This window comes from Amblyraja radiata, chromosome 8 (assembly GCF_010909765.2).
Source record: "Amblyraja radiata isolate CabotCenter1 chromosome 8, sAmbRad1.1.pri, whole genome shotgun sequence".
Classification (NCBI taxonomy): Eukaryota; Metazoa; Chordata; class Chondrichthyes; order Rajiformes; family Rajidae; genus Amblyraja; species Amblyraja radiata.
This window is the reverse complement of record NC_045963.1, coordinates 64,487,121-64,559,209: the sequence shown is the minus strand read 5'-3', so window position 1 is coordinate 64,559,209 and position 72,089 is coordinate 64,487,121. Positions and strand designations below refer to the sequence as shown.

The 72,089-nt window shown below is 46.9% G+C and overlaps 1 protein-coding gene across 1 annotated transcript; it reads right to left on the bottom strand.

The window, feature by feature from the left end:
- Positions 1-25,243: 25,243 nt before the first annotated feature.
- On the bottom strand, positions 25,244-62,948 carry LOC116976518. The gene is made up of 7 exons (XM_033026410.1): positions 62,733-62,948; positions 60,629-60,973; positions 56,454-56,801; positions 31,796-31,943; positions 29,950-29,993; positions 27,459-27,502; positions 25,244-25,360 (listed from the first exon to the last, which is right to left on the bottom strand). The coding sequence occupies exons 2-7, from the start codon at positions 60,891-60,893 to the stop codon at positions 25,244-25,246; spliced, it is 966 nt and encodes a 321-aa protein (XP_032882301.1). The 5' UTR covers positions 60,894-60,973; positions 62,733-62,948.
- Positions 62,949-72,089: the final 9,141 nt, after the last annotated feature.

Sequence of the window (72,089 nt, the reverse complement as noted above, 5' to 3'; positions counted from 1 at the left end):
CACTGACCACACCCCACAAACTCACACACTAACCACCCCCCCCACACACACACACACTATCCACCCCCTCACACACACTAATCACCCCCTTGATATTATATTAATATTATTCATTTGCTCCTTTTACCCCATTCCCCCGCCCTATCACGCATAGCCCCCAACTCGCAGGCGCGGCTAGAGAGGGAGGGGGGGGGGGGGGTAGAGACAGAGAGGACAGAGGCACAGAGAGGGCAGAGGCAGAGAAAAGGCAGAGGCACAGAGAGGGAGGAGGGGGGGGGGGTAGAGAGAGAGAGAGGGCAGAGAGAGGAGGGCAGAGACTGAGAGAGAGGGGCAGAGACAGAGAGGCAGAGAGAGAGAGCGGCAGAGAGAGAGGGTAGAGACAGAGAGACAAGGCGGGGAGGGGGGAGGCAGAGGGAGAGCACGTGATGGAGAAGAGGGGAGAGAGGGGGGAGAGACGACGAGGGGGGAAAGAGTGGGGAGATAGGGGGAGAGAGAGGGGGAGAGAGGGGAAGAGAGGGGGAGAGGGAGGGGGAGAGAGAAGGGGGAGAAAGGGGGGAGGGAGCTGAGAGAGAGAGGGGGAGAGGGGAGGAGAGAGAGGGGGAGACAGTGGGGAGGGAAGGAGAGGGGAGAGGGGGAGGGCGGGGGGGAGGGAGGGGAGAGAGAGGGAGGAGGGGAGAGTGGGGGGGGGGGTGGAGAGAGGGAGGGGAGGAGAGAGGGAGGGGTGGGGAGAGTGAGGGGGAGGGAGGGGGGGGGGGGATAGAGGGAGGGGGGAGAGTGGGAGGCGGAGAGAGGGGAGAGAGAGGAGAGAGAGAGAGAGAGCAGCTCTTGGGTACAGAGCCCGCCTTGCTTGTTCTTTCGGCGTCTTCTGCTCCCGATAGCTCATGAGAGATGGGGGGGGGGGGGGGTGCGTGGAAGAGGAGGGGGGCAGAGGAGTGGGGGGGTGGAGGGAGGGAGGTCCGGGCCCAGCCGAGAACTGGACCCGGGCCAAGCCGAGGACCCGAGCCGGCCCGTCTCAGACACCGTTTTCAGTGGAGGGCATCCATGGCAGGGAGCGGGGCACTGATGATGTACTGAGCGGTTTTCACCACCCGTTGTAGTGCCTTCCTGTCCGCTACGGTGCAACTGCTGCACCATACCGTGAAGCAGGTGGTCAGGATGCTTTCGATGGTACAGCAGTAAATGTTGGTCAGGATCTGGGGGGACAGGTGAGCTTTCTTGAGCCTCCTCAGGAAGTAAAGGCGCTGCTGCGCCTTTTTGATCAGCTTGGAAGTGTTGAGGGACCAGGACAGATCCTCCGAGATGTGTACCCCGAGGAATTTGTAGTTGGAGACGCGCTCCACCTCAGTCCCGTTTATATGGCCACGGGGGGCTCGGGAGACTCCCGGGGGCTCGGGAGACTGCTGATCTGTGGACTACTCACCATTGTGGGGCTGGCCGGCCTCGGTGCTTGGGGAGCGGTGGTGACTCGCTGCTGCGACTCGACTCCTGGGGCTCGGAGGCTCCAGCAACGCAGCCGCAGGTCCGGCGGACTGGGACATCGGGAGCTCGCGGGTCCGGGGGGAGAGAGAGACCGCTTCCCGGAGCTCCCGCAACGCGACTTCTCCAGCCCGTGTCGCGGGGTTGGAACGACCCGGACCGGGACCATACATCACCTGGCACGGCTTCATGGCCATGGGACTCACCATCGCACGCTGGGGCTCCGACCTTGTACTTTCAGACCGGGAGCGGGGCCGTAAATCGCCCCGCGCGGCCTAAAATGGCCGTGGGACTTATCATCGCCCGCCTGGGGCTTGGACATCGGGAGAGAAATTGAGAGCAGGGGAGAGAAAAGACTTTGCCTTCCATCACAGTGGGTTCACTGTGATGGATGTTTGTGTGAACTTAATTGTGTGTATGTCTGTAGGACATTGTTTTTGTTTGTATGGCTGTGGAAACAAAATTTCGTTTGAGTCTCACTGGGGCTCAAATGACAATAAATTTGTATTGTATTGTATGGATGGGGGTATGTCTGCCCCCTCTGTCAAGGGGGGTGGTTAGTGTGTGTGTGACGCTGCTTGCTGCCCCCCCCTCCCCAGTCGCAGCCACACTTTGAGGGGACGGGACCCAACGGGTCCCACTTGGCCTAGTATCTATACACTTAAAAGTCTGATCTTGTATGTGGATGTGTGTGTGTGTGTGTGTGTGTGTGTGTGTGTGTGTATAATCACATCTTCTCAAAAAAACAACGTGCTAACGGTAAAATTTTTACATATTCCGGTAGAGATTTTTGCCATGGAGTCGGAAATTGCCTTATCTGAAAATTTCATGCTTTATTTCTCGGCATTAGTGAAATTGTTCAAAAATATGACAAGAGTTTGAAATTTAAAATGACTGTCTTTCACTGATGATGTCACAATGGGGCTACGTGCCATTCTTCCTCGCGCTGCGAGTGATGTCACCCCCCCGACCTCTCCCGACATATTCCCGATGTTGGGGGAGTTCAGAACCAGGGGCCACACACGGTTTAAGAATAAGGGACAAGCCATTTAGAACAGAGATGAAGAAACACTTTTTCACAGTGTTGTTAGTCTGTGGAATTCTTTGCCTCAGAGGGCGGATGAAGCTGGTTCTCTGGATGCTTTCAAGAGAGAGTTAGAGAGGGCTCTTAAAGATAGAGGAGTCAGGGGATATGGGGAGAAGGCAGAAACAGGGTACTGATTGTGAATGATCAGCCATGATCATATGGAATGGCGGTGTTGGCTCGAAGGGCTGAATGGCCTACTCCTGCACCCATTGTCTAGGTTTCCATGTTTCTATGTTACTCCCCCGTTATTCAAGACTCTGCCCACCCCCACTTCAAAAGACGCAGAACGAGCAAGTCATGCCCGCCTCCTCACGGAGTCCACATCTCCCCCTTCTCTGCCCTCGTTGAAGGGACGGGACCGAGCTGTTGGCTCCTTGGTTCGGGTCCTCGGGTCGGGTCCCCGGGCCGGGTCCCCTCTCTATGCCCTCCCTCTCTCTGCCTTCCCTCTATCTGCCCCCCTCTCTCTGACCCCTTCTCTCTGCCCCCCTCTCTCTGCCCCCCTCTCTCTGTCCCCCCTCTCTCTGGCCCCTCTCTCTTCCCCCTCTCTCTGCCCCCCCTCTTTATTACCACCCTCTGCACCCGCCTCTCCCTGCCCACTCTCTCTCTCTGCCCTCTCTCCCTCTGCTCTCTTTCTCTCCCTGCCCCCTCTCTCTGCCCTCTCCCTCTCTGCCCCCCCCCCTCTCTGCCCCCCTCCCTCTCCCCAACCCCCCCCCCCCCCCCCCCCCGCGCAACCGTGCCTTGAGGGGACTTGGTCTAGTATCTCTTAACAGTCTGATCTTGTATTTGGATGTATTCGTTTGTGTGTAATCACATTTTCGCAAAATAAAAATCACGGTAACGATAAAACATTTACATATTCCGGTAGTCACTGCCCTCTCTGTCTGTCTCTGCCCTCTCTCTGCCTCTGTCTCTGCCCTCTCTCTGCCTCCGTCTCTGCCCTCTACCCTCTCTGTCTCTGCCCTCTCTGTATCTGCCCTCTCAATCTCTGCACTCTCTGTCTCTGCCCTCTCTCTTTACCCCGCTTCTACTCCCTTTCTGGCCGCTCCTGCGAGTTGGGGGCTAGGCATGAGTGGATAGGGCGGGGATGGGGTAAAAGGAGCTAATGAATAATATTAAAATAATAACGTGAGGTGATTAGTGTGTGTGTGTGTGTGTGTGTGTGTGTGTGTGTGTGTGTGTGTGTGCGTGTGTGTGTGTGTGTGTGTGTGTGTGTGTGTGTGTGTGGGGTGGTTAGTGTGTGTGTGTGTGTGTGTGTGTGTGTGTGTGTGTGGGGGGGGTGGTTTATTTGTGACGCCGCAAGCCGCCCCCCCCCCCCGCAACCTTAAAGGTACATACACTCGGTACATAAAGGTACATAAATCTGGTACATAAAGGTACATAAAGGTCTTCGAGGTACATACACATTGATATATAAACTATACTTTTTGTTGCAGAAAGGTAACAAGTGTAAACATAAGAACTAGGAGTAAGATTAGGCCATTTGATCCCACGTGCCAACATGACCATTCATTCTGCCCACATTGATCTTTTACTTCATTATCAGTAAAGTACTTAATTACTTCATTCCTTTACTCGTCCATATTCTGTGATATCATGAATATCTTAAAATGTATTCTGCCATGTCTTTGATATACTTTGTGTTGCTTACAACCCCACGTGTTTAATTTCAAAGATTCACAACCTTCTGAAAACATTTCTTCTCATATTTATGTGAATGGGCAAATCCTTATTTTTGAACCTGATTTAAGTTTAAAATAAGAACCTTAATGCATATTTATTAAAACGTTGATTCTTGGTTTAGATAACCCACTCAGGGGAAATATCAAATTATATTTACTCTTCCAGGTCCGAGCGGATGGCACGGCGGTGTAGCGGTAGAGTTGCTGCCTTACAGCCCTAGAGACCCGGATTCGATCCTGACTATAGGTGCTGTCTGTACGGAGTTTGTACTTTCTCCCCATGACCTGTGTGGGTTTTCTCCGGGTGCTCCAGTTTCCTTCCACCCTCCGAAGACATACTGGTTTGTAGGCTAATTGGCTTGGTAAAATTGTAAATTGTCCCTAGTGTATAGGATAGTGTTAGTGTGCGGTGATTGCTGGTCGGTACAGTCTTGGTGGGCCGAAGGGCCTGTTTCCGCATTGTATCTCTAAACAAAACAAAATATTTGGCAGGTTTCAAAGGGATCACATTATATGTCATTCAGAAGCATGGACCTAATTAGTTTAATCTTCCTTTTCACATGACAACCCGTCCCCATCATCTCAGAAAACATTGTGGTCAACCTGTGACCATGGAGACCACACTTGTAAAATAGTAAGATTAAACGAGAACTTACCAGTTTGAAGTTTGATCTGTATTTTATGAGGAGTTACGATGAGGGATTACGTGAAGAACCCGCTCAGTGCGCAGGCGCGGCATACTTCCAAGCAGCGGTGTGGAATCACAGATAGACACAGTTATTTGAAGTAAACATAGTAAAGATAAGGAGACATCAATTTATTAGTTTGATCCATATAATGAGGGTGGGAGCGGAGGGCACGTAATCCCTCATCGTAACTCCTCATAAAATACAGATCAAACTTCAAACTGGTAAGTTCTCGTTTAATCTTACTATTTTACTTCGGAGTCACGTGAGTGACTACGTGAAGATTTCAAAGCTCTGTGATTTCAAACCGTGTAACAGTTTCATTTCACTCACTGCCGAAGTTCTTGAGGGAGGAAGTGTTATCGTAATCAACCAATGAGTCTATTTGTAGAAAAACACAATGGTATTTTTTAAACAATAACAACAAAGAATTAAGTTGCTCCCCTGGGCTTAAATTAAATATTTGCAGTTCGTAAATCTTTACTGCAAATAAACCAGGTTTTGCCAACGGCTTATTATAAAATTTCTGAACGGTCTTTTCCCCCCCACCATCCTGCTGTAGCCAGGATGTGGTCTATAGGCATGTCCATTCTTTAGCCGTCGACATGGATGCTGTCCTGGTGGAATAAAATTTGTACATGTTAGTGTTTATCCCAGCAGTTTCTAGCACCTGCTTGAGCCATCTCGCAATGGTTTGGCTCGTCACCCGACCATAAGGTTTTTGTGACTGACCCACAAGGCTTTTCATCTCCCTCGTATATTTTGGTTGTGTCTATGTAGGATAGTAGGTGAGTCATGGCACATAACCGTGGTTCTGGTGGGTAAGCTACGACTGGATTAGGTGTTCCTGGTCTGCTCTGTTTGATCAGTCGCTGAATAACGACAGATCTGGTCTGGAGCTGTGATCATGTTGTCCAGTCACAATAGGTGTAGTGACTGGACCCTCTGAGCGGATACAAGTGCCATCAACATGAGCGTCTTTAGTGTAGCTTGCTCGAGGCCGGGGGATCTGTCTGGTGGCCATTCCCTGAGATATGTCAGGACCACACTGATATCCCAAATATGGGTATACCTGGGCTTAGGGCTTGATATTGTAAATGCCCTTCATCAGTTTTACCACCAGTGGATGGGATCCCATCGCCTGTTGTCCTGGCGCTGGTTGTTGATGGCACTGTAGCTGATCCCTACATCGTGGTATAGATAGGCCAGGAACTCCAGTATGTTGGTGGCTGTAGCTGTTGCGTATGTCGTCCCTGTTTCCTGGCAGTACTTCTCCCTTTTTTGATGCTGGTTAAGTACTGCCTCTGGTGGATGTTCAAAGGGATGCCGACATGGTGATGGTTTGTTTGGACAATCCCAGTTCCAGGTAAGGTCTGTTCAAACTTGCAACCCAGGCGTTTAATTTTCTCATGGCATGGGTGTTTAGCTTACCTGGTAGGTAAGTAGCTGATAGCCAAATATGTCTTTCGACACACCATTGCCAAATCATGTTGACCAATTTGTCGCATGACAATGATTTTATGCCACCCATATGGTTAATATAAGCCATCACCGTAGTATTTATCAATTTGTAACCGAACATGCAAGTGCTGCATATTAGATACATATGCTTTTAAACCATAAAAGGCGCCCAACATCTCTAGATAGTTAATGCCTAGTGTAAGTAGTAATGATGACTCTAGGTTAGTCCATCTACCACCTGTGCTGGATATGGAGTTAGTCGCTCCCCAGCCTTGAGCACTGGCATCTGTTTTAGTAACTAAAGTAGGGTTAGTGATAAAGATAGGGCTGAAACTATGCCAAACGTTTTCTGCCCACCACTGTAGCTTTGATATTGCTTCAGTGGGTAAGTTCATGACACGATCATAGTGACCTGTATGTCGTTTTATTGCCTGTACCTTTGCTCTCTGTAAATTTTTTGATAGTGCAAAGGTCCGAATTGAGTAGCCGGAAATGCTGCTACCATTTTCCCAATTACTCTTGCTACTTGTCGAATATCCTTTGGAATTCAGTTGTTTGGCACTAACATATGTCTCCATTTTGAAATGTATATACTTAACAAATTTGTTTAGTGATGTTAAGTCAATGATGATGCGATAGCCACCATTTTTTTTTGTTTTTCTTTGTTTGTTTTTGTTTTAGTGAATATATTCGATACAAATTCCAAAGGTTCATGTTTGGTCTTTTCGATGACCCCCTTTGTGATAAGTCTCACCAGTTCAGCTTGTCCCTCACGTTTCTCTTTGACGGAGGGAGAAAATACCCTTTGGGGCCATTGTTGAACTGGCGGCGTTTTTTCTGACATGAATTGTATTTTATATCCACTATGCTTCAAACCGGTGCAATCTACCTCCTGTTAGTATTAAGCCTTCACCTCCCAAAAGGTGATAGGAACCAGACCCACCTCCATGGTTACGGGTATTTCCTCTGATTCCCTTTGGTCGGCTTGCGAGGTGTCTGATGTGGAGTGTTTGTTGGGGGTTGGCGCATTTTCCATGGGGTCCGCTCTGGGCCCTGGTCTAAAAAGACTTACGGTGAAAGTAAGCGGACCCCGAGCTTTCACCAGTGTTGAATGGTGGATGTTTACTGGTGGATGCGGCGGGTGCTGCCACTTGGTGGTGTGTGTTTTCAGTTTGCTCGTTTTATACCCTGCCTTCCCGAAGAGCAGCCTGTCTGGCTTATCGGCTGGTGTTTTACACAGCCCGGCAAATCGAGGACTGATGGCAGGTTTGATGATTTCTTTCCGCAGATTATTAATTTCATACTGCGTGTTACACAACAACGCGAGTGTATCCTGTTGATTGGTGGTCATCTCGGTGTTGTTTATAGAACGAGCAAACAAAGTGATGCCTGCTGTCAATAGTCGGAGTATCCGCTGCAGCTTTAGCTCGTGGTGCCGGATGGTTGCCCCAATGTGTCCCCAGATTTGGCTGTTCACCGCTGGTACTTTTAGAGGTTCACAGTTCTCCGGCGCCGTATAGTATCTAAAGCTTCATTAATCACCTGCCCCTGCAGAGCTCTGTTGGAAAGGTGATTGATACTTGCCGCTAGTTTGGCCTCTAGCGGTTCCCCTGCACGGGGTTTTGACACGTAGCGGCCCACTGCACCAAGCAGCTGTTCCTGCTCCTGCACCCCCTGCATACTCCCGAAATCTTCAGCCATAACCCCTTGTTCTGGACCAGCCCAGTCCTGGTCCCCAAAGCTATCCTCTGGAAAGGAGGATGCAATGGACAGTGCAGGAGGCACTGTAGAGGGAGTGCCTGACCTCCCTCTGCAAGAGCTCCCCTCCCGGGGTGCACCTTGCTGGAGCACCTGCTCCAAGAGCCGCTCCATGCGGCTCAGGCGGCTGTCCCTCCCCCTCCTGGGTGGAGAGACGTCCCCGTCCGACTAGTCGGATGCCACCGGCCGGTTGCTCTTCCGTTTGGCTTTGCCTCCAGCCCGCTGTTCAGACATTAGCGGAGCTGGACTCGGCTCGGTGTCGGGGATAGCGGAACGCCTGGATAGCGCTCCTACCGCCTGTTGCTGCCCCCCCTTCTCCTCTTGCGGAGTTGGATGGGGGCAGATTTCGAAAATCTTGTTTTTTCTTTTCGCGAGAGCGCTCTTTCTGCGCATCTCGCTGGAGCTGCTCCAATAGCTGTTGGATGCAGCTCAGGCGGCTGTCTCTCCTCCATTTAGGTGGAGACATGTCCCCGTCCGACGAATCGGACGCCACCGGCCGGATGCCTGTTCGGATGGCTAGATATCCAGCCCGCAGTTCAGGCACTAGCGGGACTGGGCTCGGCGCGGTGATGGGAATAGCGGAGCGCCCGGTTCCTACCGCCTTCTTCTGGAGCTTTTGCTTGTAGATGCGAGAGCGCCCCTCAAGCAGCGCGTCTCGCAGGCTCCTGCTCCGTGAGCCACTCCAGCGGCTCAGGCGGCTCTCTCTCCCCCCCGTGCGGGTGGAGAGACGTCCCGTCCCAATCGGGAACACCTGCCGGATGCCTCTCGAGTGGCTATGCATCCAGCCCGCTGCTCAGGTGCTAGCGGGCTGGCCTCGGCATGGTGTCGGGGAATTACGGGACACCGGGTCGCTCCTACCGCCTGTTGCTGCCCCCCTTCCCCCCCGACGGGAAACCGTTCCTCCTTGAACGGGGGACAGTTTTGTTCCAGAGCCTTTTTCTCTGCCTGTAAAAAACACAAGCAGAAAAAAGGCTCACCTGTAAAAGAAAACCCGACCTCAGGATACTCACCTGACGGTCCGTTTCATCCTGTAACGGGACAGCCTAGCTCCCGTTGCGGCCGCTGTTGCACTGCTGGCGTAATGCCGCGCCTGCGCACTGAGCGGGTTCTTCACGTAGTCACTCACGTGACTCCGAAGTAAAATCCTATCATATGATCACATAGTAATGGTTTGGATTAGAATTGATTTGGTTTGATTAATATGTTTGAAGATGACACCATGATTGGTCGTAGAATGAACAGTGAAGAAGGTTATCTAACATTACAACAGGATCCAAGTCAACTGGCAAAGTGGACAAAGGAATGGTAGATGAACTGGCAAAGCATAGCATTTTGAAAATTTAAACTAATGCAGGATTTACCCAATAACTTGCAGGGTTCTTGAAAGTCTTGTCCAATCTCTCCTCGTGGCTAAAAGCCTCTAACTCTAAAAACCTTGCTGCAGTAAACCTCTTCTACACTCTCTCCAAAGCCTCCACATTCCTTCCTGTGATGAGGTGACCAGAACTTTACACAATGTTCCAAATTCAGCCTAACCACAGTTTTATAAAGCTGCATAATGACTTCCTGACTTTTGCACAATGCCCTGATTGATGATGGCAAGTATACAATATGCAATTTTACCACTCCATCTATTTGTATTGCCACGTTCAGGGAGCTATGAATTTGGAAATCCAACATCCTTCCATACATCAATGCTGTTAAGAATCTGAACATTAACTGTTCGCTTTCCCACTGCAGTCAACCTGCCTTCAGCCACTCACCCCCTACATGTCCGATGGAGAGTGTTTGTGAGTGTTCGGGCCATATACACAGATTCCAACTTATTATCCAGACTCCTGATGAGTTATTCCTTTGTGCTAAGCCGGCCACTTCCTTTCCTTCAACGTAGTTAGTCTTGGCAGACCTTCTGGCCAAGAACGTAACTCGCTATCAAAACATGGGGGGGACGGGGGGACACAATTTGTTGGCGGCCGCGCGCGCATGCGCACACAGACACACACGCGCGAGGCTTCGGAGGCTCAATCTCAACTATGCCTGTCTCACCGGGTTAACTACAGCCCGGTCTGGACTGACGGGCCACCAGCGCTGTTTCTCCACGCTGGCCATATTTCCCGCAAGTCCAGGGAGGTTAACCTGGCGGGACAGGCGGAGTTGAGCTGGGTTTAGCGCTGCTTCTCTGCGCTGGCTGTGGGCCTGGGGGCACAGCTCGCGTCTGACTGCCGATCTCTGGCCACCCGGGGGGGGGGCACTCGGGGGGGGGCACTCGGGTGGGGACGGGACAGCACCGGAGACCCGGCCGGGATCGATTCTGGTTGCGGATGAGGGGCAGGTCTGTGCCACGTCTCCCTCCTCCAATCACCGCACTCTATCCTCAGTCCCACCCCCACTACCTCGCAGAAAGCAGAGATTTAAAAATCTGGATCACAAAAACATGGGGGGGACATCCCCCACCTCTCAAAACATGGGGGGGATGTGTCCCCTCTGCCCCCCCCCGGGTTTTCCGCCCCTGCTTCTGGCAGTTATCAAATGGAGCTTGGTGCTCATTTGCATATATTGTCTCGTGCTCTGTGTAAATAGCATTGCCAGGAAGTGTTGCCAATGGCTAATTAGATTTATCTGCAGCCACACCCACTTTGCTCTCTCATTCACATAAATCGCTTGTCATCAGCACATCCTTAGCTCCGAGCATCTCATTTGTTGCACCAAAGCCTTTCCACCACCTGTCCCCCACCCAGGGGACTCTTGCCTGGGTTTAAATCTTGGTTAATATTCTCTGCTTCAGGTCGAGTCCTTTATTGTCATCAGCAAACTTACGGTGATGTATAGATACAGTGAACCTTCTCCATATACTTTGCTTATTATTCCTATTCCATTTCCTAGCCCTGCCTTCCAGGGTCCTACATCTTCTCCTCATAACTACCCTTCAGGCAGATTCACTGTTCAGCTCAGGGGGATAAGTCTGGTGGACAATAATCACCCTCTGTGTGCTTCAATCCTCAATGCCCTGATGATTTGGGCACTTACAGTGGCTTGCAAAAGTTTTCATACCCCTTGAACTTTTCCACATTTTGTCACGTTACATCCACAAACGTAAATGTATTTTATTGGGATTTTAAGTGATAGACCAACACAAAGTGGTGCATAATTGTGGTGGAAGGAAAATGATACATGGTTTTCAAATTATTTTACAAATAAAAAACTGAAAAGTGTGGCGTGCAAAAGTATTCAGCCCCCCTGAGTCAATACTTTGTAGAACCACCTTTCGCTGCAATTACAGCTGCAAGTCTTTTGGGGTATGTCTCTACCAGCTTTGCACATCTAGAGACTGAAATTTTTGCCCATTCTTCTTTGCAAAATAGCTCAAGTTCAGTCAGATTAGATAGAGAGCGTCTGTGAACAGCAATTTTCAAGTCTTGCCAGAGATTCTCAATTGGATTTAGGTCTGGACTTTGACTGGGCCATTCTAACACATGAATATGGTTTGATCTAAACCATTCCACTGTAGCTCTGGCTGTATGTTTAGGGTCGTTGTCCTGCTGGAAGGTGAACCTCCGCCCCAGTCTCAAGTCTTTTGCAGACTCTAACAGGTTTTCTTCCAAGATTACCCTGTATTTGGCTCCATCCATCTTCCCATCAACTCTGACCAGCTTCCCTGTCTCTGCTGAAGAAAAGCATCCCCACAGCATGATGCTGCCACCACCATGTTTCACAGTGGGGATGGTGTGTTCAGGGTGATGTGCAGTGTTATTTTTCCGCCACACATAGCGTTTTGCATTTAGGCCAAAAACTTCAATTTTGGTCTCATCTGACCAGAGCACCTTCCTCCACATGTTTGCTGTGTCCCCCACATGGCTTGTGGCAAACTGCAAACGGGACTTCTTATGGCTTTTTTTCAACAATGGCTTTCTTCTTGCCACTCTTCCATAAAGGCCCTATTTGTGGAGTGCACGTCTAATAGTTGTCCTGTGGACAGATTTCTCCCACCTGAGCTGTGGATCTCTGCAGCTCCTCCAGAGTTACTATGGCTGCTTCTCTGATCAATGCTCTCCTTGCCCAGCCTGTCAGTTCAGGTGGACGGCCATGTCTTGGTAGGTTTGCAGTAGTGCCATACTCTTTCCATTTTCGGATGATGGATTGAACAGTGCTCCGTGAGATGTTCAAAGCTTGGGATATTTTTTTATAACCTAACCCTGCTTTAAACGTCTCCACAACTTTATCCCTGACCTGTCTGGTGTGTTCCTTGGGCTTCATGATGCTGTTTGTTCACTAATGTTCTCTAACAAACCTCTGAGGCCTTCACAGAACAGCTGTATTTATACTGAGATTAGATTACACACAAGTGGACTCTATTTACTAATTAGGTGACTTCTGAAGGCAATTGGTTGCACTGGATTTTATTTAGGGGTATCAGAGTAAAGGGGGCTGAATTCTGGACACAGTGAATGTCTACTGAACTGTGAGTGTGGTTTTTATGTGGTTTTATGGTGGTTTCACCCTGCTTGCAATGGTATGAAACTGCATTTGAATTTGGTAGACTTGCACCCTGCATGAAATGGTATGAAACTGCATTTGAACATGGTGGCCTTGCACCCTGCTTGAAATGGTACGAAACTGCATTGGAATTTGGTGGTCTTGCACCCTGCATTTGAATTTGGTGGCCTTGCACCCTGCATGAAATGGTATGAAACTGCATTTGAATTTGGTGGCCTTACACCCTGCTTGAAATGGCATGAAACTGCACTTGAATTTGGTGGCCTTGCAGCCTGATTGAAATGGTATGAAACTGCTCTTATTCTGTGGCATTGCACCCTGCTTGAAATGGTATGAAACTGCATTTGAATTTGGTTGCCTAGTGTAAAGAAGTGTTATCAACACACTGTAGCTTTACTTCTTTTATTCATACTGTAGCATTACAGAGAGCACTAGCTGTACGTGGTCTGTCACGGAAACTAGAGAGCGATAAGTGGGTGGGGAGGTTGTAATTATACTTGTGATATGGGGAGTGGTTAGTAGTGATGAGGTAACTATATTAAAGGCACATACATATATCATCTACATCCTTCCCCTTGGAAACGAAAGGCAAACAAAGTAGTGACAGGGCGACCACGTCTCATGCGCTATAAACGGTTACGCAAAGTCACCATAGCGGACAGGCGGCTTGACGACACGTCCCGACCGGGTTCGCATCTCGCCATCCTCCCTCCCTGCAGGAAGAAGTGGAACAGGTGCAGACGGCCGAACTGGAACGGGGGAGCTGGGAGGGGACGGAGAAGAAGGAGTGGATGCGGGTTCAGCAGCGGGCAGCGCGCGGGCAGGCGAGGGAGGATGAGCCGGAGGAGGATTGGACTGATAGAGCTGAGAGGGTTGAGACCGGGGCATGCGAGGAGCGGCGGGCGGAGCATCGGCCGGAGGCCGAGATTGCAGCGGGGGAGCAAAAGGGTCCGCGGGCGGTGGTCGTGGCTCGTTGATGAGCCGCAGGTGCTGGCGGGACCGGCGGTAGACGGTTCCCGCATGGTCGACGAGATAGGACCTAGGCGACCCAGCAGAGGCGACGACGGTAGCTAGCCTGGAGTGACCGGAGGGGGACTGCATGCGGACGACCTGACCGGGGAAAAGGCGCGGCAGGGGGCGGCAGGACTTGTGATGGGAGCGTTTCTGGACAACGTGCTTAAGGGCAATGCGTTCCTGAACAGCAGCGGGCATGAGGACGGAGGGTATGAGGGAGCGCTGGGCCACCGGGATCGGGGGTCTGGTGGTGCGAGACATGAGCCGCTGAGCAGGGGAGCCCTTGGCAGGGTCGCGGGAGATGTTGCGAAGGTTAAGGAGGGCTAGAAAAAAGTCGGAGTTAGACAAACGACATTGTTCCAGTAAGTTCTTTGCACTGCGGACGGCGCGCTCGGCCAGACCGTTGCTTTGCGGGTACTCAGGGCTGCTGGTGAAGTGGCGGAAGTTCCAGCTGGTTGCGAAAGCCCTAAACTCGGAGCTCGTGAATTGGCTGCCGTTGTCCGACTGCAGGCTGGCCGGGGAGCCAAAGGTAGAGAAATGGCGGCGCAGCTTATCGACAACGGCCGAAGAGGTGAGGGAGTGCAGCTGGTCAACCTCGAACCAGTTGGAGTAGGAGTCGACTAGGACCAGGAAGTGTTTGCCTCACCACTCGAAAATGTCAGTGGCAACCGCCATCCAGGGCAGCTCGGGAGCAGGCTGCTGCAGAAGCGGCTGTCGTTGCTGGTGTGGGACGAGACTGTTGCAGGTGGAACATGAGGAGACCCTCTCCCAGATGTATTGAGCCATACCAGGCTCTGGGCGTGAGACAAGGTGGCTTCGGCCCCTGGATGACCGCGGTGAGCGGCCTGAAAATAGTGGTCGTGCAGCGCAGCAGGCACAACAACTTTGTGTCCTTTCACAACCACGCCGTCGTGTAGTACGAGCTCATCACGGACCAGGAAGTAGGGCACGGCGCCAGCCGACAAAGCGGAACGACAGTCGGGCCAGCCCTGCTGGATGATGGCAGCAAGCTGCTGCAGGGCAGGATCCTCGGCAGTGTGCTCGACCAGGGACCTTCTGGTTTACGGTCTCCGCGATGAAAAGCTAAGGGCTGAACTTTTGCGCAAGCCCGACCTGTCTTTTAACGAGTCTATGTATGCCTGCCGTTTAGCCGAAGCTGTCACCTCGGCGGTGTCACCGGCTGATCACGACATTAACTTTGCCAGCGTTACCAGCCGTGGGCGGAACACGACCCCGCCACGACCTCCGGGGTCCGGCACTGCTCCCGGGGGACGCGCCCGGCAAAGGTGCCCCAATTGTAACTTTGCCACTCATCAGTACAATGTATGCCCTGCTTTGGGTAAAACGTGCAACTGCTGCAAGAAACTGAACCATTTTTCTGCTGCCTGCCATTCCCATGGGAAGCCTGTTGCTGCTCCAAGGCGTAAACAACTTGGAGCAAGCTGATAGCGAGCTCGGTTCCCAGTACCATTTCGACGAACTCCCTGTGTCTGAATCTGGTTCCTCTCTGTAACGGGTATAGCTTGGACCCAATAGCAGCACAGAATCAGGCAGGTATAGTTGGTAATGACTTTATTACGATACTGTAACACAGAGTAGTAACACAGGAATGGGTACACCGTACTCACACAGAGGCTCAGGATTTGAGCGAGGGTTCCGAAGAGGGGCAGGCAGGTTCGAATCCGTGTAGGCAGTCGGGAAATCGCTGGAGATTCTTGCATGAAGGCTGAGACAATCTGGCACTGTGTGAACGGTGAGGAGAGTCTATATACCGGGTTAATTGGTGATCAGAGGCAACTGAGTGCAACAGGTGAGGAGAGTTGGGCTGATGAGAGGGGAGTGGCAGGCAGGCAGGTGAGGAGAAGGAGGGACCGGTGGAAAAGTACTGGGAGGTGAAGTGGATGAGAATGAGGAGAGGGCAGACTGTGACAGAACCCCCCCCCTCAAGGGACGGCTCCTGACGTCCCAAAAACCCCCCAAAAAACAATAAAGAAAATAAACCCAATCCCACGCAGAGTTGGGTGGGAGGAGGGGGACCGGAGGAGGGCTAATATTCGTCCGAGACATCCATGTCCGCATCCTCCTCCATAGCATCAGAGGAAAGCTCCGTCTCGTCGTCACTGGGCGCCTCAGACGGAAGAGGGGACAGTCTCAGGGGCGGCGACCCCTCTAGGAGTGGCGGACTTGGACGACTGGTCGGGATGACGCCGGTGAAACTCCCTGATGAGGGAGGCGTCCAGGATGTGTCGAGCAGGAACCCAGGACCTCTCCTCTGGACCGTAACCCTCCCAATCGAAGGTGGAGGAGGAGGGACTGCGGGGACCAGGGAGCTCTCCCGGACTGGCTTTACTCTGGACACGTGGAACGTAGGATGGACCCGCATGGAACGAGGCAACTTGAGCCTCACAGCCGTTGGGTTGATGACCTTCTGGATCTCAAAGGGACCGATGAACTTGGGTGCCAACTTCTTGGACTCCACCCTCAAGAGAAGGTCCCGGGTCGACAGCCACACCTTCTGGCCCACGAGGTAGGTGGGAGCCTGGGTGCGGTGACGGTTGGCAGCCGTGGCGTAACGGTCCACGGAGCTGAGAAGAGCCGCCCTGCCTTGGGTCCACGTCCTGCAGCAGCGACGAATGAAGGCCTGGACAGACGGGCAGGAAACCTCTTTCTCCAGCGCCGGGAACAGTGGAGGCTGGAACCCGTAGGCACACTGGAAAGGGGAGAGCCCAGTGGCCGAGCTTGTCAGGGTGTTGTGGGCGTACTCCACCCACAACAACTGCTGGGGCCAGGAGGAGGGATGCTTGGACACCATACACCGCAGCGCCGTCTCCATCTCCTGATTCTTCTTTTCAGCTTGGCCGTTGCACTGGGGATGAAATCCGGACGTCAGACTCACGGTGGCCCCCACAAGCGTGCAGAACTCCCTCCAGAACACAGAGGCAAACTGGGGTCCCCGGTCGGAGACCACATCGACGGGGAGACCATGCAGCCTGAAGAAGTGGAGTAACATGAGCTTGGCAGTTTCCTTGGCTGACGGAAGCTTGGGCAGGGGCACGAAGTGAGCCATCTTGCTAAATCTATCGACCACGGTCAGGATGGTGGTGTGACCACTGGATGGGGGCAGGCCGGTAACGAAGTCCAGGGAGATGTGGGACCATGGTCGATGGGGTACAGGCAGTGGAAGCAGATGAACCGCAGGAGCTTGGTGTGAGACCTTGTGCTGGTTGCAAACGGGACAGGCGTTGACAAACTCCCGAGTGTCCTCCTCCAGCGATGCCCACCAGAACCTCCGTAGCACCATCTCCTTGGTCCGCTGAATGCCGGGATGACAGGTGAGTCGAGAGCTGTGGGCCCACTGAAGGACGTCGGACCGCAGGGCAGAAACCACAAACAGGCGATCAGGAGGGCATGCGCTGGGTCCCGGCTGGTTCTCCAAGGCCGCCTTGACCTTCTCCTCCACTTCCCAGGTGAGAGAGGCAACCCTGTGCGAGGACGGGAGGATGGTCTTGGGGCCAGAGGCAGGCTCCTCCTTCAGCCAAGAACTGTCGAGAGAGGGCATCGGGCTTCACGTTGCGGGACCCAGGTCGGTAGGAGAGGGAGAAGTTGAAGCGGGTGAGGAAGAGAGACCAGCGGGCCTGACGAGAGTTGAGCCTCTTGCCTGACTGGAGGTATTCAAGGTTCTTGTGGTCAGTCCAAACCAAGAAAGGCTGCTCGGTTCCCTCCAGCCAGTGACGCCATTCCTCCAACGCCAACTTAACCGCCAACAGTTCTCGGTTGCCAATGTCATAATTCCTCTCAGCAGGGGTCAGCTGTCGGGAGAAGAAGGCGCATGGATGGAGCTTCTGGTCCCCGGCAGCCCGCTGGGACAGAACAGCTCCCACCCCCACGTCGGAGGCGTCCACCTCCACCACGAACTGTCTCTCTGAGTCCGGAACTTGGAGGATGGGGGCCGATGTAAACCGTGTCTTGAGTGTCTGAAAAGCTTCGTCGGCCGCGGCAGCCCACCGGAACGGAACCTCGGAGGAGGTGAGTGCCGTGAGGGGTGCAGCCACAGTACTGTAGCCACGGATAAACCGTCGATAAAAATTGGCGAGCCCCAGGAACCTTTGGAGCTGCTTGCGGGAGTCAGGAATAGGCCAGGTGGTGACAGCAGAGACCTTGGCGGGGTCCATCTTGATGTTCCCTTGGCCAACGATGTATCCTAGGAAGGAGACTGACGGGGAGTGAAACTCGCACTTCTCAGCTTTAACGAAGAGCGAGTTCTCCAGGAGCCGATGTAGCACTGCCTGGACGTGGTGTACGTGTTCCTCCTTGGTCCGTGAAAAAATGAGGATGTCATCAAGATAGACGAACACGTACTTGTTCAACATGTCTCTGAGAACGTCATTGACCAAAGCCTGGAAGACGGCCGGGGCGTTGGTGAGGCCAAAGGGCATCACCCGGTATTCATAATGTCCCGTGGGAGTGTTGAAGGCGGTCTTCCACTCATCTCCCTCTTTGATGCGGACCAAGTGGTAGGCGTTGCGTAGATCCAACTTCGAAAAGATGGTGGCCCCCTCCAGGAGCTTGAAAGCAGAGGAGATGAGTGGGTGAGGGTAGCGATTCTTCACCGTGATGCCGTTGAGCCCCCGGTAATCTATGCAGGGACGCAGAGATTTGTCCTTCTTCTCCACGAAGAAGAACCCAGCCCCAGCAGGAGACGAGGAGGGACGGATGAGACCAGCAGCCAAGGAGTCGTTTATGTATTTCTCCATGGCGCCTCTCTCAGGGGCGGACAGGGAGTAAAGGCGACCCCTAGGAGGAGCGGAACCAGGCAGGAGGTCTATGGCGCAGTCATAGGGCCGATGAGGAGGAAGGGAGGTGGCCCAAGACTTGCTAAAAACCTGCCCAAAGTCATGGTACTCGGCTGGGACCCCCGTCAGATCTGGAGCAGAACTGGAGCAGGTGGCCGGTTGAGGAGCTGAGGCTTGCTTCAGGCACACTTGGTGGCAGGAAGGGCTCCAACCCAAGATGACCCCCGTCCTCCAGTCGATGTTGGGGTTGTGTCGCCGAAGCCAGGGGTAACCCAGGATGAGGGGAAGACGGGGAGACTGCAGGATGTGGAACTGGATGGTCTCATGGTGATTACCAGACAGGAGCATGCGCACTGGGACCGTCTGGTGAGAAACAGTCCCCAGGAGATGGCCGTCGAGGGCGTTGGCGGGAACAGGTTCAGGCAGGGGAACACAACTGATGCCTAGCTGGCGGGCTAGTTCCTTGTCCATAAGATTAATGTCACAACCAGAGTCTATGAAGGTGGCGAGGGTGTGAGAACCATCAGAACAGCAGACGGGCATGACAAAGAGGGCGTCGGGCAGAGGAAAGTTCAGAGGTTCGACTCACCAGTAATTCCTCTGCTACTGGTGAGTATGGCCTTTTACCGGACACTTGGAGATGTAATGACCCGCCAGGCCCTGTCGCCTCTCCCGACGTCTCGCCAGGATGCGTCGGTCCAGACGGGTCGTTAGTTCGATAAGCCCATCCAGAGAAGAAGGAAGGTCGTGGGACACCAACTCATCCTTGATATAGTCATTCAAGCCCAGCAAGAAAGCGTCAGACTGGGCCGGGGTATTCCAATCACTCTGACGGGCCCTGGTGCGAAAGTCGATGGCGAAGTCAGCGACGCTCTGGTTCCCCTGGCTCAACCCCAGCAGACCTCCCGCAGCGTCCGGGCCCATCGAAACCTCACCGAACACCTTGCGATGCTCCGCGGCGAAGGCCTGGAAAGAGGAGCAAGCCGGCGTGCGTCGCTCCCATTCGGCCGTTCCCCACAGCCGAGCTCTGCCAGTCAGGTGATTAATGGTAAATGCCACTCTCGCCACTTCCTGGGCAAAGGTGTAGGGCTGTAGGGTGAAGAGAATGGAACAGTTCGTGATGAATGGGTTGCAGCCCTTCGGCTCTCCAGCTCCGGGGTTACCACCCGGGGCTCAGGTGATGGTCCTGGCGGACCGGGAGCTGGTGCTGTCGGAGCCGGAGGCGAAGCATGGGGTGTAGCCTGGGCGAGGGTGGTCGTCAGCTGTTGGACCTGGGTGGCTAGTGCAACCAATGCTTGCTCTTGGTTTGACACAGCCTGTCGAACCTCGGAGTTGGAGGCAGTGAGCATAGCTTCGTGCTGCAGGAGCGTGTGCTCAATCCTCTCGAAGCGGTTTGACGGAGACGTTGTGTGCGCTGAGTCCATTGTTGGCCAGATTGTACTGTAACGGGTATAGCTTGGACCCAATAGCAGCACAGAATCAGGCAGGTATAGTTGGTAATGACTTTATTACGATACTGTAACAGAGTAGTAACACAGGAATGGGTACACCGTACTCACACAGAGGCTCAGGATTGAGCGAGGGTTCTGAAGAGGGGCGGGCAAGCAGGTTCGAATCCGTGTAGGCAGTCGGGAAATCGCTGAAGAGTCTTGCATGAAGGCTGAGACAATCTGGCATTGTGTGAACGGTGAGGAGAGTCTATATACCGGGTTAATTGGTGATCAGAGGCAACTGAGTGCAACAGGTGAGGAGAGTTGGGCTGATGAGAGGGGAGTGGCAGGCAGGCTGGTGAGGAGAAGGAGGGACCGGTGGAAAAGTACTGGGAGGTGAAGTGGATGAGAATGAGGAGAGGGCAGACTGTGACACTCTCAGGGGGAGACTAGCATATTTTCTCTGTTGGATGCACCTGCTGTGATAACAGACCCTTCACCGCGAAGATTGATACCGGAGCTGTTGCAAATGTTATGTCAACAAGCCTCTTCAAAAAGATAAGGACTAATGAGCAAGTTACTTCTGATCGCTCCACTTTGCATGCATACGGGGGAGGAGTGCTTGTTCCTGTGGGAAAGGCAACTCTGCGCTGCAAGATACTGGAAACCTCTCGGCCCCTCACTTTCTATCTTCTCGATTCCAACTGCATTACCTTGTTGGGAATCCAAGCATGCCAGGACTTGGGCCTGGTCTCCTTCCACCGTGACATCCACAAGGTGCAGGCCCTAATGGACCCGTTGACTGAATATCCTGACCGCTTTGATGAAGAGCTGGGCAAGCTGCCCTGCAACTACAAGATTGTAGTCGACCGTAAGGTCGAGCCAGTGATCCGTGCGCCACACCGTGTCTCCTTCGCCATGAAGGACAAAGTAGAATCGACGCTGCACAGCATGGTAAAAATGGGCATCCTAAAGGCGGTCAGCGAACCCACCAGGTGGGTCTCCACCATGGTTGTTGCCGCTAAAAAGGACAAAAGCGAAATACGCATTTGCATCAACCCCAAAGACCTAAACCTTGCCATCAAACGCCCGCACTACCCCATGAGAACAGTAGAGGACGTCGCTGCACAGGTTGGTCCGGCCACAATCTTTTCTGTCCTAGATGCCAAGAGCTCCTTCTGGCAGATACCGCTTGACGAGCAGTCCTCCAACCTGACAACTTTCAGCACCCCCTTTGGCAGATTTAGGTTCCTCCGAATGCCATTCGGAATCAACTCTGCCAGCGAGGTGTTCCAACGGACAATGGAGCAGCTGTTTGCCGGTCTACCATGTGCCATCATCGTTGACGACATCCTGGTCTACGGTAAGGATGTCGCCGAGCACGACTTCAACCTCCGCCAAGTCCTAGACCGGGCCCGGAAGATCAACTTGAAACTGAACCCCAAGAAGTACCGCTTCTGCGTCCCGGAGGTCACATGTGTTGGACATGTATTCACAGCCTCGGGGCTGAAACCCGACCCGCAGAAAACGGCTGCCATCTCCGGGATGTCTTCACCTACTGATGTGCCCAGCCTGCAACATTTCCTGGGCATGGTAAACTACCTGGGGAAGTTCATCCCCGACCTCAGCGAGCTCAGCGCACCCCTGAGGGATTTGATAAAGAAGGACACGGCCTGGGCTTGGTTCCCTCAACACCAGAAAGCCTTTGACATCCTTAAATCAAAGCTAATCAGTACCCCCACGCTTAAATGTTTTGACCTGCAGCATCCCATTATCATCACCTGCGACGCCTCTCAGTTCGGGCTCGGTGCCGCTTGCCTACAGCTCCATGACGGCCTGCAGCTGCCTGTCTCATTCGTGTCCCGTACCATGACCCCTGCCGAACAGCACTACGCACAGATCGAGAAGGAGTTACTGGCCGTGGTGTTTGCCTGCTCCTAATTCAAGCACTATATACTATGCAACACTTTCACCATTGAAACAGATCACCAGCCGCTTGTCACCATCCTCAATAAATCGATCCACATTGCCTCATCCCGACTGCAGCGCATGATGCTGCAGCTCCAGCGCTTCACTTTCGAAGTTGTTTATCGTAAGGGCAAAGACATGTTCGTGGCCGACACGCTGTCCCGCGCCCCGCTAACATCCACCGATCGCCACCCCTATGAAATGTCTGACATGATGGTGCTCAATGTTAATATTGTCCCTTCACAGCAGATGAAGTCCCTGGTCGAGCACACTGCCGCGGATCCTGCCCTGCAGCAGCTTGCTGCCATCATCCAGCCGGGCTGGCCCTGACCGTGGTTCCGCTTTGCCGGCTAGCGCCGTGCCCTACTTCCTGGTCCGTGATGAGCTCGCACTACACAACGGCGTGGTTGTGAAAGGACACAAGGTTGTTGTGCCTGCTGGGCTGCACGACCACTATTTTCAGGCCGCTCACAGCGGTCATTCTGGGTAATTCTGACACCATGTAAAGAAGTGTTATCAACACACTGTAGCTTTACTTCTTTTATTCATACTGTAGCATTACAGAGAGCACTAGCTGTACGTGGTCTGTCACGGAAACTAGAGAGCGATAAGTGGGTGGGGAGGTTGTAATTATACTTGTGATATGGGGAGTGGTTAGTAGTGATGAGGTAACTATATTAAAGGCACATGCATATATCATCTACACCTAGCAACCTGCTTGAAATGGTATGAAACTGCATTTGAATATGGTGGCCTTGCACCCTGCTTGAAATGGTATGAGACTGCATTTGAATTTGGTGGCCTTGCACCCTGCATTTGAATTTGGTGGCCTTGCACCCTGCATGAAATGGTATGAAACTGCATTTGAATTTGGTGGCCTTGCACCCTGCTTGAAATGGTATGAAACTGCATTTGAATTTGGTGGCCATGCACCTTGCTTGAAATGGTATGAAACTGTACTTGAGTTTCGTGGCCTTGCACCCTGCTTGAAATGGTATGCAACTGCATTTGAATTTGGCGGCCTTGCACCCAGCTTGAAATGGTATGAAACTGCACCTGAGTTTGGTGGCCTTGCACGCTGCTTGAAATGGTACAAAACTGCATTCGAATTTGGTGGCCTTGCACCCTGCTTGAAATGACATGAAACTACACGAATTTGGTGGCCTTGCACCCTGCTTGAAATGGTATTCAAGGTAACCTGTACCAATTTGAAGATAGTCCAAGACCCACAAACAATAATGCCATCACGTCTAAACGTTTCTGTATGTCGATGGAATATTGAATAACTAAAGAGAGAACACCACTTATAACATCTGCCCACCTGGGCATATGTTCCATGTTTTCAAACCTCCCTGTATAAGCTATCAATTTTAACCTGGTGCAGGTGACTCCTGCGTTACTGTTAATGTCCTGTTAATGGAAATTCACCTTCACAAATTACAACCCAAAGTTTGAAATAGTGATTAAAATTTGGCCTGATGGACTTATTGTAATAGTAACTAATCAACACAAAATTCACCCTTTTTTCAACTCTGGTTTCTTGATGCATGCGTGGATAACTGTACGGAAATTCGTGATTCATTCAATCAGTAATATTTCATAAAGTATAGGAAATAATATACATTTTCTTACGTTGCATCAGCACAATTTTGATTATTATAATACTTTAAAGCACACTTTAAAACATGGTTTTATGGAAAAGAAACTGTACTTGACAATAAATATTTACATTCTTTAAGGTATGAAGCACCATGTGGACAGATGACCATATATTTTGATTTTCAGAAACCATTCGATGAGCATGGCTTCTGTAAATTTACTACACCGAGTTTAGAAGAATGAGGGGACCTCAATGAAACATACAGAATAATGAAAGGCTTGGATTGAGTGGATGTGGAGAGGATGTTTCCACTGGTGGGAGAGTCTAGGACAAGAGCTCATAGCCTCAATATTAACGGACATTCTTTTAGGAAGGACGTGAGGAGAAATTTCTTTAGACAGAGGGTGGTGAATCTGTGGAATTCTTTGCCACAGAAGGCTGTGAAGGCCGTCAGTGGAGATTTTTATGGCAGAGTAAAGATAGATTCTTGATTAGTACAGGTGTCAGAGGTTATGGGGTTAGGAGGGAGAGAGATCAGCCATGATGAATGGCGGAGTAGACTTGATGGACCGAATGGCCTCATTATTTTCCTATCCCTTTTGTCCTAAAGGTCACGGTATTGTAGGTAATTTATGAGCATAAATAGAGGATAAGCTAACGAACAGGTAATGGGTGAAATGAGGCATATTAAGAGGAAAATGACTAATTAATTTGTAGTCAGTTTATCTGACCACAGATATCAGTGGGAAATCAAGTTGAGAGGGTAATGAAGCAACGCATCATAGTAATATCTTGGGACTTTAATTCACATCAGGTCTGGGAAATAAAATAAGCAATTTATAATTTTAATGAAGTCAATTAACCTCCAAACTTGTACGTCTTTGCGGTATGTTTACGTTAATTGCATATAAAGCTTTGAGAAGAGTGAGTGATATAAATTGAAATTATTTGCTTCAATCTGAAACTAGAGTCTTAAATTATAACAAAGGAAACTGCGAATGTATGAGTGTTTAAGAAGGAACTGCAGATGCTGAAAAATCGTAGGTTGACAAAGGTGCTGGAGAAACTCAGCGGGTGCAGCAGCATCTATGGAACAAAGGAAATAGGCAACGTTTCGGGCCAACACCCTTCTTCAGAATGATGTGGGGGGAGAAGAAAGGAGAAAGGAAGAGGAGGAGCCCGAGGGCTGAGGGAGAGCTGAGAAGGGGAGGAGACAGAAGGGCTACCAGAAATTGGAGACGTCAATGTTTATGCCGCTAGGGTGCTATCTGCCCAAGCGGAATATGAGGTGCTGCTCCTCCAATTTCCGGTGGTGCTCACTCTGGCCATGGAGGAGGCCCAGGACAGAAAGGTTGGATTCGGAATGGGAGGGGGAGTTGAAGTTCTGAGCCACAGGGAGATCAGGTTGGTTAATGCGGACCGAGCTGAGATGTTCGGCGAAACGATCGCCAAGCCTACGCTTGGTGTCACCGATGTAGATCAGCTGACATCTAGCGCAGTGGATACAATAGATGAGGTTGGAGGAGATGCAGGTGAACCTCTGTCGCACCTGGAACAGCTGCTTGGGTCCTTGAACAGAGTCGAGGGAGGGTGAATGTATGAGTTGTGAGTTGTTGGGTAGACTGGGAAACTACATTAAAAGACTAAATGTGGCAGGAGTAGACCAATCTGTGATTAAGGGTAAGAAAATATTGAGGCATATGCCTAAGAACCAGAACGATGAACAGTGACATTTGGGAGTTCTGTGCTTTGACAGATACCAGCCAGAAGAAGCCCGAGGGCACTTTTAATCAGTCACTATGCACGTTTGATGGCAGCATATTCGGTTGTCTCCTCGCTGACTTCTAAGGTTGGAGCTTTGGCATTCTGTCGTACAAACTGAATATCAGCATAGAGTATCTCCGGTTCCTCCGACTGCAATAGAAAAACAGAATGTAAATGACACAAGAGAATGCTGAATCTATAAGCCGATTTTGTCCATCAGTCAGAAAATACGCGAAATCACTCCATTCCATCACAGTTTATAATGAATGGCATCAAAAACATATAAGATGAACAAGAAAGAGCATTTACCAAAAGGGGAAAAAAGAGCAAACTAGTTATAAGTCATAGAGTAAAACAGTGTGGAAACAGGCCCTTTTTCCCAACTCACCCACACCAGCCAACAATGGCCCATCTACCCTAGTCCCACTTGCCTGCCCTTGGTCCATAACCATCCAAACCTGTCCTATCCATATACCTGTCCAACTGTTTTTTAAACGATGGGATAGTCCCAGCCTCAACTACCTCCTCTGGCAGTTTGCTCCATACACTCACCACCATCTGTATGAAAAGGTTACCCCTTGGATTCCTATTAAATCGTTTCCCCTTCAACCTGAACCTATGTCCTCTGCTCCGCGATTCCCCTACTCTGGGTAAAAGACTGTGGATCTACCCGATCTATTCCACTCATGATTTTATATACCTCTACAAGATCTCTGCTCATCCTCCTATGCTCCATGGAATAGAGACCCAGCCTACTCAACCTCTCCCTATAGCTCACACCCTCTAGTCCTGGCAACATCCTTGTCAGTCTTTTCTGAACACTTTCAATCTTGACAACATCTTTCCTATAACATGGTGCCCAGAAGTGAACACAATATTCCAAATGCGGTCTCACCAACGTCTTGACTGCAACATAACCTCCCAAGTTCTATGCTCAATAATCTCTCTGATGAAGGCCAAAGTGCCAATAGCTGTTTTGATCACCTTATCTACCTGCGACTCGACATTTATGGCACCATTCACTTGTACTCCTAGATCCCTCTGCTCTACAACACTACCCAGAGGCCTACCATTTTCTGTGTAGGTCCTACCCTAGTTCGACGTCCCAAAATGCAACACCTCACACTTCTCTGTATTAAATTCCATCAACCATTCCTCCGCCCACATGGCCAATCAATCCAGATCCTGCTGCAATCGTTCACAACCATCTTCACTATCTGCAAAACCACTAACTTTTGTATCATCAGCAAACTTGCTAATCTTGCCCTGTATGTTCTCATCCAAATCATTGCTGTACATGACAAGCAGCAACGGGCCCAGCACCGAACCCTGTGACACACCACTAGTCACAGGAATGAACGTGATGTATGTACGTAAGACTTTGAATATAATGATATTTATGGAAGCTTGTTCATACGTAAGAGTGTAAGGTGGACATTTGTAAACCATCAGGGGCACTGAGGTGGAGGTGGTCGCCAACCACAGGTACCTTGGTGTGCAGCTTGACAGTGAGCTGGACTGGAAGAGTCATATGGAGGCGGTGTACAGGAAGGGACAAAGTCGACTGTATTTCTTAAGGAGGCTAAGGTCATTCAACATCTGCCAACCCCTACTGTGCAGTGTCTACCATTCAGTGGTGGCCAGTGCTCTGTTTTTTGCTGTGGCCTGCTGGGGAGAAGGCGCCCGCATAGCGGACAAAAACAGACTGGACAAGCTGATCAGGAAGGCCGGCTCAGTGGTCGGGGCTGAGCAACTAACGGTCCAGCAGGTGGCAGAGGCCAGAACTCTGAACAAACTGGGTTCAATAATGACCAACCCCACTCACCCACTCCACGCCCTGAAGGTGATCAAGAGCAGCACCTTCAGTCAGAGACTGATTGCACCAATGTGCAAAACTGAGAGATATAGGAAGTCTTGTATACCAGCTGCTATAAGGTTTTACAATGCACAAAAATAACTTTGCACTTTTTTAGTATTCATTCATTGTATTTTAACTTATTAAGTATGGAAGCTATCTGAGGAAATGTGTGGTGTTATGTCTGTCTTGAAGCTGTTGTGGCACTGTAATTTCCTGTAAAGGATTATTAAAGGATCTATCTAAACCTGAGATGGCTTGTATAGGTCTAAAAAGGAAGTAATGGCATTCAATTAAAGCATGGGCCAAAATGTCGCCTGTCCATTTCTTTCCGCAGATGCTGCCTGACCCACCGAGTTGCTCCAGCAGTTTGTATTTATGTCTGGTACTTACCACAGTGACATTGGGGGCCGGTTCTGTATTGGCCTTGGTTTCAACTGAAATAAAATAAGAATCTGTTGAGTTGTCACATACGGGTGAGAATCAAAATGAAATCATAGTGCGGTATACAAACTTATTGTCATCCCTTATCCACTGCATTCAGATAGCTGCAACATTCTGCAGAACACATATGTTTAGTTTAGACATACAGCGTGGAAACAGGCCCTTCAGCCACCAAGAGAGAAGGCAGGTACAGGATACTGAGTTGGATGATCAGTCATGATCATATTGAATGGTGGTGTAGGCTCGAAGGGCCGAATGGCCTACACCTGCACCTATTTTCTATGTTCCTATGTAAGTATACGCCGGCCAGCAATCCCCGTACACTAGTCAAGTCAAGTCAAGTCACTTTATTTCTATAGCACAATTAAAAAACAACTCTCGTTGGCCAAAGTGCTTTACATTGGTGGAGGTACTAACGTTATACAACATTGGTACACACATACATAAATACATATAGCCCTCACTCAGAGGACGTCAAGAAAGGCTTGAGACTAAAGATGAGTTTTAAGTCTCGACTTAAAGGAGTCGATGGAGGGGGCAGTTCTGATGAGAAGAGGGATGCTGTTCCACAGTCTAGGAACAAACCTGTAAGTCTTTGAAGTGTGGGAGGAAACCAGAGCAATTGGGGAAAACCCACACGGTCACAGGGAGAATGCGCAACCTCCGTACAGACAGCACCCGTAGTCAGGACTGAACCCAGGTCGCTGGTGCTGTAAGACAACAACACAACAGCGCCATCGTGCTGTCATATGTATGAAGAGTTTCTCACTCTTGACAGGGGCATGACAAGACTCACATATGTCTTAAAGGCTAGACATCTGGCTTACTTCTGGAGTCTGCAGGCTGTGGATCAGGCCCTTTTTAGGGAGTTAAGCCAAACTGTGTAGGCCTATGCTTCAGTGCAGTATTGTAGTAGCTGCCTTTTAGTTGGTGGATCCGGAAACTTCTCAATTGAATGTAAAGGATTATAATTTAATTAATTCATGGACATATACCCTTTAGTTCACTATCATAGGTTTAAATTCAGCCACTATCAAATGGATTAAAATTTGAGAGTCTGTGTTAATGTTGGTCTTTCTAAAATTCTGCCATTAATTTGTCACTTACAGCAGGCATCTTTTGATAGGCTGCAGGAATTGATATATATCCAATAATTTGTTTAAGACTGATGGTGTGTCCATTTATTGTAGGAGGGCAGAGGCAGCAGTACTTGGTGGCAGGCTGCTCTCTATTTTAGGGACACAAGAGACTGCAGATGCTGGAATTTGATAAGGTAGCGTGGTTTTGAAGGAAGGAATGGCTGGAGATCTGCAACAGCTTGGGATTTGCCTGGAACAGGCACTTCTCATAAGAACTAGAGCGAGGACTTTTAAAATAGCACCACTAGATGGCGCCTCTTGCATGCGGGCCCAGTAGACTATTTCTGTACAATTAGGGATGGGAGTATAGCAATATTCTACTGGGCTGTTTGTATGAAAAATAATTTCATTGTTAGCACTTCGCAAATGTGACAATAAAAGCACTTTTGAACCATTGTTTCCGCATGTCACCTTCTGTAGGATTCCAGCATCTCTTGTTTCCACATTAGCTTTCAGCCTCTATTCCCACCATCTGCTCCCCCACTTGGCTCATCTGCCCCTCTTTCCTCTCTTCATCTGTTTCTATCTATTACTGCCTGTCCTGCCTCACACCTCCCCTTCACCTCTTTCTGTTGGCTATCTGCTCTCTATGATCATGACCCAAAACATCGACCAAAACTCTATTATAGTTGCCTAGATGGAGACCTTGAGTGCTTGAATAAGATTGTTTAGATACAAGATCTAATAGAGAGGAGATATGTATTCCAACTGTTCCTATTGATCTAAGATATAGGAACAGATTTAGGCCATTTGGCCCATCAAGTTTGTTCCACCATTCAATCATGGCTGATCGATATTTCGCTTTCATCCCCATCCTTTCCCTGTAATCTTTGGCACCCTCACTAACCAACAACTGAAGAAGGGTTTCGGCCCGAAACGTCGCCTATTTCCTTCGCTCCATAGATGCTGCTGCACCCGCTGAGTTTCTCCAGCAATTTTGTGTACCAACAACCTATCAATCCCTGATTTAAAAATACCCAATGACATGGCCTCCACTGCCATCCATGGCAACGGATTCCACACTCAGATATGGTGTTAGTGCAAGATGACTGTTGTGCAGAATTTTCTTTGAAGATTGCTTTGAATCTTTATATTTCTCTGACAGAGAACTGTGAAGCTAATTTGTTGAGTATGTTTAAAGGAATTGAAAAGCCAAAGAGGTTGAATAGTTTAAGTTGAGAATGGTGCAACAATGGGCTACTCCCTTGACTGTTTCTTATGTTCTTACATTTGGAATCATTACTGAACATAGCCAACATTTGAAGAAATCCCCAATATGAGTACTGAAATTAACCTTTTACCTGTAACTGTCGAATAAACTGGGTTCAGGTCTTCAGTCGAGTTCCTAGTGAAATGATATAGAACACATTGTCAGTGAACTATTTATATTTGTTGAATGTCTCTGAAGAACAACAATGGGACTGCATTGGTATTGGTTTATTGTTCTTATGTGTACTGAGGTACAGTGAAAAGTTTTATTTGCACGCTATCCAGTCAAATCATACTATACAATCAAAGCAGATACAAGTACGACAGGTGTTGCAAAGATAAAAATACAAGAGAAACAAATGTGGTGTTATAGCATTTTAGCTTTACGGCCACAGACAAAAAAAAAGTGGTGCCACAATGGCACAGCGGACGCTACATCTTGACGATATGAGACTTGTCTTGGCAGGAAAACCAGAGCAATTTTCAAATATATGGATTCCTTTCATGGATTCATTACAAGGATAGTATGGTGCAAAATAACTTCAGAATTAAACCGATTTACAGACTGGGTGATGAGTGTAGTATATCAACACTTTTTGTGTTTTTTTTCCTTTTTAAAAAAAAAGTTTTGACTTACTCTTTGATTACACTCATTTGGTAGTTTAGGGGTTCTATTCTTACATATTCACTCTCTCTTTCACTTTCTTTCTTTCTTGCTCTTTCTCTCTTTTTCTATTTCATCTTTGTTAAAATTAAAATGGAAGCTGTACAATAAATGTATTATGTCATACGCCGCGGTTTATACTTTTGTATACTGCTTCTAATAAAAATATGAATAAAAAAATAAAACAAATAAATAAATACATAAATAAATAAATAAATAAACACAATGGCACAGCGGTAGAGTTGCAGCATTACAGTGCAAGAGACACAAATTCAATCCTAACTACGGCTGCTGTCTCTACGAAGTTTGTACATTCTCCCTGTGACCTGCGTGGGTTTTCTCCGGGTGCTCCAATTTCCTCCCACACGCCAAAGATGTACAGGTTTGCAGATTAATTGGCTTCGGTAAAAATTGTAAATTAGCCCCAGTGAGTAGGATAGTGTTCGTGATCACTGGGCTCAGTGGGCTGAAGGGCCTATTCCCACACTATATCTCTAAAGTCTAAAGAAAGGTCTGCAATGTGGTGGGATGTTCAATAATCATATAAAATTGTCTTATTTTCTAAATGGGGAGAGAATTCAGAAATCAGAGGTGCAAAGGGACTTGGAAGTGCTGGTGCAGGATTCCCAAAAGATTAATTTGCAAGTCGAATCGGTAGTAAGGAAGGTGAATGCAAAGCTCGCATTTACTTTGAGGGCTATAATACAAAATAGGTTGTAATGCTGAGGCTTTATAAGGCACTGCTCAGACCGTGTTTGGCGTATTATGAGCAGTTTGGCGTATTATGATCAATCTATATCAGAGGAAGGATGTGCTGGCATTGGGACCCAGCCTCTCCAGTCCCTCCACATAACGGAAGTTTTAGTTTAATTTAGTTTAAGATACAGTGTGGAAACAGGCCCTGCGGCCCACCGAGTCTGCGCCGACCAGCGATTCCCGCACAATAACACTATCCTACACACTAGGACAATTTACCATTTTACCTACAATTAGCCTGCAAACCTGTACTTCTTTGGATTGTATGAGGAAACGAGCAAACCCATGCAGGTCACGGGGAGAACAGACAAACTCTGAACATATAGCACCCATAGTCAGAATCGAACCCGGGTCTCTGGCGCTGTAAGGCAGCAACCCCACCTTTGCACCCGTGCCTGAACTGTTCCATCCCATTAAACTTCCATGTTCTACGACTCTTTGCTGGATTCAACGCCTGTGCCCACCATGCTTAATTCAATATCATATTAAAGCAAGATGTGAAAATACATTTTACTCACCCTTTGGGTTTAAACATGTGTTGGAAGCACACCCATTTCTTCATATAGCACACTGCTATTGCTAAGATGACGAATAAGAGGACGAATACCAGGACACAGGCTACAATACCGCCCAAGATTTTCAAAGACAACTTTTCATATGTTTGATCTGAAAAATATCAAAGGTTTATAGAGTTTAGATGCAACATGTGTTTATTTCTCTCATTTTAAGCAAACACACAGGCTTGCTTGATGCCTCATCATAGATGCCCCATCATAGCATTCTCCAAAGCAACCCAGATTGGAATAAAAATAGAAAATTGTGAACACACTCAGCAGATCAGGCTGCATCTGTGGGGAGAGTTACAATCTACTCTGCAAGTTGAAAATCCTTCATCAGAACTGAGCAAACGAGTTGGTCTGAGAGACAAGGTTGATCTAAGTAGCCAGGAACCTGGGGGAGGGCAGGGGGTGGACAAAGTGAATGTCTGTAATAAAACATAGAACAGTGTAGCAGTGTAGCACGGGAACAGACTGCATCCCTGGAGAATATGGATAGGTGACATTTCGGGTCGGGTACTTTCTTCAGACTGATTGCGTGTGGGGGGGGAGGGGAGGATAGAAAGCTAGAAGAGAGGAAGGGCAGGACAAAGCATGGGAAGTAATAGGTAAAACTGATGAGGGGTTTTGACAGGAAGATGGTTGGATAAAGGCTGGAGATGAAAAAACAGGTAATTGTCATCGAGTCATAGAGTGATTAGTGTGGAAACAGGCCCTTCAGCCCAACTTGCCCACAACGGCCAACAATATCTAGGTATGTTGCAAAGCCCACCTGAAGCGTCGCTGAAAATCTGTCGCTGCGGGTGTGCGCGATTTTGACGCCGTTTAGAGGGGGGCGGGTTTAAAACGCGATTTTCTCTAGGCTGTTCAAATCGAAGATGTTCAGCCTAGTTCATTATTAACGAAAAATCGCTGGAAGACCCCGTCGCAAAAGCTATTATTAGTTTTAAAGGCCTCGTATAATAGTTATAGTAGTTTAAAAATCAATCTCTAAACCCGCGACCACCGGCAGCTGTCAGGGTCTCATAGAGCAAATAATTGAAGGTATGCTGCTTATTTTTACATTAAAAAGGGCTTCTTAAGATCCCTTTATACAAAGTTTAATATTGCGAGAAGCTCATTTTGGGCCCATTATATCCCGCAGTATTTTTCTGGGCATTTGGGGGCACAAATCTACCGCAATGTGAACGTTCCAAACCAGCGCGTTCACAGGATCCCACTAGAAAGCTGATTTTAAATGGACTTTAATTTACAGCAATTGAACACTAAATTCCTTCCATTTGGCCTATAAATTAATGTAAATGAGATTTAAAAATCATGTTTTATTGTGAATTATTTATGAATATTATTTGGACACTTAGGCTATTTAAAAATGTTAATCATTTATTAAGAAATGGATAGATGTTTAGATCTAGTAATTGAAGTTTGAAATTAGCTACACTTGGGTAACTAACTAATTATATGCTTTAATTTCAGGTCATCCAAGTAAGATTATTTTATATTTGTTTCAGAATGGTTCAATCTACGATAACTGAAAATTTCAATCAGTTCTCTTAATTTTTAAGAAGGTTATGGGCTTTTGACTGCACACGATCACAGCTTTTTTGTTATGTCCATAGAAAATCAATAGGGAACAAGATGCTAATTTCCGAGTATGAAAATGGCCATAACTTTTTAAATACTTGAGATATGAAAGTGAATTAGGTGTCAAATTAAACTTCTTTTTATGCTTTATCTGATGGGATAAATTACAGACTTGATTTTTTTAATCTCAAAATTTTGTAACATTGCTACAATATCCCAGCTGCACTAGTCCCACTTGCCTGTGCTTGGTCCATATCTCTCCAAAACTGTCCTATCCCTGTACCTGTCTAATTGTTTCTTAAATGATGGGATAGTCACAGCCTCAACTACCTCCTCTGGCAGCTTGTTCCATACACCTACCACACTAGTACCTGAAAATCAGTATTTTGCTGAGAAAATCAGTATGTTTATGCGGTGCCGTTTTGCTGAAAAGAATGTTGCTTTTATGTGCGGCCATACCCATGTAAGAGTACAAGAATGCATAACTTTGCTACCAAATGACATGTCTTCTACGCACCTTACTTAACAGTGCATTCATTGCCATCTCTTTGTATGCTACTGTTTGAACGGCTGCTTCCTGCTTTTAGCACCAGATGATGATATAGAATCCATTCTGGAAGTATCCCTCTCCCTCCCTCGCTCCCTCTCTCTCTCTCCCTCTCTCCCTCCTTCCTCTCCCTCCTTCCTCCCTCCTTCCTCTCTCCCTCCCTTTCCCTCGCTCACCCCCTCTCGAAACCCCCCACATCCTACCTACAATGGGCCAACCAGAACTCACACAGAACTCCAAATACAGCCAAACCAATGGTTTATAAAGATGCAGCATGACATCCTGACTTTTACACTCACGCTGCTACCAATTGAAGTCACAATGAAGTTGACAGTAACTAGAAGGTGTAGTGGTGTAACAGAAAAGAGGGTGGGGGATGAGCGACTCCAATAGGAAATTATTTATTTAATTGTTGTCCAGGGAAGGTTATAATGTTGAAAGATGGGGCCCTGTTTGGTGAGCACAAGATGGTGAGGTCAGATTCAGGCTAACACAATAAGGTAAAGTGTGACTGTAAGCTTGGAGTTAGGAGCCGGGGCAGAAACGTGATGCTCCACAAATTGCCAACATATGTGTATTTGTCTATCTAATTTGTTAGAAAGCATAAATACAGGGCTGGATTTATGTATAAACTAGACAAGCTTAAGTTTAGGGCCTCGAGATCTAGGGGGGCCTACGCTCGCTGCACCAAGGTGTGTTAAACTTTTGAGATAGTGGCGTTGTTACAAAATCTACCATTGGTGGCGCTGTGCTTGCGATTCCGGAGGCTTTGGTCCTATTGATGATCCCTTTTCCCGTCTCCAACGAACCCCCTCCTCGTGGACCCCCCCTCATGACCATCTTCCGGCTTTAGACCTTTTTATCCAAAACTGCAGGCGGGGCATCAACCACCTCAACTTCTCCACTCCCCTGTCTCACTCTAATCTCTCCCCCCCTGAAAGTACTGCCATCGACTCACTCCGCAACAACCCAGACTGGGTTATCAAACCCGCCGACAAGGGAGGTGCCATGGTAGTCTGGCGCGTTGATCTCTACAAAGCTGAGGCCACGCGCCAACTCTCGGACACCTCCTCCTACTTACCTCTGGACCAGGGGATGGGGGGGCCTCACAAGTGAAATAGCTTAGGGCCTCTCTTCATCTAAATCCGACCCTGCATAATATACATGAAAATGAATCGGTATGGGCAAGTTGGGCCGAAGGGCCTGTTTTCACGCTGTATGACTATGAAAACTAAAAGATTCAATACTTTTAATGTTTTTAACATTGTAAATATTGTAAACTGAAATAAAAATGAACGCGCAAAACTGCTATCCCACCCCTGGCATGCTCTATATTTTCACTAACGGAGATCGTTTAGTATTGTGTAAACTGAACTTACTAGTGACAATCATCTTGGTTCCGTTCCCTCTGATATCTCCCCACACTGTGCAGTAATAGACGGCAGAGTCATTGAGCATCACGTTTGTGACATTCAGGATGAAGCTGCTGTTGGAGGCCTCTTTGAACGGCTGGAACCGCTCAGTGAATCCTGGTCTCCTTCGTACGCTGCCTCCTGCCTCGTGTGTTAAAACCCACTCCATGTCCTGCCCGGGTAGTTCTCGGTACCAGTGGACATCAGTGTTTCCCACTTCAGCGTTCTCCATGGAGCACCATAACCGTGCCGTGTGACCCTCAGTGACACGCTCCAGCCTCGGGAATTGGATCAGGATCGGAGGATTCGCATCTTTAATGGGAAAATACGTCTTCTTAAAAAAAAAACACTCAGCACAACCATGCTTAAAGAGTGCACAGAATCTAACACTAAATATGTAGAATTGTTTTAGTCATTCTATGGGATGGGAGATTGCAACCTTCACGTGGTCCACCCTGTTTCGACTAATGCAATCAACCCGACGTGCACAAACCACTAGATGTAGTGTTTCGTTAGGCTGTGCATGCTGTACACAAGAAGTAGTTATTCTATCGCATGCAATATGGAGTCCTTTTGATTCGGGCCATAGGTGTGCACAGCACAGGAATGGGCCCTTGTGATACTTAAACCAGAACAATGTTACTGAGTTCAGTGATCCTGCAATATTATATAACCTGTGCATGGGGCCAAACAAAGTTCTGAATAGGTTTGTGGAGAGGTTTGCTCGTGCTACTCAAGAGAGTTTAAACTAGTGAGACAAGGAGTTGGGACCCAGAATGACAACGGACTCATATGTAGACAATAGAACAGGCAAGTCCAGTGGAAGCATTGGCAGAGATGGGAGGGGGAGCATGAGAGGACTGGTAGGTTTAACTGCATTTAAACCAAGAAGCACAGGAGGTGAGACGGATGAGTTGAGAGTGTAGATCACCACACAAGATTATGAGGGGAAGCATGGATGAAGGAAGAGCTGTAATCTATTATTAATTTATTATTAAGTAAGTGGGGCATTTGGGATATATCAGGACAGGGTGGAGTCAACATGTTTTTGTAAAGGAAATCATATTCAACAAATCAGCTAATTTTTTGGGATTGTAGTTAGCAGCACAGATAAGGGAAAACTAGCTGATGTGAATTTGGACTTTCAGAAGGCATTTGACAAGCAACAAAGGTGCAGATAAAAATAAAAACTCACATATACCTGTCTTTCCACTCGCTATTCATTACACAGCCCTAGCCCCTCTGGGTACATTTATCTGCCACATTACCTCCACCTTCCGGTTCCGATCTATCTCACCATCCGCCCACGGGTTCCACATTTTATTCCAACCTTTTCTTATCAGATTTCATTATTTGTAATCTATTGTCTTTTTCCGCTTATCACCTCCAGTCTTTGTTAATATCTTCCCCTATCCCTCCTGCACATCATTCATCTGATAATCAACCCTTCCATATACAATGTTTAAGAAGGAACTGCAGATGCTGGAAAATCGAAGGTACACAAAAATGCTGGAGAAACTCAGCGGGTGCAGCAGCATCTATGGAGCGAAGGAAATAGGCAACGTTTCGAAACGTTGCCTTTTTCTTCGCTCCATAGATGCTGCTGCACCTTCTGAGTTTCTCCAGCATTTTTGTGTACCTTCCATATAGAAACATAGAAACATAAAAATAGGTGCAGGAGTAGGCCATTCGGCCCTTCGAGCCTGCACCGCCATTCCCTGCTTTCTCTCCATACCCCCTGATCCCTTTAGCCACAAGGGCCACATCTAACTCCCTCTTAAATATAGCCAATGAACTGGCCTCAACTACCTTCTGTGGCAGAGAATTCCACAGATTCACCACTCTCTGTGTAAAAAATGATTTTCTCATCTCAGTCCTAAAAGACTTCCCTCTTATCCTTAAACTGTGACCCCCTAGTTCTGGACTTCCCCAACATCGGGAATAATCTTCCTGCATCTAGCCTGTCCAACCCCTTAAGAATTTAGTACGTTTCTATAAGATCCACCCTCAATATTCTGAATTCTAGCGTGTACAAGCCGAGTCTATCCAGTCTTTCTTCATATGAAAGTCCTGCCATCCCAGGAATCAGTCTGGTGAACCTTCTCTGTACTCCCTCTATGTCAAGAATGTCTTTCCTCAGATTAGGAGACCAAAACTGTACGCAATACTCCAGGTGTGGTCTCACCAAGACCCTGTACAACTGCAGTAGAATCTCCCCGCTCTTATACTCAAATCCTTTTGCTATGAATGCTAACATACCATTTGCTTTCTTCACTGCCTGCTGCACCTGCATTCCTACTTTCAATGACTGGTGTATCTCCCCTTTTCCTAATCGGCCACCATTCAGATAATAGTCTACTTTCCTGTTTTTGCCACCAAAGTGGATAACCTCACATTTATCCACATTATACTGCATCTGCCATGCATTTGCCCACTCACCCAACCTATCCAAGTCACCTTGCAGCCTCCTAGCATCCTCCTCACAGCTAACACTGCCCCCCAGCTTTGTGTCATCCGCAAACTTGGAGATGTTGCATTCAATTCCCTCATCCAGATCATTAATATATATTGTAAATAGCTGGGATCCCAGCACTGAGCCTTGCGGTACCCCACTAGTCACTGCCTGCCATTCTGAAAAGGACCCGTTTACTCCTACTCTTTGCTTCCTGTTTATCAGCCAGTTCTCTATTCACATCAATACTGAACCCCCAATACCTTGTGCTTTAAGTTTGTTTACTAATCTCTTATGTAGGACCGTGTCAAAAACCTTCTGAAAATCCAGATATAGCACATCCACTGGTTCTCCCTTATCCACTCTACTAGTTACATCCTCGAAAAATTCTATAAGTAAGTAAGTTTTATTCATATAGCACGTTTTAAGTCAACTCGCATTGACATCAAGAGGTCACATAAAGCGCTTTACATAAATTAGTTAATAAGTTTCCATACAAACCAGAGAAAAAGGATAAAAAAATAAAGAAAATGGACACAACACATTTTAGAGTTTAACACAAATGTCCCCCCACAGCACAATCAAAAATTTCCACTGTGGGGAAAGGCACCAGAAAGTTAAGTCCTCTTCCTCTGAAACACCTGAGGTCGGGGTCCATTTGTGGCCTTGCAGCCAGTCCGATGATTTTCAGGGCCCTCTTGACGTGAAGATGGAACTCCGGCGTCGGGTGAAACATTCCTCAGCGGCTTGGAAGTTCTGGAACTGCTGCCTCCTCCCCGGAGACCGGAGACCGGGGCACTTGTAGCCCTCAGGCCGCACCGGTTGGAGCTCCGACCCCGGCGAACTCGATCCCTGGCTCCGCGGCGCTCCAAATCCAGCGCCGCCCGCGGCCGGCCGCCCGCAGCCACAGCTCTGCGATGTTGGGAGTCGGCGGCCACAGCGCTCCGGAGCTTACCGCACGGCGACCCGGTAAGGCATCGCTCGCTCCCTGTTGGTATCCCAGCGCTGTGCAGCTGCCGAAGCTGTAGTCCCGGCCAGTCCCGACAGGAAAACGCCACTCCATTCTCGATGGTAGGCCGCGAGGACTGTGCGAAGAAGCAGCTTGGAGGGATGCTGCCTCTCCGACCAGGTAGGTGAATAAAAATTAAAGTTTCCCCCTTCCCCACCCCCACCCACCACATAAAAGACCTCCAACTAACAAACTAACATTTTTTAACAGGACTTAAAATAAAAAAAAGGTGAAGAGACGGACTGCGGACAGGCTGCCATACACAGACGGTGCCCACTCCTGCACATCCACCATCTTTTTTTATAAGATTCGTCAGACATGATTTACCTTTCATAAATCAATGCTGACTTTGTCCAATGAATTCACCACTTTCCAAATGTGCTGCTATCCCGTCTTTAATAACTGACTCCAGAAATTTCCCCACCACCGATGTTGGACTAACTGGTCTGTAATTCCCCGTTTTCTCTCTCCCTTTTTAAAAAGGGGGGTTACATTAGCTACCCTCCAGTCCTCAGGAACTACTCCAGAATCTAAAGAGTTTTGAAAAATTATCACTATTGCATCCACTATTTCTGCGGCTACTTCCTTAAGTACTCTGGGATGCAACTTATCTGGCCCTGGGGATTTATCGGTCTTTAATCTATTCAATTTACCTAACACCACTTCCCGGCTAACCTGGATTTCACTCAGTTCCTCCATCTCATTTAACCCCTGGTCCCTTGCTATTTCCGGCAGATTATTTATGTCTTCCTTAGTGAAGACAGAACCAAAGTAGTTATTCAATAGGTCTGCCATGTCCTTGTTCCCCATGATCAATTCGCCTGTTTCTGACTGCAAGGGACCTACATTTGTTATAACTAATCTTTTCCTCTTCACATATCTATAAAAACTTTTGCAGTCAGTTTTTATGTTCCCTGCCAGTTTTCTTTCACAATCTATTTTCCCTTTCCTAATTAAGCCTTTTGTCTTCCTCTGCTGGACTCTGAATTTCTCCCAGTCCTCTGGTAGGCTGCTTGTTCTGGCTAATTTGTACGCTTCATCTTTTGTTTTGATATTATCCCTGATTTCCCTTGTTATCCACGGATGCACTACCTTCCCTGATTTATTCTTTTGCCAAACTGAGATGAACACTTGTTGTAGTTCATCCATGCAGTTTTTAAATGCCTTCCATTGCATATCCACCGTCAACCCTTTAAGAATAATTTGCCAGTCTATCTTGGCCAATTCACGTCTCATACCCTCAAAGTCACCCTTCTTTAAGTTCAGGACCCTTGTTTCTGAATATACGAGTCTACCAGTCACTTGCAAGCTCTTGCCCCACCCCTACTCCCTCACCACTTTCCACCAGCTCTCTCCTACTCCATCAGTCTGAAGAGGTCTTGACCCGACACACTGTCTGTACATTTACCTTCACAGATGTTGGCTGACCTGCTGAGTTCCTCTGGGACTACTATCTACATTGGAGATCCTTGGACTATCTTTGATTGGACTCACTGGCTTTATCTATTTGATCATCGATTAGTGTGGAAACAGGCCCTTCAGCCCAACTTGCCCACATCGGCCAACAATATCTAGGTATGTTGCAAAGCCCACCTGAAGCGTCGCTGAAAATCTGTCGCTGCGGGTGTGCGCGATTTTGACGCCGTTTAGAGGGGGGCGGGTTTAAAACGCGATTTTCTCTAGGCTGTTCAAATCGAAGATGTTCAGCCTAGTTCATTATTAACGAAAAATCGCTGGAAGACCCCGTCGCAAAAGCTATTATTAGTTTTAAAGGCCTCGTATAATAGTTATAGTAGTTTAAAAATCAATCTCTAAACCCGCGACCACCGGCAGCTGTCAGGGTCTCATAGAGCAAATAATTGAAGGTATGCTGCTTATTTTTACATTAAAAAGGGCTTCTTAAGATCCCTTTATACAAAGTTTAATATTGCGAGAAGCTCATTTTGGGCCCATTATATCCCGCAGTATTTTTCTGGGCATTTGGGGGCACAAATCTACCGCAATGTGAACGTTCCAAACCAGCGCGTTCGCAGGATCCCACTAGAAAGCTGATTTTAAATGGACTTTAATTTACAGCAATTGAACACTAAATTCCTTCCATTTGGCCTATAAATTAATGTAAATGAGATTTAAAAATCATGTTTTATTGTGAATTATTTATGAATATTATTTGGACACTTAGGCTATTTAAAAATGTTAATCATTTATTAAGAAATGGATAGATGTTTAGATCTAGTAATTGAAGTTTGAAATTAGCTACACTTGGGTAACTAACTAATTATATGCTTTAATTTCAGGTCATCCAAGTAAGATTATTTTATATTTGTTTCAGAATGGTTCAATCTACGATAACTGAAAATTTCAATCAGTTCTCTTAATTTTTAAGAAGGTTATGGGCTTTTGACTGCACACGATCACAGCTTTTTTGTTATGTCCATAGAAAATCAATAGGGAACAAGATGCTAATTTCCGAGTATGAAAATGGCCATAACTTTTTAAATACTTGAGATATGAAAGTGAATTAGGTGACAAATTAAACTTCTTTTTATGCTTTATCTGATGGGATAAATTACAGACTTGATTTTTTAAATCTCAAAATTTTGTAACATTGCTACAATATCCCAGCTGCACTAGTCCCACTTGCCTGTGCTTGGTCCATATCTCTCCAAAACTGTCCTATCCCTGTACCTGTCTAATTGTTTCTTAAATGATGGGATAGTCACAGCCTCAACTACCTCCTCTGGCAGCTTGTTCCATACACCTACCACACTAGTACCTGAAAATCAGTATTTTGCTGAGAAAATCAGTATGTTTATGCGGTGCCGTTTTGCTGAAAAGAATGTTGCTTTTATGTGCGGCCATACCCATGTAAGAGTACAAGAATGCATAACTTTGCTACCAAATGACATGTCTTCTACGCACCTTACTTAACAGTGCATTCATTGCCATCTCTTTGTATGCTACTGTTTGAACGGCTGCTTCCTGCTTTTAGCACCAGATGATGATATAGAATCCATTCTGGAAGTATCCCTCTCCCTCCCTCGCTCCCTCTCTCTCTCTCCCTCTCTCCCTCCTTCCTCTCCCTCCTTCCTCCCTCCTTCCTCTCTCCCTCCCTTTCCCTCGCTCACCCCCTCTCGAAACCCCCCACATCCTACCTACAATGGGCCAACCAGAACTCACACAGAACTCCAAATACAGCCAAACCAATGGTTTATAAAGATGCAGCATGACATCCTGACTTTTACACTCACGCTGCTACCAATTGAAGTCACAATGAAGTTGACAGTAACTAGAAGGTGTAGTGGTGTAACAGAAAAGAGGGTGGGGGATGAGCGACTCCAATAGGAAATTATTTATTTAATTGTTGTCCAGGGAAGGTTATAATGTTGAAAGATGGGGCCCTGTTTGGTGAGCACAAGATGGTGAGGTCAGATTCAGGCTAACACAATAAGGTAAAGTGTGACTGTAAGCTTGGAGTTAGGAGCCGGGGCAGAAACGTGATGCTCCACAAATTGCCAACATATGTGTATTTGTCTATCTAATTTGTTAGAAAGCATAAATACAGGGCTGGATTTATGTATAAACTAGACAAGCTTAAGTTTAGGGCCTCGAGATCTAGGGGGGCCTACGCTCGCTGCACCAAGGTGTGTTAAACTTTTGAGATAGTGGCGTTGTTACAAAATCTACCATTGGTGGCGCTGTGCTTGCGATTCCGGAGGCTTTGGTCCTATTGATGATCCCTTTTCCCGTCTCCAACGAACCCCCTCCTCGTGGACCCCCCCTCATGACCATCTTCCGGCTTTAGACCTTTTTATCCAAAACTGCAGGCGGGGCATCAACCACCTCAACTTCTCCACTCCCCTGTCTCACTCTAATCTCTCCCCCCCTGAAAGTACTGCCATCGACTCACTCCGCAACAACCCAGACTGGGTTATCAAACCCGCCGACAAGGGAGGTGCCATGGTAGTCTGGCGCGTTGATCTCTACAAAGCTGAGGCCACGCGCCAACTCTCGGACACCTCCTCCTACTTACCTCTGGACCAGGGGATGGGGGGGCCTCACAAGTGAAATAGCTTAGGGCCTCTCTTCATCTAAATCCGACCCTGCATAAATATATACATGAAAATGAATCGGTATGGGCAAGTTGGGCCGAAGGGCCTGTTTTCACGCTGTATGACTATGAAAACTAAAAGATTCAATACTTTTAATGTTTTTAACATTGTAAATATTGTAAACTGAAATAAAAATGAACGCGCAAAACTGCTATCCCACCCCTGGCATGCTCTATATTTTCACTAACGGAGATCGTTTAGTATTGTGTAAACTGAACTTACTAGTGACAATCATCTTGGTTCCGTTCCCTCTGATATCTCCCCACACTGTGCAGTAATAGACGGCAGAGTCATTGAGCATCACGTTTGTGACATTCAGGATGAAGCTGCTGTTGGAGGCCTCTTTGAACGGCTGGAACCGCTCAGTGAATCCTGGTCTCCTTCGTACGCTGCCTCCTGCCTCGTGTGTTAAAACCCACTCCATGTCCTGCCCGGGTAGTTCTCGGTACCAGTGGACATCAGTGTTTCCCACTTCAGCGTTCTCCATGGAGCACCATAACCGTGCCGTGTGACCCTCAGTGACACGCTCCAGCCTCGGGAATTGGATCAGGATCGGAGGATTCGCATCTTTAATGGGAAAATACGTCTTCTTAAAAAAAAAACACTCAGCACAACCATGCTTAAAGAGTGCACAGAATCTAACACTAAATATGTAGAATTGTTTTAGTCATTCTATGGGATGGGAGATTGCAACCTTCACGTGGTCCACCCTGTTTCGACTAATGCAATCAACCCGACGTGCACAAACCACTAGATGTAGTGTTTCGTTAGGCTGTGCATGCTGTACACAAGAAGTAGTTATTCTATCGCATGCAATATGGAGTCCTTTTGATTCGGGCCATAGGTGTGCACAGCACAGGAATGGGCCCTTGTGATACTTAAACCAGAACAATGTTACTGAGTTCAGTGATCCTGCAATATTATATAACCTGTGCATGGGGCCAAACAAAGTTCTGAATAGGTTTGTGGAGAGGTTTGCTCGTGCTACTCAAGAGAGTTTAAACTAGTGAGACAAGGAGTTGGGACCCAGAATGACAACGGACTCATATGTAGACAATAGAACAGGCAAGTCCAGTGGAAGCATTGGCAGAGATGGGAGGGGGAGCATGAGAGGACTGGTAGGTTTAACTGCATTTAAACCAAGAAGCACAGGAGGTGAGACGGATGAGTTGAGAGTGTAGATCACCACACAAGATTATGAGGGGAAGCATGGATGAAGGAAGAGCTGTAATCTATTATTAATTTATTATTAAGTAAGTGGGGCATTTGGGATATATCAGGACAGGGTGGAGTCAACATGTTTTTGTAAAGGAAATCATATTCAACAAATCAGCTAATTTTTTGGGATTGTAGTTAGCAGCACAGATAAGGGAAAACTAGCTGATGTGAATTTGGACTTTCAGAAGGCATTTGACAAGCAACAAAGGTGCAGATAAAAATAAAAACTCACATATACCTGTCTTTCCACTCGCTATTCATTACACAGCCCTAGCCCCTCTGGGTACATTTATCTGCCACATTACCTCCACCTTCCGGTTCCGATCTATCTCACCATCCGCCCACGGGTTCCACATTTTATTCCAACCTTTTCTTATCAGATTTCATTATTTGTAATCTATTGTCTTTTTCCGCTTATCACCTCCAGTCTTTGTTAATATCTTCCCCTATCCCTCCTGCACATCATTCATCTGATAATCAACCCTTCCATATACAATGTTTAAGAAGGAACTGCAGATGCTGGAAAATCGAAGGTACACAAAAATGCTGGAGAAACTCAGCGGGTGCAGCAGCATCTATGGAGCGAAGGAAATAGGCAACGTTTCGAAACGTTGCCTTTTTCTTCGCTCCATAGATGCTGCTGCACCTTCTGAGTTTCTCCAGCATTTTTGTGTACCTTCCATATAGAAACATAGAAACATAAAAATAGGTGCAGGAGTAGGCCATTCGGCCCTTCGAGCCTGCACCGCCATTCCCTGCTTTCTCTCCATACCCCCTGATCCCTTTAGCCACAAGGGCCACATCTAACTCCCTCTTAAATATAGCCAATGAACTGGCCTCAACTACCTTCTGTGGCAGAGAATTCCACAGATTCACCACTCTCTGTGTAAAAAATGATTTTCTCATCTCAGTCCTAAAAGACTTCCCTCTTATCCTTAAACTGTGACCCCCTAGTTCTGGACTTCCCCAACATCGGGAATAATCTTCCTGCATCTAGCCTGTCCAACCCCTTAAGAATTTAGTACGTTTCTATAAGATCCACCCTCAATATTCTGAATTCTAGCGTGTACAAGCCGAGTCTATCCAGTCTTTCTTCATATGAAAGTCCTGCCATCCCAGGAATCAGTCTGGTGAACCTTCTCTGTACTCCCTCTATGTCAAGAATGTCTTTCCTCAGATTAGGAGACCAAAACTGTACGCAATACTCCAGGTGTGGTCTCACCAAGACCCTGTACAACTGCAGTAGAATCTCCCCGCTCTTATACTCAAATCCTTTTGCTATGAATGCTAACATACCATTTGCTTTCTTCACTGCCTGCTGCACCTGCATTCCTACTTTCAATGACTGGTGTATCTCCCCTTTTCCTAATCGGCCACCATTCAGATAATAGTCTACTTTCCTGTTTTTGCCACCAAAGTGGATAACCTCACATTTATCCACATTATACTGCATCTGCCATGCATTTGCCCACTCACCCAACCTATCCAAGTCACCTTGCAGCCTCCTAGCATCCTCCTCACAGCTAACACTGCCCCCCAGCTTTGTGTCATCCGCAAACTTGGAGATGTTGCATTCAATTCCCTCATCCAGATCATTAATATATATTGTAAATAGCTGGGATCCCAGCACTGAGCCTTGCGGTACCCCACTAGTCACTGCCTGCCATTGTGAAAAGGACCCGTTTACTCCTACTCTTTGCTTCCTGTTTATCAGCCAGTTCCCTATTCACATCAATACTGAACCCCCAATACCTTGTGCTTTAAGTTTGTTTACTAATCTCTTATGTAGGACCATGTCAAAAACCTTCTGAAAATCCAGATATAGCACATCCACTGGTTCTCCCTTATCCACTCTACTAGTTACATCCTCGAAAAATTCTATAAGTAAGTAAGTTTTATTCATATAGCACGTTTTAAGTCAACTCGCATTGACATCAAGAGGTCACATAAAGCGCTTTACATAAATTAGTTAATAAGTTTCCATACAAACCAGAGAAAAAGGATAAAAAAATAAAGAAAATGGACACAACACATTTTAGAGTTTAACACAAATGTCCCCCCACAGCACAATCAAAAATTTCCACTGTGGGGAAAGGCACCAGAAAGTTAAGTCCTCTTCCTCTGAAACACCTGAGGTCGGGGTCCATTTGTGGCCTTGCAGCCAGTCCGATGATTTTCAGGGCCCTCTTGACGTGAAGATGGAACTCCGGCGTCGGGTGAAACATTCCTCAGCGGCTTGGAAGTTCTGGAACTGCTGCCTCCTCCCCGGAGACCGGAGACCGGGGCACTTGTAGCCCTCAGGCCGCACCGGTTGGAGCTCCGACCCCGGCGAACTCGATCCCTGGCTCCGCGGCGCTCCAAATCCAGCGCCGCCCGCGGCCGGCCGCCCGCAGCCACAGCTCTGCGATGTTGGGAGTCGGCGGCCACAGCGCTCCGGAGCTTACCGCACGGCGACCCGGTAAGGCATCGCTCGCTCCCTGTTGGTATCCCAGCGCTGTGCAGCTGCCGAAGCTGTAGTCCCGGCCAGTCCCGACAGGAAAACGCCACTCCATTCTCGATGGTAGGCCGCGAGGACTGTGCGAAGAAGCAGCTTGGAGGGATGCTGCCTCTCTGACCAGGTAGGTGAATAAAAATTAAAGTTTCCCCCTTCCCCACCCCCACCCACCACATAAAAGACCTCCAACTAACAAACTAACATTTTTTAACAGGACTTAAAATAAAAAAAAGGTGAAGAGACGGACTGCGGACAGGCTGCCATACACAGACGGTGCCCACTCCTGCACATCCACCATCTTTTTTTATAAGATTCGTCAGACATGATTTACCTTTCATAAATCAATGCTGACTTTGTCCAATGAATTCACCACTTTCCAAATGTGCTGCTATCCCGTCTTTAATAACTGACTCCAGAAATTTCCCCACCACCGATGTTGGACTAACTGGTCTGTAATTCCCCGTTTTCTCTCTCCCTTTTTAAAAAGGGGGGTTACATTAGCTACCCTCCAGTCCTCAGGAACTACTCCAGAATCTAAAGAGTTTTGAAAAATTATCACTATTGCATCCACTATTTCTGCGGCTACTTCCTTAAGTACTCTGGGATGCAACTTATCTGGCCCTGGGGATTTATCGGTCTTTAATCTATTCAATTTACCTAACACCACTTCCCGGCTAACCTGGATTTCACTCAGTTCCTCCATCTCATTTAACCCCTGGTCCCTTGCTATTTCCGGCAGATTATTTATGTCTTCCTTAGTGAAGACAGAACCAAAGTAGTTATTCAATAGGTCTGCCATGTCCTTGTTCCCCATGATCAATTCGCCTGTTTCTGACTGCAAGGGACCTACATTTGTTATAACTAATCTTTTCCTCTTCACATATCTATAAAAACTTTTGCAGTCAGTTTTTATGTTCCCTGCCAGTTTTCTTTCACAATCTATTTTCCCTTTCCTAATTAAGCCTTTTGTCTTCCTCTGCTGGACTCTGAATTTCTCCCAGTCCTCTGGTAGGCTGCTTGTTCTGGCTAATTTGTACGCTTCATCTTTTGTTTTGATATTATCCCTGATTTCCCTTGTTATCCACGGATGCACTACCTTCCCTGATTTATTCTTTTGCCAAACTGAGATGAACACTTGTTGTAGTTCATCCATGCAGTTTTTAAATGCCTTCCATTGCATATCCACCGTCAACCCTTTAAGAATAATTTGCCAGTCTATCTTGGCCAATTCACGTCTCATACCCTCAAAGTCACCCTTCTTTAAGTTCAGGACCCTTGTTTCTGAATATACGAGTCTACCAGTCACTTGCAAGCTCTTGCCCCACCCCTACTCCCTCACCACTTTCCACCAGCTCTCTCCTACTCCATCAGTCTGAAGAGGTCTTGACCCGACACACTGTCTGTACATTTACCTTCACAGATGTTGGCTGACCTGCTGAGTTCCTCTGGGACTACTATCTACATTGGAGATCCTTGGACTATCTTTGATTGGACTCACTGGCTTTATCTATTTGATCATCGATTAGTGTGGAAACAGGCCCTTCAGCCCAACTTGCCCACATCGGCCAACAATATCTAGGTATGTTGCAAAGCCCACCTGAAGCGTCGCTGAAAATCTGTCGCTGCGGGTGTGCGCGATTTTGACGCCGTTTAGAGGGGGGCGGGTTTAAAACGCGATTTTCTCTAGGCTGTTCAAATCGAAGATGTTCAGCCTAGTTCATTATTAACGAAAAATCGCTGGAAGACCCCGTCGCAAAAGCTATTATTAGTTTTAAAGGCCTCGTATAATAGTTATAGTAGTTTAAAAATCAATCTCTAAACCCGCGACCACCGGCAGCTGTCAGGGTCTCATAGAGCAAATAATTGAAGGTATGCTGCTTATTTTTACATTAAAAAGGGCTTCTTAAGATCCCTTTATACAAAGTTTAATATTGCGAGAAGCTCATTTTGGGCCCATTATATCCCGCAGTATTTTTCTGGGCATTTGGGGGCACAAATCTACCGCAATGTGAACGTTCCAAACCAGCGCGTTCGCAGGATCCCACTAGAAAGCTGATTTTAAATGGACTTTAATTTACAGCAATTGAACACTAAATTCCTTCCATTTGGCCTATAAATTAATGTAAATGAGATTTAAAAATCATGTTTTATTGTGAATTATTTATGAATATTATTTGGACACTTAGGCTATTTAAAAATGTTAATCATTTATTAAGAAATGGATAGATGTTTAGATCTAGTAATTGAAGTTTGAAATTAGCTACACTTGGGTAACTAACTAATTATATGCTTTAATTTCAGGTCATCCAAGTAAGATTATTTTATATTTGTTTCAGAATGGTTCAATCTACGATAACTGAAAATTTCAATCAGTTCTCTTAATTTTTAAGAAGGTTATGGGCTTTTGACTGCACACGATCACAGCTTTTTTGTTATGTCCATAGAAAATCAATAGGGAACAAGATGCTAATTTCCGAGTATGAAAATGGCCATAACTTTTTAAATACTTGAGATATGAAAGTGAATTAGGTGACAAATTAAACTTCTTTTTATGCTTTATCTGATGGGATAAATTACAGACTTGATTTTTTAAATCTCAAAATTTTGTAACATTGCTACAATATCCCAGCTGCACTAGTCCCACTTGCCTGTGCTTGGTCCATATCTCTCCAAAACTGTCCTATCCCTGTACCTGTCTAATTGTTTCTTAAATGATGGGATAGTCACAGCCTCAACTACCTCCTCTGGCAGCTTGTTCCATACACCTACCACACTAGTACCTGAAAATCAGTATTTTGCTGAGAAAATCAGTATGTTTATGCGGTGCCGTTTTGCTGAAAAGAATGTTGCTTTTATGTGCGGCCATACCCATGTAAGAGTACAAGAATGCATAACTTTGCTACCAAATGACATGTCTTCTACGCACCTTACTTAACAGTGCATTCATTGCCATCTCTTTGTATGCTACTGTTTGAACGGCTGCTTCCTGCTTTTAGCACCAGATGATGATATAGAATCCATTCTGGAAGTATCCCTCTCCCTCCCTCGCTCCCTCTCTCTCTCTCCCTCTCTCCCTCCTTCCTCTCCCTCCTTCCTCCCTCCTTCCTCTCTCCCTCCCTTTCCCTCGCTCACCCCCTCTCGAAACCCCCCACATCCTACCTACAATGGGCCAACCAGAACTCACACAGAACTCCAAATACAGCCAAACCAATGGTTTATAAAGATGCAGCATGACATCCTGACTTTTACACTCACGCTGCTACCAATTGAAGTCACAATGAAGTTGACAGTAACTAGAAGGTGTAGTGGTGTAACAGAAAAGAGGGTGGGGGATGAGCGACTCCAATAGGAAATTATTTATTTAATTGTTGTCCAGGGAAGGTTATAATGTTGAAAGATGGGGCCCTGTTTGGTGAGCACAAGATGGTGAGGTCAGATTCAGGCTAACACAATAAGGTAAAGTGTGACTGTAAGCTTGGAGTTAGGAGCCGGGGCAGAAACGTGATGCTCCACAAATTGCCAACATATGTGTATTTGTCTATCTAATTTGTTAGAAAGCATAAATACAGGGCTGGATTTATGTATAAACTAGACAAGCTTAAGCTTAGGGCCTCGAGATCTAGGGGGGCCTACGCTCGCTGCACCAAGGTGTGTTAAACTTTTGAGATAGTGGCGTTGTTACAAAATCTACCATTGGTGGCGCTGTGCTTGCGATTCCGGAGGCTTTGGTCCTATTGATGATCCCTTTTCCCGTCTCCAACGAACCCCCTCCTCGTGGACCCCCCCTCATGACCATCTTCCGGCTTTAGACCTTTTTATCCAAAACTGCAGGCGGGGCATCAACCACCTCAACTTCTCCACTCCCCTGTCTCACTCTAATCTCTCCCCCCCTGAACGTACTGCCATCGACTCACTCCGCAACAACCCAGACTGGGTTATCAAACCCGCCGACAAGGGAGGTGCCATGGTAGTCTGGCGCGTTGATCTCTACAAAGCTGAGGCCACGCGCCAACTCTCGGACACCTCCTCCTACTTACCTCTGGACCAGGGGATGGGGGGGCCTCACAAGTGAAATAGCTTAGGGCCTCTCTTCATCTAAATCCGACCCTGCATAAATATATACATGAAAATGAATCGGTATGGGCAAGTTGGGCCGAAGGGCCTGTTTTCACGCTGTATGACTATGAAAACTAAAAGATTCAATACTTTTAATGTTTTTAACATTGTAAATATTGTAAACTGAAATAAAAATGAACGCGCAAAACTGCTATCCCACCCCTGGCATGCTCTATATTTTCACTAACGGAGATCGTTTAGTATTGTGTAAACTGAACTTACTAGTGACAATCATCTTGGTTCCGTTCCCTCTGATATCTCCCCACACTGTGCAGTAATAGACGGCAGAGTCATTGAGCATCACGTTTGTGACATTCAGGATGAAGCTGCTGTTGGAGGCCTCTTTGAACGGCTGGAACCGCTCAGTGAAGCCTGGTCTCCTTCGTACGCTGCCTCCTGCCTCGTGTGTTAAAACCCACTCCATGTCCTGCCCGGGTAGTTCTCGGTACCAGTGGACATCAGTGTTTCCCACTTCAGCGTTCTCCATGGAGCACCATAACCGTGCCATGTTACCCTCGGTGACATGCTCCAGCCTCGGGAATTGGATCAGGATCGGAGGATTCGCATCTTTAATGGGAAAATACGTCTTCTTAAAAAAAAAACACTCAGCACAACCATGCTTAAAGAGTGCACAGAATCTAACACTAAATATGTAGAATTGTTTTAGTCATTCTATGGGATGGGAGATTGCAACCTTCACGTGGTCCACCCTGTTTCGACTAATGCAATCAACCCGACGTGCACAAACCACTAGATGTAGTGTTTTGTTAGGCTGTGCACGCTGTACTCAAGAAGTAGTTATTCTATCGGATGCAATATGGAGTCCTTTTGATTAGGGCCATAGGTGTGCACAGCACAGGAATGGGCCCTTGTGATACTTAAACCAGAACAATGTTACTGAGTTCAGTGATCCTGCAATATTATATAACCTGTGCATGGGGCCAAACAAAGTTCTGAATAGGTTTGTGGAGAGGTCTGCTCGTGCTACTCAAGAGAGTTTAAACTAGTGAGACAAGGAGTTGGGACCCAGAATGACAACGGACTCATATGTAGACAATAGAACAGGCAAGTCCAGTGGAAGCATTGGCAGAGATGGGAGGGGGAGCATGAGAGGACTGGTAGGTTTAACTGCATTTAAACCAAGAAGCACAGGAGGTGAGACGGATGAGTTGAGAGTGTAGATCACCACACAAGATTATGAGGGGAAGCATGGATGAGGGAAGAGCTGTAATCTATTATTAATTTATTATTAAGTAAGTGGGGCATTTGGAATATATCAGGACAGGGTGGAGTCAACATGTTTTTGTAAAGGAAATCATATTCAACAAATCAGCTAATTTTTTAGGATTGTAGTTAGCAGCACAGATAAGGGAAAACTAGCTGATGTGAATTTGGACTTTCAGAAGGCATTTGACAAGCAACAAAGGTGCAGATAAAAATAAAAACTCACATATACCTGTCTTTCCACTCGCTATTCATTACACAGCCCTAGCCCCTCTGGGTACATTTATCTGCCACATCACCTCCATCTTCCGGTTCCGATCTACCTCACCATCCACCCTCGGGTTCCACATTTTATTCCAACCTTTTCTTATCAGATTTCATTATTTGTAATCTATTGTCTTTTTCCGCTTATCACCTCCAGTCTTTGTTAATATCTTCCCCTATCCCTCCTGCACATCATTCATCTGATAATCAACCCTTCCATATACGATGTTTAAGAAGGAACTGCAGATGCTGGAAAATCGAAGGTACACAAAAATGCTGGAGAAACTCAGCGGGTGCAGCAGCACCTATGGAGCGAAGGAAATAGGCAACGTTTCGAAACGTTGCCTTTTCTTCGCTCCATAGATGCTGCTGCACCTTCTGAGTTTCTCCAGCATTTTTGTGTACCCTCCATATAGAAACATAGAAACATAAAAATAGGTGCAGGAGTAGGCCATTCGGCCCTTCGAGCCTGCACCGCCATTCCCTGCTTTCTCTCCATACCCCCTGATCCCTTTAGCCACAAGGGCCACATCTAACTCCCTCTTAAATATAGCCACTGAACTGGCCTCAACTACCTTCTGTGGCAGAGAATTCCACAGATTCACCACTCTCTGTGTAAAAAATGATTTTCTCATCTCGGTCCTAAAAGACTTCCCTCTTATCCTTAAACTGTGACCCCCTAGTTCTGGACTTCCCCAACATCGGGAATAATCTTCCTGCATCTAGCCTGTCCAACCCCTTAAGAATTTAGTAAGTTTCTATAAGATCCACCCTCAATATTCTGAATTCTAGCGTGTACAAGCCGAGTCTATCCAGTCTTTCTTCACATGAAAGTCCTGCCATCCCAGGAATGAGTCTGGTGAACCTTCTCTGTACTCCCTCTATGTCAAGAATGTCTTTCCTCAGATTAGGAGACCAAAACTGTACGCAATACTCCAGGTGTGGTCTCACCAAGACCCTGTACAACTGCAGTAGAATCTCCCCGCTCTTATACTCAAATCCTTTTGCTATGAATGCTAACATACCATTTGCTTTCTTCACTGCCTGCTGCACCTGCATTCCTACTTTCAATGACTGGTGTATCTCCCCTTTTCCTAATCGGCCACCATTCAGATAATAGTCTACTTTCCTGTTTTTGCCACCAAAGTGGATAACCTCACATTTATCCACATTATACTGCATCTGCCATGCATTTGCCCACTCACCCAACCTATCCAAGTCACCTTGCAGCCTCCTAGCATCCTCCTCACAGCTAACACTGCCCCCCAGCTTTGTGTCATCCGCAAACTTGGAGATGTTGCATTCAATTCCCTCATCCAGATCATTAATATATATTGTAAATAGCTGGGATCCCAGCACTGAGCCTTGCGGTACCCCACTAGTCACTGCCTGCCATTGTGAAAAGGACCCGTTTACTCCTACTCTTTGCTTCCTGTTTATCAGCCAGTTCTCTATTCACATCAATACTGAACCCCCAATACCGTGTGCTTTAAGTTTGTTTACTAATCTCTTATGTAGGACCGTGTCAAAAACCTTCTGAAAATCCAGATATAGCACATCCACTGGTTCTCCCTTATCCACTCTACTAGTTACATCCTCGAAAAATTCTATAAGTAAGTAAGTAAGTAAGTTTCATTCATATAGCACGTTTTAAGTCAACTCGCATTGACATCAAAGTGCTTTACATAAATTAGATAATAAGTTTCCATACAAACCAGAGAAAAAGGATAAAAAAATAAAGAAAATGGACACAACACATTTTAGAGTTTAACACAAATGTCCCCCCACAGCACAATCAAAAATTTCCACTGTGGGGAAAGGCACCAGAAAGTTAAGTCCTCTTCCTCTGAAACACCTGAGGTCGGGGCCCATTTGTGGCCTTGCAGCCAGTCCGATGATTTTCAGGGCCCTCTTGACGTGAAGATGGAACCCCGGCGTCGGGTGAAACATTCCTCAGCGGCTTGGAAGTTCTGGAACTGCTGCCTCCTCCCCGGAGACCGGAGACCGGGGCACTTGTAGCCCTCAGGCCGCACCGGTTGGAGCTCCGACCACGGCGAACTCGATCCATGGCTCCGCGGCGCTCCAAATCCAGCGCCGCCTGCGGCCGGCCGCCCGCAGCCACAGCTCTGCGATGTTGGGAGTCGGCGGCCACAGCGCTCCGGAGCTTACCGTACGGCGACCCGGTAAGGCATCGCTCGCTGCCTGTTGGTATCCCAGCGCTGTGCAGCTGCCGAAGCTGTAGTCCCGGCCAGTCCCGACAGGAAAATGCCACTCCATTCTCGATGGTAGGCCGCGAGGACTGGGCGAAGAAGCAGCTTGGAGGGATGCTGCCTCTCCGACCAGGTAGGTGAATAAAAATTAAAGTTTCCCCCTTCCCCACCCCCACTCACCACATAAAAGACCTCCAACTAACCCACCACCGATGTTGGACTAACTGGTCTGTAATTCCCCGTTTTCTCTCTCCCTTTTTAAAAAGGGGGGTTACATTAGCTACCCTCCAGTCCTCAGGAACTACTCCAGAATCTAAAGAGTTTTGAAAAATTATCACTATTGCATCCACTATTTCTGCGGCTACTTCCTTAAGTACTCTGGGATGCAACTTATCTGGCCCTGGGGATTTATCGGTCTTTAATCTATTCAATTTACCTAACACCACTTCCCGGCTAACCTGGATTTCACTCAGTTCCTCCATCTCATTTAACCCCTGGTCCCTTGCTATTTCCGGCAGATTATTTATGTCTTCCTTAGTGAAGACAGAACCAAAGTAGTTATTCAATAGGTCTGCCATGTCCTTGTTCCCCATGATCAATTCGCCTGTTTCTGACTGCAAGGGACCTACATTTGTTATAACTAATCTTTTCCTCTTCACATATCTATAAAAACTTTTGCAGTCAGTTTTTATGTTCCCTGCCAGTTTTCTTTCACAATCTATTTTCCCTTTCCTAATTAAGCCTTTTGTCTTCCTCTGCTGGACTCTGAATTTCTCCCAGTCCTCTGGTAGGCTGCTTGTTCTGGCTAATTTGTACGCTTCATCTTTTGTTTTGATATTATCCCTGATTTCCCTTGTTATCCACGGATGCACTACCTTCCCTGATTTATTCTTTTGCCAAACTGAGATGAACACTTGTTGTAGTTCATCCATGCAGCTTTTAAATGCCTTCCATTGCATATCCACCGTCAACCCTTTAAGAATCATTTGCCAGTCTATCTTGGCCAATTCACGTCTCATACCCTCAAAGTCACCCTTCTTTAAGTTCAGGACCCTTGTTTCTGAATATACGAGTCTACCAGTCACTTGCAAGCTCTTGCCCCACCCCTACTCTCTCACCACTTTCCACCAGCTCTCTCCTACTCCATCAGTCTGAAGAGGTCTTGACCCAACACACTGTCTGTACATTTACCTTCACAGATGTTGGCTGACCTGCTGAGTTCCACTGGGACTACTATCTACATTGGAGATCCTTGAACTATCTTTGATTGGACTCACTGGCATTATCTAGCACTAAACGTTATTCACGTTATTCCCTTTATCGTGTATCTGTGGATGGCTCAATTGTAATTATGTATTGTCTTTCCACTGACTAGTTAGCCCGCAAAAGCTTTTTACTGTATGTTAGTACACGTGACAATAAATTAAACTCAAACTCATAACATCAAGCTTGGCTTTTTCTTAAGAAATTGATAATATTTCTTCTCCCATTGGATTTTATGAGCTAATCTATTCCTTTTAACAACATATGAAGTGATCCTCTTTCTCTCCTTACTCTGATATGTTTCAGGAGGGATATGGGCCAAATGTAGGCAGGTGGGACTAGTGTAGCTGGACATGTTGGCCGGTGTGGGCAAGTTGGGCAGAAGGGCATGTTTCCACGCGGTATGACTATTTGACGTTATGCTTTTAGTTGGTAATATCTTCCATCTCTGACAGCTCAAACCCAAAGGCAAATCCTTTTTCATCCACAAACCATTTGCGGAGACTATTTACACTTTTGATTTTTGTTCCCTTGTACTCGTCCTATCACACACTTATCTATTTCTTAGTTGTTGCACTTTACACGCCAAGGATAACTTCCCCACTCTCTGTTTTACTGGGAGTGGTCACAGAATTCCCATGTGTCGGTGAGTCATTGCGTGAAGGTTGAAGTGTGAGCTGCTGTTATCGTCAGTGTAGGCAAATAATGACTTACCAGTTACATTGAGCTGGGACCCTGCTCCATAGATGTAACTCCACACACTGCAGTTGTAGACAGCTGTGTCATTGATGGAGACATTGGCGATGGTCATAATGTAATTGTTGTTCATGGCATTCCTGAAAGACTTAAAGCGGTCAGAGATACAGCCAGACCTGGTGACGTTGCCATCCACAAAGTGGCTCATTATCCACTCGCTGTTTTTCCCAGGTCGCTGCTGGTTCCAGTGGACGTCAGTGTCATTCACACCAGCTTTGTGCAAGACACATTGCAACTGCACAGTTACACCCTCTGCCACCTTGCTGACTGACGGAGACTGGATAAGGACCGGATCATCCAGGGGATCTGTGTGAATATACATAGAGCTCAATGGAAGGCATCATATTTCTCCAGCATTTAGTGTGTAACAGTTTCTAAAATGTGGATACCATCACATACTTCCCAGGGAGGCTCAGGATAATTGAAGAGTAAGATTATCGAGGATGTCAGATTTATCCATGTTCTCCGGACTTGCTGGCTGACCTTTTAAGTTACTCCAACAGCTTTTCCCTTTTTTTTTAACATATTATTTGCTTTCCAAACTGCTCATTCTATCTACATGTTGACTTTAAGTTATTTTATGTATGAGAACACCCAGATTCTTCTGACCTTAGTCTCACAACATTAAAAAAAATGCTTTGCATGTCAATTTTTCCTACAGAAGTGAATGAAGATATAGTCCATCTGACTTGTCCAGCTCTTTATACTTGTCTGTGCCCCTTGAAGCCTCCTCACATGTTGCATCGCCTAACAACTAACCTGAATATGCTATGTGTTCAAGAAGGAACTGCAGATGCTGGAACCCTGGATATGTTATACTTGGTCTCCTCATCCTCGATTGTGATAAGGTGAGGGTCCCAGCACCAAATCGTACTCCACCTCTCACTAGTCACAGCCCCTCAGCTTGGATACCTGCTGTTCATTCCAGTTCCTCCAGAGATTCTACCCTACTTTGCTAGTTACAAACATCTAACAACGTGAGCTTTAAAAGATTTCTCAACCATGATGTCCATTTCATACATCCACGTTGACTCTGTTCTTACACCGCCCCTATTTTTCTGCCTTTGTGTCGGATTCTTATCTTTCCTTTACTGCCGATGGTGCAATGAGTTATCTACTTCACTGGAACATGGAAATTATATTGAGGGAGAATTGCAACCGTGCTTCACACTATTTAACATGGATTAGGGGCCCGCATCAACACAATGCTGATAAGCAATGACTCAGATCCAGACAACTATGAACTGTCAGCCTGATGGAGGGCATGAACACAGGTGATCAACGTGTACACAAAATGCTGGAGAAACTCAGCGGGTGCAGCAGCATCTATGGAGCGAAGGAAATAGGCGACGTTTCTGGGCGAAACCCTTCTTCAGACTGATAGGGGGTGGGGGGGAGAAGGAAGGAAAAAGGGAGGAGGAGGAGCCCGAGGGCGGGGGGATGGGAGGAGACAGCTCGAGGATTAAGGAAGGGGAGGAGACAGCAAGGGCTAGCAAAACTGGGAGAATTCAACGTTCATGCCATCGGGGCGCAAACAACCCAGGCGGAATATGAGGTGCTGTTCCTCCAATTTCCGGTGTTGATCACTCTGGCAATGGAGGAGACCCAGGACAGAGAGGTCGGATTGGGAATGGGAGGGGGAGTTGAAGTGCTGAGCCACCGGGAGTTCAGGTAGGTTATTGCGGACTGAGCGGAGGTGTTCGGCGAAACGATCGCCCAACCTACGCTTAGTCTCCCCGATGTAAATCAGCTGACATCTAGAGCAGCGGATGCAGTAGATGAGGTTGGAGGAGATGCAGGTGAACCTTTGTCGCACCTGGAACGACTGCTTGGGTCCTTGAATTGAGTCGAGGGGGGAGGTGAAGGGACAGGTGTTGCATTTCTTGCGGTTGCAACGGAAAGTGCCCGGGGAGGGGGTGGTACGGGAGGGAAGGGAAGAATTGACAAGGGAGTTGCGGAGGGAGCGGTCTTTGCGGAAGGCAGACATAGGGGGGGATGGGAAGATGTGGCGAGTCGTGGGGTCACGTTGCAAGTGGCGGAAGTGGCGGAGGATTATGTGTTGTATTTGCCGGCTGGTGGGGTGAAAGGTGAGGACTAGGGGGACTCTGCCCTTGTTGCGAGTGCGGGGATGGGGAGAGAGAGCAGTGTTGCGGGGTATGGATGAGACCCTGGTGCGAGCCTCATCTATGGTGGCGGAGGGGAATCCCCGTTCCCTGAAGAACGAGGACATTTCCGATGCCCTGGTGTGGAACGTCTCATCCTGGGTGCAGATGCGGCGTAGGCGGAGGAATTGGGAGTAGGGGATGGAGTCTTTACAGGGGGCAGGGTGGGAAGACGTGTAGTCCAGATAGCCATGTGAGTCAGTAGGTTTGTAGTGTATGTCGGCCAGAAGTCTGTCCCCTGCGATGGAGATGGTGAGGTCAAGGAATGGTAGGGAAGTGTCGGAAATGGTCCAGGTATATTGGAGTGCCGGATGGAAGTTGGTGGTGAAGTGGATGAAGTCAGTCAGTTGTGAGTGGGTGCAGGAGGTGGCCCCAAAGCAGTTGTCAATGTAACGGAGGTAGAGGTCAGGGATGGGGCCCTGGTACGTCTCGAACAAGGATTGTTCAACGTACCCGACAAAGAGGCAGGTGTAGCTGAGGCCCATGGGTGTGCCCATAGCTACGCCTTGTGTTTGGAGGAAATGGGAGGAGTCAAACGTAAAGTTGTTGTGGGTGAGGACCAACTCCGCTAGGCGGAGGAGGGTGTCAGTGGCTGGGTATAGGTTGCTCCTCTGGTCGAGGAAGAACCGGAGGGCTTTGAGGCCATCGTGGTGGGGGATGGAGGTGTAGAGTGACTGGACATCCATGGTGAAGATGAGGGGGTAAGGGCCTAGAGAGTGGAATGCGCGGAGGCGGCGGAGGGTGTCTGAGGTGTCTAGAACATAGGTGGGAAGGGATTTGACCAAGGGGGATAGTATGGAGTCAAGGTATGTGGAGATGAGTTCGGTGGGGCACGAACAAGCAGAGACAATGGGTCTGCCGGGAGAGCCGGGTTTGTGGATTTTGGGGAGAAGGTAAAAACGGGCCGTGCGGGGCTGGGGAACGATGAGGTTGGAAGCTTGGTCGGGCAGGGCGTGGGAATTGATGAAGTCGGTGATGGTGCTAGATATGGTGGCCTGGTGCTCGTCAGTGGCGCCATGGTCCAAGGGTAAGTAGGAGGAGGTGTCCGAGAGTTGGCGCGTGGCCTCAGCTTTGTAGAGATCGACGCGCCAGACTACCACGTGTAACCTGTTTCTTCTCAGCCAGTCCTAGAGGCCTGGCCTTGGATCCAGTGACAGCGTTGTTGTTGTTGTTGCCTCTGCTCTGTGAGTGGTTCAATTATCAGTGATTCCTGGTTGAAAACCAGCCCGAAGGTTTGCCGGTCGGCGGGACTGGGAGCCCGTCAAAAGGCTCATCGGTTGGCATGACCGGGAGAGAGCTGGAGACGTCAGACACAAGGAGCAAGGGCCGGTGCGAGGTTGAATCAGGGAAATGTTTCCAGTGCCTCCAGGTAGTCTGCTGGAGGCATCCCTGGGCCACAAAGATGGCCGGGCAAGGAGAGGAGAGGGACTTTGGTTCGTGGGAACTACTCCAGTACATCGAGTTGTGGGCTGACCGGACGTTGCACTTTGAATGAAGGCGCCAAAACATGGCACCGCCAGCATTTGTAATATATGCAAAAATAATTTCACTGCACAGTTGCATATGTGACAAATAAAGAACTATTGAACCATTGGAATATGGAGGCAGCATTGGTTAATCTAAAGCCATGACAAGTTGTTGTTCTGCTCTCCTGTACCTTAACTCAAACTGCTGTGAGCAGTGCCCTGCTATTACACTGAGCACTGAACAAAGTATCTAGTTTTCTCTACAATGAAGAACACACTGCACATTTAAAATTTATTTCCCACAACCCAGACCTGACATCAGTTACCATATCAGTGCTCACACCATTAGTGAGGGGCCACAATGTATTGGTCTCCAGAATCTGGGCTCCAGTATGATCTCCTTACTCTTTCAGTACTCCCGGTACATGTGCCAATTCAAGGGAAGTGAATTACACCCAATATAGTTACACATAGGTTAATAAAACCAAATATAATTTGTACTCACTGGTTACGTTGAGCTGGGTTCCGTTCCCTCTGATATCTCCCCACACTGTGCAGTAATAGACGGCAGAGTCATTGAGCGTCACTTTTGTGACATTCAGGATGAAGCTGCTGTTGGAGGTTTCTTTGAACGGCTGGAACCGCTCAGTGAAGCCTGGTCTCCTTCGTACGCTGCCTCCTGCCTCGTGTGTTAAAACCCACTCCATGTCCTGCCCGGGTAGTTCTCGGTACCAGTGGACGTCAGTGTTTCCCACTTCAGCGTTCTCCATGGAGCACCATAACCGTGCCGTGTGACCCTCAGTGACACGCTCCAGCCTCGGGAATTGGATCAGGATCGGAGGATTTGCAACTTGAAAGGGAAAATATCAACAGATGAACACTAATGTTGGGGTTGCTAAATACTTTGTGTGTTTCAACTAAAAAATGCATTCATCCTTTGACATTAGATAACCTCATGTAAAAGTGATGCTAACTTGATTAGCAACTGATATTAAAATCATGATTGCAGCTGATTGCAACTTTCTCCCTGTTCACAATTATCTTTCGCTCTCTCATTCTCTTTCTCTCTCTCTCCCTCCAGTGTTGGGAGGTGTTGCCTCACAATGGCGATTTCATTTTTCATTTAGCTTTGTTTAGTCGTTTATTTAGTCCTTTGTTGCTACACGGAGATAAGCAGATCTCTGTATATTGGAGGAATAAGAGTGTATGGAAATAGTACAGTTGATCATTGAGGTGGTAATGTTAGTTCACTTTAGTGTAGAGATGCAGCATGGAGACAGGTCCTTCACTCACTGAGCCCATGCTGACCATCGAGTTATTGATCTCAGTGTGGCAGACGGTGCAACTAGGTTCAAATGTTTCTTTATTAGTCACATACACCGAGGTGTAATGAAATGCTTGTTGTCAATGCAGTACATAAAAAAAGAATACAAACATGACAATAATAAATAATTTTAACATAAAAAACATCCCCCCACAATGGTTTCCATTATGAGGGAAGACACTAAGTCCAGTCCCATCCCCATGTCCCCCCATAGTTGGGCCTATTGAGGCCTCCGCAGTCGCCGCTACAGAGGCCCAATGTTCCAGGCCGTTCTCGCCGGGTGATGGTGCTCCGGCGTCTGGAGAATCTTCTCAGCGGCATGGGACACCTGGAGCGGCCGCCTCCTTACTCGAGACCGCGGCTTCCGAAACCAACAAGGCCGCGCCGGATGGAGTTCCACAACTGGCGATCTCGGTGAGAGATCCCAGGCTCCCGATGAAAAGTTCAACGCTTCTGGCCGCTCCACAGACCCGCAGCTCCGTGATGTTCATCGGCAGACTTCAGCTTACCGGAGCTCCAGCCAGGCGACCCGGGCAAGGCATCGCCCGCTCCGCATTAGTGCTCCAGCGCTGCGCCGCTGCCGAAGCCGAGGTTCTGGGCGGTCCCCTCAGGAAACGCCACTCCAGGCCCGCTGGTAGGCCGCGAGGACGGGTCGAAGGTGCAGCCCGGAGAAAAGCTGCCTCTCCGACCAGGTAGGGACCCTGAAAGGTAGTTTCCCATTCCCCCCCTCCCCCCCACCCCTCATATAAAAAAGACTTGAACTCCAGAACAAAAACATTTTAACTAACTAAAAATAAAAAAAAGAGATGAAAAAACGGACAGCTGCAGGTTGGGCAGCCATAGCATACAGGACGGCGCCCCAGCTAATAGTGCCTGTGCATAAACTGTGAATGGCTCGATTGTAATCATGTATTGTCTTTCCGCTGACTGGTTAGCAGGCAACAAAAGCTTTTCACTGTACCTCGGTAGACGTGACCATAAAGTAAACTCAAGCAAAGTGATTATAAATGAAGAAACTAACCTACCTATACTGTAATTTCTTTACATTCATCTGTTCACACTATGTGTACCTCTCTGGCAATGCCGAATTACATTCTCCATCCTGATCTCAGAACGCAGTAACGAGTGACCTGCATTATTCAGTTAAAAAATAATTTTGACCTATTTTCATTCTCCATTTTGCAGTGTGAACTTTTACTGATGTCTGTCTCTGTAAAACTGACAACATGACATCATGATTCCTCATGATGTTAGGATTGGAATTAGAACCAATTTAAATACTCACTGGTTACATTCAGCTTGGTTCCATTTCCAAATATCTTCCCCCAAATGCCACAGATGTAATCAGCAGAGTCGGCAATCTCCACCTTTGTAATGGTCAGTGAGTAGCTGTTACTGGTGTTGTTCCTGGAAAGCTGAAATCGCTCGGAGAAGCCCGTTGACCTGTAAGTGTCGCCATTAACATCAAGACTAAGTATTTTTATTCCATTACGTGAGTTGTACCAGTGAACGATGTATATGTTCACATTGTATTTCACATTGGTGCTGTTCAGGACACACCGTATCTTCACTGTTTCACCTTCACGCACCACCAGAGCTCCTGGGGATTGGATCAGGGATGTGTTTGCCTTTAGACCTGTGGGTAATAACAACAAAAGATCAGAACAGATGATGACCACAAAAATAATTGTAAACAAAAGGCAGCATGAAAGCTCTTGGATATTTATGAATATTCTGCACATGTATCCTCAATTTGTAAACTCTCTTATTTTCTCCTGAGCTTCGCTCTTTCACTCTGCACTGAAATGACAAACAATACCTTTGGTAAAAGCAACAGCTCAAAAGTACAAACACTGAATATCAAAGGTTAAATCCTGCTCCATGTAAGTGCTTGTTGACTGTACACATTGCGTTAAACTGAGCAGTAAATCAGGAACAAAGCTGGCAGTTCTAGTAACATTAATTTAGTATAGCAGCAGGGAGGTTCTACTGCAGTTCTACAGGGTCTTGGTGAGACCACACCTGGAGTATTGCGTACAGTTTTGGTCTCCTAATCTGTGGAAGGACATTCTTGCCATAGAGGGAGTACAGAGAAGGTTCACCAGACTGGTTCCTGGGATGTCAGGACTTTCATATGAAGAAAGACTGGATAGACTCGGCTTGTACTCGCTAGAATTTAGAAATTTGAGGGGGGATCTTATAGAAACTTACAAAATTCTTAAGGGGTTGGACATGCTAGATGCAGGAAGATTGTTCCCGATGTTGGGGAATTCCAGAACAAGGGGTCATAGTTTAAGGATAAAGGGAAATCTTTTAGGACTGAGTTTAGAAAAACATTTTTCGCACAGAGAGTGGTGAATCTCTGGAATTCTCTGCCACAGAATGTAGTTGAGGCCAGTTCATTGGCTATATTTAAGAGGGAGTTAGATGTGGCCCTTGTGGCTAAAGGCATCAGGGGGTATGAAGAGAAAGCAGGTACAGGATACTGAGTTGGATGATCAGCCATGATTATATTGAATGGCGGTGCAGGCTCGAAGTGCCGAATGTCCTACTCCTGCACCTATTTTCTATGTTTCTATGTTTCTATGTATATGTAAGATTTTGTTGCAGTCGGATAAAGACTAAGGAAATTCAGCATGCTTCCAACAGCTCTTACAAATGTCTACACATGGACCGCATAAAGCATCCTGTTGATTACATCACAGCCTAGTTTGGCAATTACTCTACCCTACACTCCACGCTGCCTCTGGAAAGCAACCAACATCGTGAAAGATCATTCACTCCCCTGTCATTCCTATTTGTCCCCTCTCCTGTCGGGCACTGGACACAAAACTTCACAGCATCTGGCAGCAGTTCTACGATACAATACGATAACATTTTATTCATCCCCGGAGGGAAATTGTTCTGTCAACAGTCACAAAACTCAAGGTACTCAAATACTTGAAATTAAAAGTGAAAAAAAGAAAAAGACAAGCAACTGTTGGCTGGCTGCCGTGTGCACAGCGCCTTAACCAGAACGAACGAACAAACAAAACAAACAAACACATGCTTATGCCCTAGGAAGAGGATTCTAAAACTATAGTGCCCCGCACACCAGTTCCCACTTTGTTCTCTCATGGCAGTCCCCCCATGCCGGGTCCCCATTGTTCTTTGCAACAGCCCTCACTTTCCTTGGCTCCTACTCTTTCCCTGGTTACCCTCTTACTCTAATACAATTGTTCAATCCTTGGGATTCTTCTTAATTTTTAATTTTTTCTTGCCCCTTTCCTCTCCTAATTTTTTTTTAAAGTAGTCTTTTGCTCTCTTTATACCCAAGTGTCTCTCCTGTTTCATTTGCCTATGCCTGCCAAATGCTTCCCTTTCCTTCATCAAATGTGGGTGCCACGTTGGTGCATAAAGACTGCTACCTCACAGAGCCAGAGACCCGGCTTCAATCCTGATCTCAGGTGCTGTCTGTGTGGCGTTTGCATGTTCTCCCTGTCTAACCACATGGGTTTCCACTGGGTGCACCGGTTTCCTCCCACATTCCAAAGACGTGCACGTTTGTAGGTTAGTTGGCCTCTGTAAATTGCCTCTATTGTGTAGGGAGTGGATGAGAAGTGGGATAACATAGAACTAGTGTGAACAGGTAATCAATGGTCGGCATGGGCTCCATGTTCCAATGTGCCTGTTTCCATGCTGTATCACTACATGACTGAACTAAACTAAACTAAACCCTCAACGCCTTTCGTCGCTTTGTGTCCCTGATCCTACTATCTTAACCTTTCACTTCTCCGGGGTTGTTAGCTCTGAAACTGCACAAATCTCACTATTAGAAGACTCCTACAACCAAATGCTCCCAATCTGCTTCCACCAGGTGCTGCCTTATTGAAATCAGGCTTCCCTAATTTAGGACCTTGTCCTCCGCACCAATTTTCTCCATTTCCATAACTGTCTTGAAACTTAAAGCAAAATAACATCAATAAAATGACATCAATAAAATAACACCAATAAAATAACACCAATAAAATGATCCATTGCTAAAAAGAACATTTCCTGGAAGAACTCAGCCTATCAGGCAGCATATGTGGACCAGTCTGGACGCCAAACATCAACTGTCCATTTCCCTTACCAGTGGTTGCCTGATTTGCCGAGTTCCTCCTGCATTTTGTTTATTGCTCCACATTCCAATATCTGCCATATCTTGTGTCTCCATGCTCCAGGGATCCACAGACCACAGTCTGTTCATATTGATGGAAATGTGTCAGACTCGATAACAATCAACACGGGAGCACCTCAAGGCTGCGTGCTCAGCCCCCTGCTGTACTCACTCTATACTCATGACTGCGTAGCCGGTCATAGTGCGAACTCCATCATCAAGTTCGCTGACAACACCACTATTGTGGGACGTATCACTGATGGGGATGAGTCCGAGTATAGAAGAGAGATTGAGCAACTGTCCATATGGTGCCAGCACAATAAACTGACCCTCAACACCAGCAAAACCAAGGAACTGATTGTGGACTTTGGAAGGAGTAGGATGGGGATCCACAGTCCTGTTTATATCAACGGGTCAATGGTTGAAAGGGTCAAGAGCTTCAAATTCCTGGGCGTGCACATCTCTGAAGATCTTTCCTGGTCCGAGAACACTGATGCAATTATTAAGAAAGCACATCAGCGCCTCTACTTCCTGAGAAGATTACGGAGAGTCGGTTTGTCAAGGAGGACTCTCTCTAACTTCTCCAGGTGCACAGTAGAGAGCATGCTGACCGGTTGCATCGTGGCTTGGTTCGGCAACTTGAGCGCCCTGGAGAGGAAGAGACTACAAAAAGTAGTAAACACTGCCCAGTCCATCATCGGCTCTGACCTTCCTTCCATAGAGGGGATTTATCGAAGTCGCTGCCTCAAAAAGGCTGGCAGTATCATCAAAGACCCACACCATCCTGGCCACACACTCATCTCCCTGCTACCTTCAGGTAGAAGGTACAGGAGCCTGAAGACTGCAACAACCAGGTTCAGGAACAGCTACTTCCCCACAGCCATCAGGCTATTAAACCTGGCTCGGCCAAAACTCTGAACATTAATAACCCATTATTTGTTATTTGCACTTTATCAGTTTATTTATTCATGTGTTTTGTAGTAAATGCCTATTATGTTCTGTGTGCTGAAGCAAAGCAAGAATTTCATTGTCCTATCAGGGACACATGACAATAAACTTGAACTTGAACTTGAACTGCTACCATTAGCCCAGCCTTATTTCCCAAGATTAGGTCCAGTGCAGCTAATAGGACTATCTACACATTGGCTGAACTCTCCCAGGTTCACTTTACTCATTCATCCCCATTTAAACCCTTTGCACTAATGCACTCTCAGTCAATATTGGAGAAGTATAAATCCCCCACCATTATAACCCTATTACTCTTGTATTGGATGTGGACCATTGGCTTAAAGATTGATCTGCAGTACAATTCTGCTCCATTTGGGAAGATTTGTACGGAGGATGCAGTTGTAAGAAAAACAAAGTGTAACAGCAAGAACTTTCACCATCAGGCCCTACGACCCATGATGTCTGCGCTGAACATTCCGCCTACTTAAACTAATCTCTTCTGCCTGCACATCCCTCCATTTCTTGCATATTTACCTGCCTATCTAAAATGTTATTAAATGCTACTATCGTATCCACAATCACCACTGACAGTACATTCCAGGTGCCTAAATATAGCAAAGAAAACGGCTTTATATCTTCTTTAAATTTTTCTCTTCTCACCTTAAACCTAATGTTTAAGAGTGGCACGGTGGTGCAGTGGTAGAGTTGCTGTTTTACAGAGCTTACAGCGCCTGAGACCCGGTTTTGATCCTGACTACGGGTGCTGTCTGTACTGAATTTGTACGTTCTCCCCGTGACCGGGTCGGTTTTCTCCGAGATCTTTCGTTTCCTCCCACACTCCAAAGACATATAGGTTAGTAGGTTAATTGGCTTGGTATCAATGTAAAATTGTCCCTAATGTGTGTTGGATAGTGTTAATGTATGTATAATCTGCTGGATCTTCTGGTAGCCTTCTTCACTGTCCACAATCCCATACATTTTTGTGTTATTTGTAAACGTACTGGCATAGGAGCTGAACCCCACTGATATCCTCTCCTACATGTCCTTCACCTTGTTGAATACTGATGCAAAGTACTCCTTTAGTACCTCACCTGCATCCTTTGACTCCAAGCATAAAATCCCTCCTTTTGCGCTGTGTGATCCTATCTTCTCACTAGTTACCCACTTGTTTAAATGTGTGTATAAATGCCTTGGGATTGTTGTTAATGCTGTTTGTCAAGGGAATTTCATGGCCTCTTTGGTCATCCCCTGCTTTAGTTCCTTCCTGCTTTCTTTATATTCCTTAAAGTTCCTGTCTGATTACATCTTCCTACATACTACAAATGCGTCTGTTTCCTTTTTGGCCAAATTTACAAAGTTTTGCTGCCTGCTTCCCATTCTTTCCCTACTCCTCAAGTAACCCAGCATTCCCTCTCTCACTATCCCTCCCCCACCCAAGTCGCACCAGCTTCTCGTTTTCACCCAACAAACAGCTAACAATGGCCTGTTTCCTTTATCATCATTATTTTTTGCATATCTTTCATTCATTGTTCTTTATCTCTCTACATCATCATCTATATCTCTAGTTTCCCTTATCCCTATCTAGTCTGAGGAAGGGTCTTGACCCGAAAAGTCACCCATTACTTCTCTCCAGAGATGTGGCCTGTCCTGCCGAGTTACTCCAGCGTTTTGTGTCTATCTTCGGTTTAAACCAGCATCTGAAATTCCTTCCTACTCATACCAGTCTTGAACTTTGGTCTTCTAATGATTCCCACGTTAGATGTGGACTGACCCAAGAACAGCTGCTCCCAAATTACTCTCTCTAACTGGTGATCAATAGTGTTGTAATTTGCTCTCCCCCAAGTCTAGACGTATCCTTATTCAGAACTATCTTAAAAATCTAATGGAGTTGTGAACACTGTTCCAAAAATGTTCTCCCACTGAAATGCCAATCACCATTACCACTACCTGACCCTCTGCTGCCCGCACATGGAGATCTAGCAAAAACCTCAAACTAAATGAATATCATATCATAAGATCATGTGATCATAAGTGATAGGAGCAGAATTAGGTCATTCAGCCCATCAAGTCTACTCCACCATTCAATCATGGCTGATCTATCTCTCCGTTCCAACCCCATTCTCCTGCCTTCTCCCCCATAACCTCTGACATCCGTACTAACCAATATTGTTATCCGAATGAGAACATTTTTAGTAAGCCTGGAAATAGATAATGAATTAGTTTAAGAACCTATTCAGTATGTAGGATCTACAGATATCAAAGCTATCAAACAGGACATAACTTACAGCTTAATGTTCCAGGGTTTTGATGTTTCAGGTGTGGTAGAGAGGAAAGTAAATGTACTGGAGGAGTTGCACTATTAACTGATGAAGGTTAGGCAGTGGGTGTTGTAGACATGGATTTTAGTAATGTTTTTGATAAGTTCTCTCATGATAAACTGATCCAGAAATGTAAGATGTCTGTATTTCACGATGACTTGGTCATATGCATTCAGAAATAGCTTAATCATCGAAGACACAGGGATGTGGAAGGAAGATATTCGGGTGGAGGTCTGTGACTAGTGGGAATCTGTTATTCTAAGCCAATGTCCTTTGCCACAATTGCTCTGTGGGACAATGTGGAACTGACAGAGGTGGGAAATGAGGACAAGGGGTACCCTGTCCTTGTTCTGGGTGGACGGAGAGGGATTGAGAGTGGAAATGTGAGACTTGGTACATGAACAGATGAGAGTCTTGTCAGCAATCACAGTCTTTTTCACAGACATAGGGGAAGGGGATAGAGAGCTCAGTAATATGGCTTAAAGACGACAACTTCTCCCTCATTGTCAGTGATGATGATGAAACATTTGTGGATATTGCCTCCATTAAATTTGCAGAAAGGATTTCATTAGGTTCCAAAAATGTGAGCACACAAAATATGAAGTAACTTTGTAAAACAAGAGACAGAGAAGTTCCATGATTCGCTGAGTGTGTCAAATGGCAATCCTTGGTAATCCTTAGGGATCTGCACTTTAAACCAGTTGGGAGAATTCAGAGTTATGTATAAAAGTAAAATCAGATCTGAAGGAAAATCCTGGAAGCATTTAGCGGGTCAGACAGCAAAGTGGCGAGTGAAACTCAGTTCATAGTTTAGACAGTGACCGGATGATGTTCACACTTGTTCACATGATGTTCCATGTTTACAGACACGACTGAATTAGGAAGCAAAGGATGTCGTGCAAATTACAAAGATACAGGCAGAGGCATTGAGTGGCCAAACTATGGAAGGTGGAATTTATTGCGGGAAAATATGTCGACATATATTTTAGATCCATCAATATCAAACCATTGTATCTTCTTAACGCATGTCATCCCAGTTATTTTGAACATCGTTTGGTGTTATATTTAAATTAATTATTCATGTATCCCAATCATGCCAGAGTTGCCTTTACTCACCAATGACTTTAAACAATAGTCTTATCTTTTCAGGATCTTCCAGTGACCAATTGCTCTCAAATGCCAATCCCAAAGGAGTGGTGGTGTGCTCTGATCCAGAACGCCCAGATGCCATCAGGGGGTTCGGCTACAAGGAGTTAACCAAGTTGGCCCTGCCCAAAATCAATCACTTCACTGTGTATAGGAAGGAACTGTAGATGCTGGTTTACACCGAAGGTAGACACAAAATGCTGGAGGATGTTTCAGGTCGAGACACTTCTTCAGAGCCAGAGAGTAGCAGCGAGAAAGGGTGTTGCAGAACTCCCATCAGAGGAGAACCTCTTCGAGATAGGCATACCATGTGGAGATTTCGCAGTGGAAAAGACAAAAAGTGCTGGAAGGAACTGCAGATGCTGGTTTACACTAAAGATAGACACAAAATGTTGTGGTAACTCAGCAGGTCAGGAAGCATCTCTGGAGAACAGGAACAGATGTCATTTTGGGTCGAGACCCTTTTTCAGACACGAAGAAGGTCTGAAGTTGGTCTGAAGAAGGGTCTCGACCCAAAATGTCACCTATGCTTTTCTCCAGAGATGCTGCCTGACCCACTGAGTTACTCCAGCATGTTGTGTTCATCTATCACTTCACACTTCTCTGGATTGAATTCCACATGCCACCCAATCAATGGACAATCTAGTGCTGCCCTCCAGTGGCTGCAAACATACTTCTTCACTATCAGTAACACTGCCAATTTGTGATATTAACTGCAAGATTCATAAATGTTGTATTTTATGTTAAAATCAAAATAATAATTTCTAAAGCTCCCAAGAAGCAAGAGGCTGGGGAGAACCAATCCACAGAGCCTTCCATTTAAAAATTATCTCAGCATCCGTCATCCTGTTTCGCTCAAGCAGCTACTTCTCAACCCCACCCACTCTCTGCTGATCTTTTCCCCCTCATCATGCCTCCAATGCTTCTGCAATTATTTTTAATTTTGGTTCACTGTGTTTTGATCCCTCAACAAAGAGAAGTAGGTAATTCCTAACCAGGCCCATCGAGCTTCCCTCACCATTCAATATGATCATGGCTGATCTGCCCAGAACTCATCTCATCCTCTGTGCACAATCGACCTCGATCCTCCTGATCCCTCAAAAGGTTGTCTGCCTCCACCTTAAGTACTTTAAATGGTCTAGCTTCTACAACTCCCTGAGGCAGAGTTTAGTGTAGTTTAGAGATACAGAGCGGAAACAGTCCCTTCAGCCCACTGAGTCCGCACCGACCAGCGATCCCTGCACATTAACACTATCCTAAATAAACCAAGCCAATTAACCTACAAACCTGTTTGCCTTTGGAGTGTGGGAGGAAACCGAAGATCTCTGAGAAAACCCACACGGTAACAGGGAGAACGTACAAACTCTGTACAAACAGCACCCGCAGTCGTGATCAAACCCGGGTCTCTGGTGCTGCAAGCGCTGTAATGCAGCAACATTACCGCCGCCCAATTTCAGAAATCCACTACTCTCTGCAAAAATGTCTACACACCTTAGTGTTTTAAATGACCGGGCATTTATTGTAATATGTTCCCTCAGTTAAGATTCTCTCACAAGTGCAAACATCTGAGCATCTACCCCTCATTACGCCGGGATCACCAGCTGATGTTGGAATAAAAGAGACCGGAGATGACCGATACTGTACGTGGTAACTTTTAGTAGCGATCTGTATGATTGGTCAAACGGAGATTTGCCGTATGGGAGAAGCTTTAAGCTATCTCTGATGAAGAAATGGATAGAGATGGGGGAAGCAGGTGGAAAGAGGAAAATAAGGGCCCTGTGTCTATAACACAAAGCAGGTGATAGTGTTGTCAGTTATAGTTGTACTGCTGTATATATCTTTAAGATTAAAGGACACAATAACTCTTACGTCCCTCTGGAGCAACAGCAAGGGAACGCCCAACAGGGATGGTATCCAGTCCCGCACTGATACTTTTATAATCTCTAGAACGGACCCACTGCCGTTACTGGGAAGACAGGCTCTGTGCAAACTGGGAGCGGTCTTACACTGTACCGCAAATGGTATATTTATGGAACTACCTCAAATTCGGACCCATCAATTGCTCAATTTAATTAATAAGGAATACAAGGTC

What these genes read in the sequence shown, in the direction of transcription:
- LOC116976518 (XM_033026410.1), bottom strand. Translation starts at nt 60,893, where the DNA reads ATGGAGAACGCTGAAGTGGGAAACACTGACGTCCACTGGTACCGAGAA. An exon ending in CACATGTTTAAACCCAAAGG is followed by an intron (nt 29,994 to 31,795) that starts GTGAGTAAAATG and finishes TCATTTCACTAG; the next exon opens with GAACTCGACTGAAGACCTGA. An exon ending in AGTTTATTCGACAGTTACAG is followed by an intron (nt 27,503 to 29,949) that starts GTAAAAGGTTAA and finishes ATTTTATTTCAG; the next exon opens with TTGAAACCAAGGCCAATACA.